Source organism: Haliotis rufescens, unplaced genomic scaffold, assembly GCF_023055435.1.
Source record: "Haliotis rufescens isolate VD_foot unplaced genomic scaffold, xgHalRufe1.0.p SCAF_15, whole genome shotgun sequence".
NCBI classification, from domain to species: Eukaryota; Metazoa; Mollusca; class Gastropoda; order Lepetellida; family Haliotidae; genus Haliotis; species Haliotis rufescens.
The window spans coordinates 23,944,566-24,016,654 of NW_025963835.1; the positions used below are offsets into that span (position 1 = coordinate 23,944,566).

At 41.7% G+C, this 72,089-nt stretch overlaps 5 protein-coding genes across 8 annotated transcripts in view; 1 reads left to right on the top strand and 4 right to left on the bottom strand.

Moving 5' to 3' along the window:
* Window positions 1-17,283: 17,283 nt before the first annotated feature.
* Window positions 17,284-25,378, bottom strand: LOC124135224 (protein N-terminal glutamine amidohydrolase-like). Its single transcript, XM_046500487.2, has 6 exons — window positions 25,173-25,378; window positions 23,287-23,386; window positions 22,295-22,348; window positions 21,816-21,961; window positions 19,845-19,969; window positions 17,284-18,576 (listed from the first exon to the last, which is right to left on the bottom strand). The coding sequence occupies exons 1-6, from the start codon at window positions 25,283-25,285 to the stop codon at window positions 18,455-18,457; spliced, it is 660 nt and encodes a 219-aa protein (XP_046356443.1). The 5' UTR covers window positions 25,286-25,378; the 3' UTR covers window positions 17,284-18,454.
* A 161-nt stretch (window positions 25,379-25,539) lies between these two features.
* On the top strand, window positions 25,540-32,248 carry LOC124135225 (isochorismatase domain-containing protein 1-like). Of its 2 annotated transcripts, XM_048396344.1 has the most exons (5): window positions 25,540-25,811; window positions 26,028-26,075; window positions 27,665-27,820; window positions 30,991-31,107; window positions 31,971-32,248. In XM_048396344.1, the coding sequence occupies exons 1-5, from the start codon at window positions 25,686-25,688 to the stop codon at window positions 32,115-32,117; spliced, it is 594 nt and encodes a 197-aa protein (XP_048252301.1). In that variant the 5' UTR covers window positions 25,540-25,685; the 3' UTR covers window positions 32,118-32,248. The 2 variants fall into 2 exon arrangements, with proteins under 2 accessions (XP_048252301.1, XP_048252302.1); XM_048396345.1 differs by lacking the exon at window positions 30,991-31,107.
* A 6,053-nt stretch (window positions 32,249-38,301) lies between these two features.
* Window positions 38,302-46,540, bottom strand: LOC124135226. Its single transcript, XM_048396346.1, has 6 exons — window positions 46,438-46,540; window positions 45,236-45,283; window positions 43,263-43,420; window positions 41,642-41,806; window positions 39,596-39,642; window positions 38,302-38,398 (listed from the first exon to the last, which is right to left on the bottom strand). Exons 2-6 carry the CDS (start codon window positions 45,277-45,279, stop codon window positions 38,351-38,353), a joined length of 462 nt encoding a protein of 153 aa, XP_048252303.1. The 5' UTR covers window positions 45,280-45,283; window positions 46,438-46,540; the 3' UTR covers window positions 38,302-38,350.
* A 5,533-nt stretch (window positions 46,541-52,073) lies between these two features.
* On the bottom strand, window positions 52,074-60,097 carry LOC124135273. 2 transcript variants are annotated; one of them, XM_046500543.2, is made up of 6 exons: window positions 59,995-60,097; window positions 59,724-59,802; window positions 55,327-55,481; window positions 53,907-54,071; window positions 53,353-53,399; window positions 52,074-52,216 (listed from the first exon to the last, which is right to left on the bottom strand). In XM_046500543.2, the coding sequence occupies exons 2-6, from the start codon at window positions 59,765-59,767 to the stop codon at window positions 52,172-52,174; spliced, it is 456 nt and encodes a 151-aa protein (XP_046356499.1). In that variant the 5' UTR covers window positions 59,768-59,802; window positions 59,995-60,097; the 3' UTR covers window positions 52,074-52,171. The 2 variants fall into 2 exon arrangements, with proteins under 2 accessions (XP_046356499.1, XP_046356498.1); XM_046500542.2 differs by having other exon boundaries at window positions 59,892-60,031.
* Window positions 60,098-65,994: 5,897 nt separating this feature from the next.
* The window catches only part of LOC124135252, a 6,978-nt gene continuing 883 nt past the window's right edge, over window positions 65,995-72,089 (bottom strand). Inside the window, exons 1-6 of one of the 2 annotated variants that reach the window (XM_048395921.1) lie at window positions 70,410-70,480; window positions 69,668-69,715; window positions 68,316-68,473; window positions 67,556-67,720; window positions 66,449-66,495; window positions 65,995-66,081 (exon numbers count right to left, since the gene is read on the bottom strand). In XM_048395921.1, coding sequence (XP_048251878.1) covers window positions 66,040-66,081; window positions 66,449-66,495; window positions 67,556-67,720; window positions 68,316-68,473; window positions 69,668-69,715; window positions 70,410-70,477 — 528 coding nt within the window. In that variant the 5' untranslated portion in view covers window positions 70,478-70,480 and the 3' untranslated portion in view covers window positions 65,995-66,039. Of the gene's footprint in view, window positions 66,082-66,448; window positions 66,496-67,555; window positions 67,721-68,315; window positions 68,474-69,667; window positions 69,716-70,409; window positions 70,481-72,089 lie in introns of those variants that run through there. The other variant, XM_048395922.1, reaches the window with a different exon arrangement.

Genomic DNA, 72,089 nt, shown 5'->3' on the forward strand with positions numbered 1-72,089 from the left:
AGACACCTCGGATGCAGAAGAATTCTCTGACATCTCGAGGCATTTATGGTGAAGATTATATTGAGTGGCACTTGATTGTCACGACGACACCCTTGAGACAGAAGAGTTTGAAGAGGATATTTCTATTCATTCATTCCTGAGGATACATTCAGTGACATTTCACTGTCACAAAGACACCCTGGAGGCAGAAGATTTTCCGTAGGGACACCCTTGAGACAGAAGAGTTTGAAGAGGATATTTCTATTCATTCATTGCTGAGGATACGTTCAGTGACACTTCACTGTCACAAAGACACCCTGGAGGCAGAAGAATTCCATGAGAACATTTCGAGACAATGATTGCTATGAATACATTCAGTGACACTTCACTGTCACGAAGACACCTTGGATTTAGAAGAAATCTCTGACATCTCGAGGCATTTATGGTGAAGATTATATTGAATGGCATTTCATTGCCACGAAGACACATTTGAGACAGAAGAGTTTGAAGAGGATATTTCTATTCATTCATTGCTGAGGATACGTTCAGTGACACTTCGCTGTCAGGAAAACACCCTGGAGGCAGTAGAATTCCATCAAGACATTTTGATTCATTGATTGCAAAGAATACATTCAGTGACACTTCACTGTCACGAAGACACCTTGGATGCAGAAGAGTTCCATAATATTTCCAGGCATTGATTGCCACAATTATATTGAGTGGCACTTCACTTTCACGAAGACACCCTTGAGACAGAAGAGTTTGAAGAGGATCTTTCGAGGCATGTATTGCTAAAAATATATTCAGTGACACTTCACTGTCACAAAGACAACCTGGAGGAAGAAGAAATACCTGAGGACATTTCGATTCATTGATTGGAATAAATACATTCCTTTACACTTCACTGTCACGAAAACACCCTTGAGACAGAAGAGTTTGAAGAGGATATTTCTATTCATTCATTCCTGAGGATACATTCAGTGACATTTCACTGTCACAAAGACACCCTGGAGGCAGAAGATTTTCCGTAGGGACATTTCGAGGCATTGATTGCTAAGAATACGTTCAGTGACACTTCACTGTAACGAAAACACCTTGAATGCAGAAGAATTATCTGACATCTCGAGGCATTAATGGTCAAGATTATATTGAGTGGCACTTCATTGCTACGAAGACACCCTTGAGACAGAAGAGTTTGAAGAGGATAGTTCGATTTTTTAATTGCTATGAAAACATTCAGTGACACTTCACTGTCACGAAGTCACCTTGGATGCAGAAGAATTCTATGACATCTCGAGGTATTAATGTCCTAGATTATATTGAGTGGCACATCATTGTCACGAAGACACCCTTGAGACATGAGATTAAAGTGGATATTACGAGGCATGGATTGCTATTAAAACATTCAGTTACACTTCACTCTCACGAAGACACCTTGGATGCAGAAGATTTCCTTGACATCTCGACGCATTGATTACAAAGATTATATTGAGTGGCACTTCACTGTTACGAAGACACCCTTGAGACAGAAGAGTTTGAAGAGGATATTTCTATTTATTGATCGCTAAGGAAACGTTCCGTGGTACTTCATTGTCAGGAAGACACCTTGGAGGTAGAAGAATTCCATGAGGACATTTTGAGGCATTGATTGCTAAGAATGCATCCAGTGACACTTAAAAATCACAAAGTCGTCATTGAGGGAGAAGAGTTCTAAAAGGAAATATCGAGGCATTGATTGCCAAGAATACATTCCTTGACATTTTACTGTCAAGATGACACCCTTTAGTCACAAGAGTTCCAAGAGGACATCTCGAGACGATGATTGCTGAGAATATTTCAAGTGGCACTTTACTGTCACGACGACACCATGGAGGCTGAAAGGTGCCTAGATATCTTCTAAAAAACATTGATGGCCAAGAGGATAGTCTAACAAATCACAAAAGAGACAGACGTTTTCCACAAGAAAGTGCCAAGACTTCTGGGGGCAGAAAATAACCAAGAAGACCTCTATAGGAATATGTCTGCCAATAAGACATCCTTGAGGCAAAATGCATCACCAGGAGACTCTCCGGTAACAGGTTTCCCACCTTCCATGGTCACTAGTACCCAAATAAGACCTCTGGAGACCTCGATCTAAGAGTCGGGTATGCTTCTGAGGCACGTTAGGTTCAGAGATTTAACACTGCACTAACCTGCACTAACCCGCATTAACAACCTGAGCTAAGGCGCATTACTTTATAGAAAGACACTTCCCAATTCTTTAGATTTAGGTTCAAAATCGGGGATTGTTTGGCTGTCAGAGGCAGTGTCAGCCTCTTTGTATCCGCCTGAAGCATGCCCGACCACTGGATAACGACGGTCACACGCTGGAGGCAAAAGGGGGTCAAGATGACTTATGAATGCAGTGATGCTGCTAATAAGATATTCAGTGGAAATTGACTGTCACGAAGGCACAATGGAGGCAAAAGAGATCACAGTGCACATTTCGAGGCATTGATTGCCAAGAATTATTAAGTGGCACTTCTCTGGCACGAAGACACCCTGGAGGGAAAACAGTGATATGACGCATCTTGAGGCAATGAATGCCAAGAAGATATTCAGTGACACTTCACTGTCAGGAAGACACCCTTGAGAGAGAAGAGTTTGAAGAGGATATTTCGAGGCATGGATTACCAAGATTATATTGAGTGGCACTTCATTGTCACGAAGACACCCTTGCGACAGATAAGTTTCAAGAGGATATTACGAGGCATGGATGGCTAAGAATATACTCCTTGACATTTCACTGTCACAAAGACACCTTGGATGCAGAAGAGTTCTATGACATCTCCAGGCATTAATTGTGAAGATCATATTGAGTGGCACTTCATTGTCACGAAGACACACTTGAGACAGAAGAGATTGAAGAGGATATTTCTATATATTGCTGAGGATACGACATTTGATTGTCACCAAGACACCCTGGAGGCAGAAGAATTCCATGAGGACATTTCGATTCTTTGATTGCTAAGAATACATTCAATGACACTTCACTGTCACGAAGACACCTTGGATGCAGAAGAGTTCTATGACATCTCGAGGCATAGATTGCCAAGATTATATTGAGTGGCACTTCATTGTCACGAAGACCCCCTTGAGACAGAAGGCTTTCAAGAGGATATTTCTATTCAGCGATTGCTAAGAATACGTTCAGTGCTGTGACACTTTACTGTCAGGAAGAGACTCTGGATGCAGAATAATTCCTTTAGGACATTTCGAGGCATTGATTGCTATGAATACATTCCTTGACATTTCACTGTCACGAAGACACCTTGGATGCAGAAGAGTTCTATGACATCTCGAGGCATTGATTGCCAAGATTAAATTGAGTGGCACTTCATTTTCACAAAGACACCCTTGAGACAGAAGAGTTTGAAGAGGATATTTCTATTGATTGATTGCTGAGGATACGTTCAGTGACATTTCACTGTCACAAAGACACCCTGGATGCAGAAGAGTTCCATGATATTTCCAGGCATTGATTGCCAAGATTATATTGAGTGGCACTTCATTTTCAGGAAGACACCATTGAGACAGAAGAGTTTGAAGAGGATATTTCTATTGATTGATTGCTATGAATACATTCAGTAACACTTCACTGTCACGAAGATACTTTGGATGCAGAAGAGTTCCATGATATTTCCAGGCATTGATTGCCAAGATTATATTGAGCGGCAATTCACTGTCAGGAAGACACCATTGAGACAGAAGAGTTTGAAGAGTATATTTCGAGGCATGTATTGCTAAGAATATATTCAGTGACACTTTACTGTCAGGAAGACACCTTGAATGCAGAAGAGTTCCATGACATCTCGAGGCATTGATTGCCAAGATTACATTCGGTGACACTTCACTGTCACGAAGACACCCTAGAGGCAGAAGAATTCCATGAGGACATTTCGATTCATTGATTGCTAAGAAAACATTCAGTGACACTTCACTGTCACAAAGACACCTTGAATGCAGAAAAGTTCTATGACATCTCGAGGCATTGATTGCCAAGATTACATTCGGTGACACTTCACTGTCACGAAGACACCCTAGAGGCAGAAGAATTCCATGAGGACATTTTGATTCATTGATTGCTAAGAAAACATTCCGTGACACTTCACTGTCACGAAAATACCTTGGATGCAGAAGAGTTCTATGACATCTCGAGGCATTGATTGCCAAGATTATATTGAGTGGCACTTCATTGTCACGAAGACCCCCTTGAGACAGAAGGCTTTCAAGAGGATATTTCTATTCATCGATTGCTAAGGATACGTTCCGTGCCGTGACACTTTACTGTCAGGAAGACACTCTGGATGCAGAAGAATTCCATGAGGACATTTCGAGGCATTGATTGCTATGAATACATTCCTTGACATTTTACTGTCACGAAGACACCCTTGAGACAGAAGAATTCCATGAGAACATTTCGAGACGTTGATTGCTAAGAATACTTTCAGAGACACTTCACTGTCACGACGACAGCTTGTAAGCAAAAGAGTTCCTTGATATCTCGAGGCATTGATTGCCAAGATTATATTGAGTCGCACTTCATTGTCACGGAGACACATTTGAGACAGAAGAGTGCCAATAACTCCACGAGGGGCAATGATTGCCAAGATTATATTCATTGACAAGTCCGTCACGACGACAACTTGGAGGCAGAAGAGTGGCATTTATCATGAGGAGGCAACGACAGGCAAGGATATATTCAGTGTCAATACAATGTCACGAAGACACCCTGGAAGCAGAAGAATTCCATCTCGAGGCATGGATTGCCAAGAATATATTGAGTGGCACTTTACTGTCACAAAGACACCCCGCATTCAGAAGAGATTCATTAGAGGCCATTTCGAGGCATTGATTACTGAGGATATATTCTATGATACTTCTTCGTCATAAAGACACCCTGGAGCCAGAAGAGATCCCTGAGGACATCTCGATGCATTGATTACCAATATTTTTAAAATGGCACTTCCTGTCACAAAGACATCTTGGATGCAGAAGAGTTCTAAGAGGCCATTTCCAGGCATTGATTACTAAAAAAATTTAAATGACACTTCACTGTCATGAAGACACCCAGGTGGCAGAAGATTTCCATGAGGACAAATCGAGGCATTCATTGCCAAGAATATATTTTGCGTAACTTCACTTTCACGATGACACCGTGGAGACAGAAGAATTCCAATCGGCCGTTTTGAGGCGTTGATTACGAAGAATATTTTCAATGACACTTCGCTGTCATGAAGAGGTATGAAAGTTCCAAGAATGTTAATCTCGAAGCATTGATTGCTAAGAAGATATTCAGTGATAATTCACTGTCACGAAATTATTCGAGACCTCTTCAGGAAATGATTGCCAGAAGATATTCAGTGTCACTGTCACGAGGACACCCTGGAGGCAGAACAGTGCCTTTCACTTCAGTGTCTATTTCTGCAGATATTTGTTAGGTCACAGTGACCTATTTTCAATGAAAAGCATGAACCATATTTTCGTTGTGACATTGAATTCCACCATGAGACTTCATATTGGGTTTTATATACTGGTTAACCCTTGAAAATATTGCAGTTGATATTGATAATGTCAAGGTCACGTGTTCTCAACAATAAAAATCGTTCAATGTAGTTACAATTAATTGAAATGACGAAGACCTACTATAATGTCTAAATGACTAAGCAATCAAATGCAATTTTCCATAATAATCCCCCAAATGTTTTCACGTCGAAGGTCAGCATTCATGTTTGTTTGTTTGTTTGTTTTTGTTAAGTGTATTCTAGATTCTCTGGACATAGCACTGAAAAGCATTAAAATGACACAAACCAATTAATTCCTAAGATCGATTGGTTGGCACGTCACTAGTTCAGCAATTATGATTTTACAACCAGTTCTCATCACCAGTTGTGGATGGACGACGCCCTGAGGGTGGCGCTTTGAAGTGATGAGGTTTTGAGTGACCTTCTATGAAGATTAAGGTCACTGGATTGGTCTGTCTTAAGGTACTTCTGCTCCTTTCTGTACTGAGGAAATAATGTGTGTGTATAACATGTTTGTTAGAGCTAACACCTATGTTTTCAACTAAAAATAATCAAACATGTGATTCTCTTAAATTGAGGTCAAGGTCATTACACCAAAAGTGCTTATAACTTTCTGTTTATGGTAGCTTGTGGAATAACACTTTCTGTTTTGGAGTTGTCTTCTTTCCAAACGGGAAATGATGTCATTTAACTGGAAGTGCCAACAACTTTCTTAGTAATGTTGGTGCAGAACTGTTTTTAGGTTGTGATGCATTGAGCTTATGTTATGTTTGGCCTTTACTACAATTAAGTCAGTTTGTCTGTTTTCCCATTACAGAGGTGAAGGAATCAAACCAAGAGTGCTTACATTGACAGCTTGAGGCACAGGACTAATTTCTACTGCATTTGGCAACATGAGGTATCCGTGATGAATCTAAAACATGTATTGATGAGATCATCTGTCACTTGAGTAGATGGACGTTAAAATGAGTCATGATACACGTTTGTTGTGGTAAAGTTTTCGCTATTCAAGAAAAATTATGTAGGGACTAGTTCTGTGTTGCATGTAATTTAATATATTTATTCATATATGTTTTAGATGTTTGTCCTTGCATCTGTAGGTAGTTGTAGAATAGCATTACTGTTGTAAATATGTAAGCTTAGTGCCATAAGGTAGAAATGGATCCCATACACCTGGGAATATTGTAACAATTTAAACCTTTAAAATTATGGTCGCGGTTGTTTGATCAACATCCATGGCGAGATGAAGTATGAAATACATTGCTTCGATGCTGTCAGTGCCATTCAAATTGATTAGCAGAGACAGATAGCATTAATTATGAGAAACAATACGCGCTGATGGCTGAAAATCAATGTTACGACAATACTAATTCTACATATCACCAATTTGTAAGTGCTTACGTTGTCTTTCTTTTTCATTCAGTATGAATCACTTAATCCACCAAGACTTGAACGGGCTGTGGAGGACAAGTAGGTACCTGACAAAGGCCACTGTGGTGGGCATTACTTGCACCGGGTACCACCTGGAAAACTCGCAGTTGTGCCCCGAATGATTGTGCACCGTCCTCTAATCACTCGAACGTGATGCCACACTTACAACTACTGTGGGACTAGGTGGTTTCAATATCATTATTGTGAGGCTGACTTTCATGAACTATAGTGTCACGCCATTTTTCTGTATCAAACCATGTATAATAAAAGTATGAAAAATCCACCATTTGGTTTTCATTGTAGCTAATCGGGCATTTGAAGCCATGAGAGTATGAAATGATTTGTTGAAAATCTTGATATGATTCCCTATGATTTTCTCTTACTGCAAAATATATTGATTGACTACAGAGCCTAATGTTTCAACACCAACGTGTTGTTTACTACAAAAATGACTGCTGAGCGATATTTTGAAGTACATAATACAAAGTGGTAAATAATAAATGTCTGGCAGAAATTTCTGGAGGTATAAAAATGATTCTTCCAGAAATGTCTGCAGTACAAAACAAATCAGTCAGAATTTTCTTCAGAAATGCATTTGAGCTCATTTGAGGAACATAAACTTTCCAATGTTCCTGTGTGTTCCTGTAGGCTCGATCCCTTTATGTTACATGAAGGTTCATGCGGAGGAAACGTCTGAAGCGGTACAGAACGTAGGAGAACCCAAATGTCAGAAAAATGATAAATATAAAACCTAGCAAATTCGAAAATTAGGCTACAAAAAATACAGTGCTCTCGCTGTCAGTTGACAATGCATTTGTTTAAAAACAACTCTCGCAATGCAATTTAATTTTGATTTTCTAACAAAAATGATCACACATATCTTCACACCGCGATTAAGTTGTAACCAGGGTGAAATATTCACGTGAAACGTGTGACGCACCGCCTGAGAAGGGATGTATCAGGGTGTTTCTGTTCAAATGTTTTCTCATCAACTGACCTGACATAAATGATCAAACGTGCTCCATTCATTCAATATTTGGCAAGAAATGACATATGTTCTCTTCTATGGAAACTCATTGAAACACAAAGAAAGTAGTTCCTGCAGCTTCGTTTTATTGAAAATGTTTCCACTGACGCGTACAGCAAAACTCGGCGTTCTAAATGAGCGAACACCACAACATGGACAGATCAGAATATTTTAGCGAAGTGACTTATGCTTTTAAGGACAAAAGACGCATCAACAGCCACAGTTTTATTCGACTATTTAACGTTACAAAAACATCAGTTGCAAAAAGAGGAAGTAAGAAATATAAGGAAACAAAAGGTGAAACATAAAAAGTAGCCAGTTCCTGGGACTACATATCACCAATTCGGAGTCACTCGGGTGAATGAGAGAGCTCAGCATTATTCCGGACGTAAAATGTTAAAATTGCAGAATAAAGTAGTTTAACTATGTGCTGCTTGTTGGTCAGTTCGGGAAACATGCGTCTACGGGTAATTGATGGGTGGTGACACCAGAAACCCTGGATCTGCCTATGCCTCTGCTTGCTACACAATAATATAAAATATAATTTCCGTCGCTAGCTTGTCAGTTTTTGCTGACTGTGTCGTTAAACAAAATTCAACATAATATACCACACATCACTTCACGTACAAAAGAATAATTGTGGATATCCTATCTTGTGTAAACGGGACAATTACAATAGCTTTTCGTCACAGGGATCACGTTTTACACATGATTCTTATTATTGACCATCAGAGAGAAATGTTCAGAGGAGATAATGCCGGACTGCACGTTCCACTCTTGCCTATGAATACATTACATTACCACTTTCACATGGCTGTCCAAATCGCCAAACATTAAAGCCACAGAACATTTGGGCTAGCTAGGACCCAAAGCCTTCTTCAATCATGACGATGCGGATCAGTTTTGGAGTCACGTAATGGTCTCAATAGCTACCGAGAACAAGGCCCATTTGTGAACTGACATCATCACTGCTTGAACTTTTATTGACTTATTTACAATTACTACCATTCTCACATTCAGGCCATCATTTCCATGTGAGACGTTGACTTGCCTTTACACGTGATCGCAATGTGTGGGGCAGAAAAATCGCACCTTTTCGCAAACATCCGATGTCATCAGTACTTTTCACAGTTATTCATGAACACTTGATATGGTCGCACTCGTAGAATGTACACGGATGTCACTTTTATTTCCAAGTTCTAATTTTAGCGGTTACACTGTGTGTAACACTCACGCATATTAATTAAATACATCAGGGAATGGTGTTGGCGTTTGCTGTATACTACAAGATACATGTTGAATGGAGCAATGCCTTTGATCCCGTTTGTGACGTGGTATTATAACAGTGATTGGTGATTAATGAACTGTCATAAAATATCGAGCAATTAAATTTGGAGAATCGACATCTGATGTGGACATGGCAAACGTTGAATTACGAATTGTTGTATAAGAGCACCAATTACTGCATTTTTAAGATATCACATAATCCCCAAATCATTAACGATACATCCAACAATGGGTATATATATCCAATCGACAACATTGGTATTCTATGTTAAAATAGAAAGCATGTAAGTTTCCTAAAAGCAAGGCTTGACCAACTTACTGGTACATTAGCATCAAATAGGATATCAATATGGTCTAATCAATGTATTGATGTACGTGGGGAAACCTGGCCAGCATACATGTGTAATAATATACAAAGCAATATGTCATCAGGTCGGTTCGTGACCAGTGAAGATTCGGGGTAGAATAGATCTTCAGCAGCCCATGCTTGCCGTAAAAGGCGACTATGCTTGTCGTAAGAGGCAACTAACGGGATCGGATGGTCAGGCTCGCTAACATGGTATCCCAATTGCGTGGGTCAATGCTCATGATATCAGTCATATATCATGAAACACTGAACATTGAACCATATATGTAATCCTGACACAGGACACCTCACATTTGAAGTCAGGATTTGTGTGAGTCAGTGTGTTGGGTTTAACGCCGTTTTGAACAGTATCCCAGTTATATCACGGCGTGCCAGCTAGACGTGGGCTGAAAGCCCATAGTAATGCAGGTTTCAAACGTTTATCACCTTGGTGAAACCCACAAGCACGGGTGTGGTGCTGGCAAACCTAGAAAGGTAATCGTGGCGAACCGGGATTCGATCTCACAATCATATGTTTTCAATGGACCTAACTCTGCACAGTGAATTGCTGAGCCTTAGACGACTGGGCCACCCATGGACTCAAATCAGAACAACTGTTAATGCAACGTTGCGAGGGCACCTTTTTAAAACGACGTCCAAGCTAATACTTCATTATCTGTTATTCTATGCATTGAACCAATGACCTGCATGCACAAAACATGTTAATTATGTATGATGAAACTATTCCATTGTCACAATGGATGTAATGTGTGGATAGTGCTTGAATAGGATCCGACCCGTGAAGATCCGGGGTAGAATAGGTCTTCTGCAACCCATGCTTGTCGTAAGAGGCGACTAACGGGATCGGGTGGTCAGGCTCGCCGACTTGGTTGATGCATGTCATCGTATCCCAATTGCGTGGATCAATGCACATGATGTCAATCACTGGATTGTCTGGTCCAGACTCGATTATTTACAAACCGCCTTCATATAGCTGGAATATTGCTGAGTGCAGCGTTAAACAGCAAACAAACAAACTGTTGATAGAATTTTAGATCTTCACAATCACCGGGTGTGACCATATAGACAGAATCTCGTTAGGGTTTGTGATTTTTACATTTGCCCAATGACCATGGTGAGTGTTGTTGGGGATACCACAGGGAGACCAGGGCCCACTTGCACAAAGCGATCTTAGCGTTAAGACTATTGTAAGCCTATGCTAAAGTATGGGAGTTACGATCATCTTAGCGCTAAGATCGCTTTGTGCAAGTGGGCCCAGGTGTTTTTTTCCGGCCCACTTGCCCAGTCTAAGCGCCAATATTGCTTTGTGCAACACCAACGCTTGCCTTACTGTACCTATCGTTAATGACAAACCTCTCCAGCAGGTGATCCTTTGTTTGTTTGTTTGTTTGTTTCTTGTTTAACGCCGCACTCTGCAATATTCCTTCTATATGACGGCGGTCTGTAAATGATCGTGTCTGGACCAGACAATCAAGTGATTGACATCATGAGCACCGATCTAAGCAATTGGGATCGATGAAATGCATCAACCAAGTCAGCAAGCCTGACCATCCGATCCAGTTAGTCGCCTCTTACGACAAGCATAGTCGCCATTTACGGCATGAATGGGTTGCTGAAGACCTATTCTACCCCGGATCGCACATTTACTGTGCTTGCCCACTTTCATAGCATGCAACAGTTTAACATAGGTACCCCACTCAGACACTGTATACGCATTCCGATCCGACAAGTCCTTGCTTTAAAACCGTAATACCAATCGCCAGGCAGGAAAACAACAAGTACCATATCTTTTTACGGCTTTTGGTATCACGCGGCCGGGAGTCGAACCACAGACCATCGGATCTCCGGACAGAACCTGTATCTACTACACCACGGAGGCGGTCATAAACTAAAGTGACATTGCATATATATAAGTGTGAACACAGCATGTAGAAGGAACTTTCCGCTAAATATGTTTTCGTTTGTTTGTTTGACATTATTCCAACTATATTACGGCGGCTCGTAATTACCGCAATACTTGAACAAACCCCGACCTCTGTACATGTGCGTGTGCGTGTGCGTGTGCGTGTGCGTGTGCGTGTGCGTGTCTAACCTCAAGCAAAATAACATAAACATGCTATCATTATTATTATCGCGATGCCTGATCGACGTAGCCGGGATAAACCGTATATAGAAAACAAGTCAAACGCATTCAAGTTTCATTTACATTAATTAATTCAAGTGAAAATAAAATATTTATCAAAACACACCTCGTAATTCTCATACGTGAACTCAAAGTCATATATGTTATTTTAGTACAGTCATACATACAATCGTAATTATTATTAACGTGAACTCAAAGTCATATATGTTATTTTAGTACAGTCATACATACAATCGTAATTATTATTAACGTGAACTCAAAGTCATATATGTTATTTTAGTACAGTCATACATACAATCGTAATTATTATTAACGTGAACTCAAAGTCATATATGTTATTTTAGTACAGTCATACATACAATCGTAATTATTATTAACGTGAACTCAAAGTCATATATGTTATTTTAGTACAGTCATACATACAATCGTAATTATTATTAACGTGAACTCAAAGTCATATATGTTATTTTAGTACAGTCATACATACAATCGTAATTATTATTAACGTGAACTCAAAGTCATATATGTCATTTTAGTACAGTCATACATACAATCGTAATTATTATTTAACTACATTATGATTTTAGCAAGGGTCCATTTAAACAGTATTGGAGGCGGCGGAGTAGTCTCGGCGTAAAACCATACTCATCCACACTTGAAAAAGGTATGGCGGTCCCCAAAAGAGACATCACACCACGTGTTTGGGATAGTCTTTCGACGGGATTGCATCCCATAGGCGTATCAGAAACGTATGGTCGTGGGTTCGAATCCAAGATTATCTTATTTAGATTGTTTCTAGGGTGTCGGCATCAGACCCGTGCTCGTGGGTTTCATCAAAGTGGTAAACGCCTGAGACCTGCATCACTTTGGTCTTTCCTCATACAGGATACTTTCAAGCAATTACAGAATTACCGTTCAAACCCCACTCACTCACCTGGAAAAATGTATTTAAAATATTTTTTTGGGACGTGACACCGAAACTCTAAAACTAATAATTTGAATCGGCGAGTTCGAAAAAGACGAGTCGTTTTGGGCAGCCTTATACTACACGGATTTATAATATTTGTAATATTTTATGAGTGCTTCACTCAATATTTACCAAACACATTTACGGTAATATTATTGGGACATACGGATTTATTTACGAAAAACGAAAAAACAAAAACAATCTTCGTACTGTGAAACATCTTCTAAAATATCATGTCCATAGCTTTGAACAGAAGGATTTTAACCTGGCAGCAGGGTAGCCTAGTGGTTAAATTGCTTGCTCGTCACACGAGATCAAGGTTTGATTCCCTACCTGGATACATGTGTTAAGCTAGTTTCTCGATATTCCGAGATCACAGATTGAAGCAGCATAAAAACCTACTAGTTCACTTCAAAACTTGAGTTTTGAATGATCCGTCTGGGCAAACAATGAAAAAACGTTACGAAACAAGAGTAGTCTTTAAAGAAGCAGAGTTGGTGCACATCAGGACTGTTACTTGGTTGATTGCGATGGCATGAATCATTGCTCACAATTTCAATCACTGGATTGTCTAGTCCAGACTCTATTATTTAATGGATACAGCGCAGTATTATACACAAATCAAAATATAAAAGTAGACATTGACGTCCAGTGGATGTATGTAAATGTCAGTTTTTTGTGTGTAGTTTTCTGAAGGTGCTGATAACTGACCACAACAACACACGGACAACAGGGTTGACAATCATTTCCAACCGATCAGTACCTGTGAGTGTGTCATCTTCATCAATTAATGATTCAGCTGTCGAGATACTAAGATAAAAGCCATTGTAAAATAAATTCTTTAATTTCTCCAAAAATATTGTGATTTCAACCAATGAGATATATGATAGTGATGAATCCCCATGCAATCAACTCGTGTTTATAAACCAAACACGATTGAAACCCTTGAAACTAAATCTCATTACCTTGGTAGCACATAAATGTGTATCACACAAAAATTATACATAAAATGTGAATATCATGCACTTGAATTAAAACCCATGAGTATTTTACATAAAACATCTTAGATCTGAACAAAACAGGAGCTTGCTACCATAGAGGTTTACTCATAAGTGTTCACACATCACAAAGGGCAAGGTTTCAGTCTGTGGATGCAATATATGCGACTTTAATTGTCTGCTGACAACTTATATCCCAATAAAATCTTCCTGAAAAAACAGTATCATTTTAATTGTGAAATTATATGGCATGGGTTTTGCAATAATACAGTCATGTACTACTGAGCAGGAATACCAAAGTTGCACAGTATCACCAAAATGACACATTATCCCCATTATTATCACACGGTGTCGGAATAACAAAATGGTGCAGGATTTACAAAATGGCGCAGGTTTAACAAAATGGCACTGTATTAACAAAATGGACCGAGAATAACAAAATGGCACGAGAATAACAAAATGGCACAGGAATAACAAACTGATATTATATGAGATCAATAAAACGAGTGAAACACATTCTCACATTGCTACTCACAGCCCCTACAACATAGCATACAAGTAAGTTGTCAGTCAAACCCTAAATTGTCGGATATTCATTGAAAAGTTCTGTTTCAGGTACACAAATCAGATAAAATCTTGTACCATTCTCTCTTTTCCATCCAGTCTTTGGCCAGAGCTGCTATCAGACCAGTATAAGTTGATTGGATGTGGGCATCCTCCATCCAGAATGAGAACATCAAGAGATGATAACACCCTTATTGGTCATGATGATTGAATACTAATGAGGCAGAATATTCAATATATAAGTACTTCAATATACAATTGCTCATGTGGACTACACTCAACCATCTTACAGGATACCAGTCATCACATTAATTTTGTGTTTGTTTGTTGTTTAACGCCGCCCTCAGCACTATTCCAGCTATATGAGGGAGGCCTGTAAATAATCAAATCTGGACCAGACAATCCAGTGACTGACACCATGCTCATCCATCTTGGCAATTGGGATACGATGACATGCATCAACCAAGTCAGCGAGCCTGACCACCCAATCCCGTTAGTCGCCTCTTATGACAAGCATGGGTTGCTGAAGAGCAATTCTAATCCTGATCTTCATGGGTCAGCATCACGTCCAACAATTAGGGTCACTAGCACCACACTCAACCATTGTGATGTCATACAGGGTAATAAGTGCCACACTCAAACATTGTGATGTCATACAGGGTAACTAGCACCACACTCAACCATTGTGATGTCATACAGGGAAACTAGCATCACACTCAACCATTGTGATGTCATACAGGGTAACTCGCACCACACTCAACCATTGTGATGTCATACAGGGTAACTAGCACCACACTCAACCAGTGTGATGTCAAACAGGGTAACAAGCACCACACTCAACCATTGTGATCTCATACAGGGTAACTAGCACCACACTCAACCATTGTGATATCATACAGGGTAACTAGCACCACACTCAACCATTGTGATGTCATACAGGGTAACTAGCATCACACTCAACCATTGTGATGCCATACAGGGTAACTAGCACCACACTCAACCAGTGTGATGTCATACAGGGTAACTAGAATGTACCACACCCAACCATTGTGATGTCATACAGGGTAACTAGCACCACACTCAACCATTGTGATGTCATACAGGGTAACTAGCACAACACTCAACCATTGTGATGTAATACAGGGTAACTAGCATCACACTCAACCATTGTGATGTCATACAGGGTAACTAGCGCCACACTCAACCATTGTGATGTCATACAGGGTAACTAGCATCACACTCAACCATTGTGATGTCATACAGGGTAACTAGCACCACACTCAACCATTGTAATGTCATACAGGGTAACCAGCATCACACTCAACAAGTGTGATGTCATACAGGGTAACTAGCACCACACTCAACCATTGTGATGTTATACAGGGTAACTAGCACCACACTTAACCATTGTGATGTCATACAGGGTAACTAGCATCACACTCAACTATTGTGATGTCATACAGGGTAACTAGCACCACACTCAACCAGTGTGATGTCATACAGGGTAACTAGAATGTACCACACCCAACCAATGTGATGTCATACAGGGTAACTAGCATCACACTCAACTATTGTGATGTCATACAGGGTAACTAGCACCACACTCAACCATTGTGATGTCATAAAGGGTAACTAGCACCACACTCAACCATTGTGATGTCATACAAGGTAACTAGCACCACACTCAACCATTGTGATGTCATACAGGGTAACTAGCACCACACTCAACCATTGTGATGTCATACTGGGTAACTAGCATCACACTCAACCCTTGTGATGTCATACAGAGTAATAAGCACCACACTCAACCAGTGTGATGTCATACAGGGTAACTAGCACCACACTCAACCCTTGTGATGTCATACAGAGTAAAAAGCACCACACTCAACCAGTGTGATGTCATACAAGGTAACTAACACCACACTCAACCATTGTGATGTCATACAGGGTAACTAGCACCACACTCAACCATTGTGATGTCATACTGGGTAACTAGCATCACACTCAACCCTTGTGATGTCATACAGAGTAATAAGCACCATACTCAACCATTGTGATGTCATACAGGGTAACTAGCACCACATTCAACTCAAGTGTAAAAGATGTAAACGTATCTCAAATTTTTTTCATTCATTTTGGAAAATCCTGTGTCTCAAGGAACAAAACTTGTGGTGTGTTATACATGGAATCAGCTTCGACAAAAGAATTTGGCTAAGCATCACATTGAACGTAGTATTAGTGTGTAAAAAAACACAGCAAAACTACAATATATTTTTGTCTATGTGATGTTTCATACGTGTATAAAAAGCATTCAGAACAAAATATATCCTAGAACAGAACCTATTTGTTAAACACAGGACACTGCAATGCTCTGAACATATCACTAATCGTCCTGATAGTTTTGGCATCTCATGTGATTGACTGGGCAACAAACACTGGTCTGTGTTAACATCGAAACACTAAAATTACACTTGTTAGATGAAATCATTGCTAGATCTTCATATAATGACATGATAGGAAGGACATCCTCTATAATCCAGGACGTTTTATCTCCATTCTTACATGGAAAATACCCTTGACCCACACAGCTTTGTTTACACACCGATTTGATGTTTGTTTGTTGTTTAATGTCACACTCAGCAATATTCCAGCTACCGAATATGACGTCGGCCTGTAAATATTCAAGTCTGGACCAGACAATCCAGTGATCGATATTGTGAGCAACGATTGAGACATCGGGGTTCTATGACAGACAATAAACCAAGCTTGTCCATCTGATCCATTAATTTGCCTTAAATGTTGCAGGAGCAATGTTAACAAGAGCTGTCTAATCAAATTAGTATGCTTGTCGTAAGAATTGACAAACGGGATCGGGTGATCAGACTTGCTGACTTGGTTGATGCATGTCATCGATCCCAAATGAGTGGATCAATGCTTATGATATCGGTCACTGGATTGTCTGGTCCAGACTCGATTATTTACAGACTGCCATCATATAGCTGGAATATTGCTGAGTGCGGCATAAACAACAAACTAACCAATCAAGTTAGACTGATATATGCAAGAGGAAATTACTGTCATGAGAGATGGCGATGGTGGTATTATATTTCAAAAGTCAGTGAGTTAAAATGTAATGTCGCATCAGCATTATTTCAGCCATATAGTGATGACAAGAAGTTTAAATACATACAAGCATCATATATAAATAAATTAATGTTATATTTAAAAGCAGATTTGTCAAACATATTTCATTTCCCCGAAAAAGCTATGGTGATGAAAAGGTTCAGGGTACTAATCGTACCAGAATGGAGATAAAAACCCTGGATAGTCGAGGATGGGAAGGAAGATAATTTTCTTGAAGGAGCACTGAGGTGGACAGCAGATGGACGTTTCTGATATCACAGTTCAAACATGTCCTCTATTTCTAAGAACCAATACATTATATTGCTACAATTCTAGACTCATCTATGAAAAACAGAGCCAAGGGTTCAATAGCTCACCTTTCTCAAACTATACTCGACAATCCAACAAGGATGTACATAAGTACTTCATTATAAAGATATTGTTTTCTGGTTCATTTCATTGAGACTCATATGTGACTTAGAACTATTGTGAATCCCATGAACTGAAATAGTTCACAATACTGTTGTGATGCCATCGCAAAGGTTAAATGAGGTTGTTCTTCTCTTTAGTCTATCTGTTGCAATATTTGAGGAATAATCATGGCTCCGTACAAAAATCAGAAACTGATGGAATCTTATGGAATATTACCATGTCAGATTTCTGGACATTTTGATCAGAACTCTCCCCCTTATGTATAAAACTAATTATTAAATGTTTATTCCTTGAAAAAAAAACTGCCACTTTTGGGTTAAGAATTTCAACACCAAATTTCAGCTCAAAAAACAATGCTGCTACTGAGAATAAGTTTAAAACATTAAAAGCTTACAGATGCCTTATGGACAGACGACATCCCTGGACGACAGATCACACGGCCTTGTGGGCACAGAGATCAAAGTGACACAAGCACAGTGACCTGCTCTAACAGCCTCTTGTCTCAGTAATAAAACTACAACACTGAAAGATTGAGCAATGTCCACGCAAGAGCTCCTTCCAGGGATGCAGTGTTAGGTGTCCGCCGCTGCAGCGGGGTTGGAGAACGTTTTGATGAAGGTGACGCTGTCCATGACGGTGCCGAACCCCTCGTCTGGATCCATGGAGATGAAAAACTGGATATTATTTTTGGAAGCTGAAACAGAAAAGCCATCTATTGAGTGAGTGAGTTTTGGTTAACGCCACTTTTAACAGGACTTCAATTACAATGCTGCGTGTCGGGTTGATGTAGGGGAAAGTCATGCAGGTCTCCATCTTCGTGAGGCAAGAGAGTTAACCGACTGTAAAAGTCTTGCCGAACAAGGCTGGAATTATGGACTTACATTTTGGCTGGAATAACGAGTCCATGCATGGTCCAATCAAAATCGCGCAACAAAATCGACATCTGGTTCATAAACAACATGGATTCCAACATGCAGATTTTGGTCGACTGCAGAATTTGCAAAGAGTGTGTACCGTCAACTGAATGTCGACAGATATTTTCCAAACTTTTCATGTTTTTGATAAAGATGCTCAAGTGATCTCATGCACTGCAGATGGTAAGACCCGTTCAATTACAATTCAGATCGTGATCATTGATCAGATCGTCTTGACTGGGCGCCGCCATTTTGTTTAAAGGTAGTGCAAGTGATACGAGAGGTGGAATCTGATTGGTCAATAGGAGGGGCATAGAACGGACATAACTCATAATAGCCACTGGTGGTGAAACGATTGAGCCCAGAAATTCCAGGGTCGAACCCGGATCTTCGGCGTGACGAGCGAACGCTTTAACCATTAGGCTACCCGACCGCCCCTGGTCATGTTATGAGACAAGTCTCACAAGGAACACGGCTTACACAGAAAAAACAGCTATGTCCTGTTAAAAAAACTTGCAACACCCTACTCACGAGGACACACTATAAAAAGTCACCACGTCTGACCACCCAATCCATTTGATCGCCTCTTACGACCAGCATAGGTTGATGGAGATCTATTCTAACCCAGAATCCCCACGGGGAGATCAGCATCGTTTGCTGGGGACCTATTCTAACCCAGAATCCATCGAGGAGACCAGCATAGGTTGCGCGGGACCTATTCTAACCCGGAATCCCCACAGGGAGACCAGCATAGGTTGCTGGGGATGTATTCTAACCCAGAATCCCCACAGGGAGACCAGCATAGGTTGCAGGGGACCTATTCTAACCCCGAATCCCCACAAAGTGCAGCAGTATTGTATTGGAGAAAACAACTTTTGGTCATTGAGCCTTTAAGATTTGTATTCATCAGCCTCATTATCAAGCCTGTGTTATTAAAAAATGCTTTGAACTGGAAATTTATTTATCTTTTGCATTACTGTCTTTTTGGGTCTACCAATGTTCCAATTCAAATCGAGTAAATTCGTGACCTGCGACAGGTATAGTTTACCTGTAGTAGCTATGCAGGGATACACTGGTGGTGGCATGAGCCATTCTCCCTCCTCCGACAACATGTGAGACCGGTCCGAGGCAAACGTCTGGAGGAACTCATCTGCATGGGTCACCCGGAAACTCCTGAGCCAGACAATGCAGTCAAAGTACAGGTATTTGTGTATACAGGTGTTTATGTGTACAAGTGTTTGTGTGTGTATAGGTGTTTATGTGTGTACAGGTGTTTGTGTGTGTACAGGTATTTGTGTGTGTACAGGTGTTTATGTGTGTACAGGTGTTTGTGTGTGTATAGGTGTTTATGTGTGTACAGGTGTTTGTGTGTGTACAGGTGTTTGTGTGTGTACAGGTGTTTATGTGTGTACAGGTGTTTATGTGTGTACAGGTGTTTGTGTGTATAGGTGTTTGTGTGTGTACAGGTGTTTGTGTGTGTACAGGTGTTTGTGTGTGTACAGGTGTTTATGTGTGTACAGGTGTTTGTGTGTACAGGTGTTTGTGTGTACAGGTGTTTGTGTGTGTACAGGTGTCTGTGTGTGTGTACAGGTGTTTGTGTGTACAAGTGTTTGTGTGTACAGGTGTCTGTGTGTGTGTACAGGTGTTTCTGTGTACAAGTGTTTGTGTGTACAGGTGTTTGTGTGTGTACAGGTGTTTGTGTGTACAAGTGTTTGTGTGTGTACAAGTGTTTGTGTGTGTACAGGTGTTTGTGTGTACAAGTGTTTGTGTGTACAAGTGTTTGTGTGTAAAGGTGTTTGTGTGTGTACAGGTGTTTGTGTGTACAAGTGTTTGTGTGTGTACAGGTGTTTGTGTGTAAAGATGTTTGTGTGTACAAGTGTTTGTGTGTGTACAGGTGTTTGTGTGTACAAGTGTTTGTGTGTGTACAGGTGTTTGTGTGTGTAAAGGTGTTTGTGAGTGTACAGGTGTTTATGCGTGTACAGGTGTTTATGTGTGTACAGGTGTTTGTGTGTGTGTACAGGTGTTTGTGTGTGTGTACAGGTGTGTGTGTGTGTACAGGTGTTTATGTGTGTACAGGTGTTTGTGTGTACAGTTGTTTGTGTGTGTACAGGTGTTTGTGTGTGTGTACAGGTGTTTGTGTGTGTGTGTACAGGTGTTTGTGTGTGTACAGGTGTTTATGTGTGTACAGGTGTTTGTGTGTGTACAGGTGTTTGTGTGTACAGGTGTTTGTGTGTGTACAGGTGTTTATGTGTGTACAGGTGTTTATATGTGTACAGGTGTTTGTGTGTACAGGTGTTTGTGTGTACAGGTGTTTGTGTGTGTACAGGTGTTTGTGTGTGTACAGGTGTTTATGTGTGTACAGGTGTTTGTGTGTGTACAAGTGTTTGTGTGTGTACAGGTGTTTGTGTGTGTACAAGTGTTTGTGTGTGTACAGGTGTTTGTGTGTGTACAGGTGTTTGTGTGTTTGTGTGTGTACAGGTGTTTGTGTGTGTACAGGTGTTTGTGTGTGTACAGGTGTTTGTGTGTGTACAGGTGTTTGTGAGTGTACAGGTTTTTTATGTGTGTACAGAGGTTTGTGCGTCCCACTGTTTATGTACAGGTTATTGTGAGCATACAGGTGTTTGGGTGAACAAGTGTTTGGGCTGAATGTATTAATGTGTGCACAGGCTTACATGTAAATGAGTTGACAAGTTCCTGACAAGGGGACACAAATGCAGTGTAACGATGGTAACTAAACATGACACATATTCAGACTGCGAATATGACTATATGCCATTTTCAGCAAATTCCAAACAGGGAGCACAAGGCTTCACACATTGCTCTGATGTTGGGAATCAAACCCAGTCCTTGGTCATGTAGAGCAAACACTTTGACCACACATGCGACCTGGGTCACCACATGTGACCTGGGTCACCACATGACTCCAACTTGCTGAACTCTCAATCCAGCAGCCATAGCTCGGACTGGCAGAGAAGTTTGATATGGTCAATAGTAACCATGGAAACATGATCCTACTGACCTTCTGAAATCCTCCTTCATCCGTCGGTCATCTCGCAGGCCCTTCATGGCATACTCCACAAAGTCACATGGGAAGGGCAGCTCGGTGTCAAGGTCATACACAAGGGTGGAGTCGTCTCCCTTGTGTAGGAATATCACGTGGTAATCCTGCCATGTAGTAAGGCTAATATACAACACACATATTGTATACAGTGTCATGTTGATGCGATTTTCGTCTAAAATACTCCCAAACATATTTCCAATGAGTTAAGAAGCGTATATCATCTACCTGTTCAAAGAAGTGAAAAGTTCACACAGCACACATGACAAAATATTGTGCAGGCAATTTTTCATGATTTGGAAGAAAAGAAAACATCTGATATATTTATATAATTTTTTTCCTCCCTAACTGACCAGGATATAAAAAAAATATGAAAAGAAATGAAAACTTCGGCCTTAAGAAGCTAACAGACCCCAGATGACAATCAGGTTGATGCTTACCCAGATGACGAGTCTGTCGTCTCTCTTGCTGCTTGCCTGCATCCACAGTGGAATCTGCTCACACAAAACACCGGGGGACCATTAAATATTTTGTATCATCATATACTGTAAAACGTGAAATTAATGCGTCTCCAAAAGAATGCGACCGCTGGACCCTAGCCAAAAATGCGACACCCCCTCCTCTCAAGCATCAGTGGATTTATATCTAAACAAAATGTCCTCTGTCAGGTTTACAGGAGAATCCTCACCTTAATCCAACCTTACACTAATCCAAAGACACCGTGTTGGGTAGCGTCTGTCTGGAAATGCAGGTGTGATCAGTGATGACATGAGTGAGTAGAACGCTTGTCTTGACCCCAGCAGTGACAATTCACAGGATGTACACAGGATGTACACAGGATGTAATTAGTGTTTGAATGACATTGTTTATATACTTGTAACAAGTGCTGCTCAATAAACAGTGATGTGGAATACATAGTTGTTTGTTTTCAGCGTATGTCTAAGTTGGTATTTCTGCTATTCAAAATGTCTTATTGTTGATATAAATGCAATGTTTAATAATGCAAGCAAAGACCACTCACATTTTTCGCATTTAATTCACGCTCATGTTAATATCAAGAGTTTACAGGTCTGGATAGTGTTATCAATGTGATAACTAGCTCCGGTGAATATGCTTTTGTTTATTGTATGTTTTTTGTTTAACACGGCACTCAGCAATATTCCAGCTATTTGACAGCAGTCTGTAAATAATCAAACCTGGACCAGATAATCCAGTGATTGATATCATGAGCATTGATCCATGCAATTGGGATACGATGACATGCATCAACCAAGTCAGGAAGCCTGACAACCTGATCCCGTTAGTTGACTCTTACGACAAGCATAGTCACCTTTTACAGCAAGCATGGGTTGCTGAAGACCTATTCTACCCCCGATATCACATACACTATTCATAAAAACAAACACTTTTGTGTAAAAACCTCAGTACTTACCTGTTTATTTTTGTTTGAAATAAATACAGCGAAGCATTTAGAGAGTTCATCTGGATGATTGTCTCTCACAGATGCACAGAGTTTCCAGATGTTTTCCTCGCTGCAGAACCAAACACAGATGCATTACAAAGAGTGAGTGAGTGAGTTGGGTTTAACGCCGCTTTTAACAGTATTACAGTTATATCACGGCGTGTCAGCTTAATGTGGGAGGAAAGCCCGAAGTGATGCAGGTCTCAGACGTTTACCACTTCGGTGAAACCCACAAGCATGGGTATGGTGCTTACAAACCTAGAAACATAATCGGGGCGAACCGGGATTCGAACCCACAATCATAGGTTTCTGGCGTGCCCAAGGGGCCACAACTCTGCACAGCAAATCGCGGCGCCTTAGACGACTGGGCCACCCGTGCCCCCCCTTAAATTGAGATGTTCCATAGATGTGATGTATTGTGCGGGATAGCATTCGGGAACAATGAAATCCACATGAAGTATTTATTTGCCATACACTGAGTACACTAACAATGGAATTTCACAAATACAAAGACAGTCACATGATGAAATGCAGATACCCTCTAATTACATCTTACAGTAGCCATTGCCATGGTAACAGCACACAATTTCAGTCATTTTTTTTAACATAGTGGGAACCCCATAATGATCATTACTCTAGAAGCGTTTGCAAATCGTATTTTACAACATATTCGCAAAATATCTGTTTATGTTTACCTACCTCTTCCCATGTGCACTGAGTTTAATTCCCTTCATCAAGGAAACATAATTTTGTTTAGCTTGAACTTTTGAGAAAGAAAAGGAAATTTGTTCTTTATAGAAATTAAATAAAAATCAAATTTAAAAAACAAACAAACATTGTCAGCTGAATGAAATAAATAAGGAAAAAAAGTTACTTTCCTTCCTGTATTATCAATCATTGACCTATGCCATAATCAGTACAGATTCTGCACCAGTTGCAAGGTAATAAGTGAAAACGGTCATGAAATGCCCTTCAGGGTCAAAACAAGTCATAATGACTTTAGTAAGGCGGTGAATCATGGCAGCATGAATAATTTAGTTAATTAGCCCTGCACTCAGTAAACTCAACATGCACAAGGGGTAGAATTAAGATGGAACAGTTTTGTGGTCAGTAGAAGTAGTATACCAGTCACCTCACTATAATCAAAATAAATATTCTTTCTCACAGCCGTGATCTGCTGAATATCTTGCTGCAATTAGGCTATGGTTATGAATTACTTTACTCAATTTGATTCAGATTATGATAATAAGTATCATGACATCCAACCAATACCATTAAAATGTATATATATTTATTACACTGTATAATAGGTAATTGCCACAAAACGATTGTTAGGACATGTGTTTAAACTACAGCCATACAAGGTTATTGATGTGAATTTTGACTAAAGTTGGCAGGCATGATCACTTTCTGCTGTCCACACTCCAAAGATCTTATTTGCTTGTATGCCCAAACAGTGTGAACTCAAAGGATAAGTGTTATTTAATTAACAAAGGGCAGTTGACTTTTGTCTCGCTTATTGATCCTCCACAACTTATCTCACGCTCAATTGAGCAAAGCCTTTAATCTTATCCCACGGGAAAAGGTCAGGGTGTAACATTTCATAAGTTTCCATCTTTACTATTTGGGGTAGCCTAGCCTCTTTGGTAAACCCGTGTTACATTTAAGGACGAGTTGGGGTTCTTTTATTGTTTGGGTGCAATCAGTGTGCATCGTAAACATGGACGTGTCCACTGTCCCAATTCTATCTCTTTTGTTGTAATAAAGATGAATAACGCATCTCGGCAAATAACTTGACAAACGCATCCGACACAGCTGAACAACAGACCCACTCCCAGGCAACAGGTGAAACTCACCAGTAGCATCTTGTGTAGGTGCACTCGTCTCGATTATCAAAGATACCAATGGCGCTTCTCTTTTCTTTCGTTTCTTCTACATCAGCATCCGAAACTACTTTATTTTCAGCCATTTTAATGAAGATTCATAAAAGGGCCGACATAGCAACCCGATTGTAAACAAACAATGCACGCAAGGATGCAACCCGGAAGTTTACGGTCGACCAACTATGCATCCTCTTTTACAGAAGAGTAGCATGGGATTAACCATTATGTTGTATATTAAATGCACTCGTATGTTAATATAAGATGTGTGTATGACAATGACGAACATTGGAACTATTTGTTGAAATATAATATACGTAACTGAGATGATATCGGATACTATGTTGTTCTTGCGACTATTATTAACTAAACTACATTTCGTAACAATGATTTCTCCCTATGTAAGTTTCACGCACATGACGAAGTCCAAACGGCTGCATCAACGTTGATGAACTGTGTGCTGAACTCACATAGCGATAGATTTACAGGATGAGCGAAAAGAGACTTGGAGATCTCCGGCTGGACCAGACAGTTTTCTTCTGCTGTGACATGCAAGAAAAGTTCCGTCCAGCGATCAAACATTTTGCCGATATACTGCAGATCGCACAAAGATTGGTGCGTTAAACACCAACACTGTTAAACAGTTGAAGGAATGTGTTACTGTATTGCGAGTATATCCTGACGTTTTATGCGTTATATATTTTCAATTATAATGATAGTAGAAAGATTTACATATATCCACGATGCCTAAACGTTTTGTAACGATTTTTTTCAGATGTTGTAAATAATGTATTATTACTAAATTCTATAGTTTCATTTTGTCTTTCACAGGTGAAGGCATCAAAGATTCTCAACATTCCACTAATTGTGACGGAACAGGTAAACCATGGCTTGTGAAAATAGTAGATAATTAAAGGACAGTATGGGTATAAACTTCCACCAGAATCCCCTTCGGCCAACAAACATGAGGTACTGGGGGTCTATCCTGCTCCGCAATAGGCCTACCCAGAAAGCAATTTCCTGTTGAGTGTTGTCTGATGGTTATGATGAAATATTTCCCAAAATAGTCTTGAACACTGTCACTGGTCTTATGTCCATGACTACATGTGAACATGCTCAATGCTTAAGGTCTCCATATAAGACTAGTGGTAGTAAGTACATTTGCAAGGTTCTCCAATGTACATCGTAATGGGTGACGGGTTGCCCATAACCTGTGCAGAGTTGCCTTCCTTGGGCATCTATGATTGTGGTTTGAATCCAGCTTTGCCCTGATTATGTTTCTAGGTTTGTCAGCACCATACCCATGGTTGTGGGTTTCACCAAAGTGATAAACATCTGAGCCATGCATCACTTCGGGCTTTCCTCCCACGTTAAGCTGGCACGCCGTGATATAACTAGAATACTGTTAACAGTGGCATTAAACCAAACTCACATCAACAGGATCGGGTGGTCAGGCTTGCTGACTTGGTTGATGCTTGTCAACAATCCCAATTGGTTAGGTGCTCATGATGTCAATCACTGGATTGTCTGGTCCAGACTCAATTATTTACAGACCCCTGTCATATAGCTGGAATATTGCTAAGTGTGGCGTTAAACAACAAACAAACAAACAAACAAACAAACATTATGGGGACTGGTTACGTGATTGAAATCAACCTATTCATCTTTATACGTAATGTTAATAATGTATACACATAAACTTATATCAATAAATTGCAACTGATTCCGTGGCATTTGATTTGCTAAGCAAACAAATCTTTTTTATTTCTGTGTCCATAAACCGACAAACATTTAGGCTACGACCACAAACAGAATACTGTTACCTGATTGGCTGATAATGGAATGGGTGGGGTTTGTTGCATTATTGCCCTGATCAATGTTGTTGATTTCATTTTGTTGTCTTCAGTGGTTTTGTGTTCGTGATTAAATAAGCAGTCTGTGAAGTCATCAATGATTACATATTTTTTTCAAGGGTGGAACCAGCATTTTTGAAAGGGAGGGGTCCAAAATATGAAAATACTTTCTCAGATAATTTCACTGCCTACAACAAACTACATTTGGTTTCCAAAAGGTGGGGTTCCAGAACCCCTCTCTGGAGCTGCCTATGTGTTTATAAAATTTGATTTAATGTTTTTATGTTTATCAAGGTATTTGTGTAAAAATTGGTGTGAACGTTTCACAAAGTGTGAGCACAGGTTTTCATGTTTACACCTCCATTACCCCAAAATGGTGAAGTCATTTCTTAAGTAAACATCAAAGAATAGCATATGTCACAATCATGTATTTCAACATGATGATTATTAAGATATCACTTGATATATGCAAGTCCAAAACAAATCCACTATTGAAATTAAGATATGCTACATAAAAGTAGTCTAAAAAACAATAGTCCAAAATGAATTGTAGTACAGTCTGAGTTTATGTTGTTTGTGTCTCCCTCAGCATTGTGATTGCCTCTCTCTGTGCAGTACCCCAAGGGCCTGGGTGCGACAGTATCAGAGTTGGATGCCGCCCATGCTGTTGGGGTTTTCCCCAAAACCAGGTTCACTATGTTACTGCCTGAGGTGGAAGAGAAGCTACAGTCTATCTCAAACGTCAAACATGTCGTCCTCTTTGGCATTGAGGTAGGTGCAGTCTCAAACGTCAAACATGTCGTCCTCTTTGGTATTGAGGTAGGTGCAGTCTCAAACGTCAAACATGTCCTCTTTGGTATTGAGGTAGGTGCAGTCTCAAATGTCAAACATGTCGTCCTCTTTGGCATTGAGGTAGGTGCAGTCTCAAACGTCAAACATGTCGTCCTCTTTGGCATTGAGGTAGGTGCAGTCTCAAACGTCAAACATGTCGTCCTCTTTGGTATTGAGGTAGGTGCAGTCTCAAACGTCAAACATGTCCTCTTTGGTATGGAGGTAGGTGCAGTCTCAAACGTCAAACATGTCGTCCTCTTTGGCATTGAGGTAGATGCAGTCTCAAACGTCAAACATGTCGTCCTCTTTGGCTTTGGGGTAGTGGCAGTCTCAAACGTCAAACATGTTGTCCTCTTTGGCGTTGAGGTAGGTGCAGTCTCAAACATCAAACATGTCGTCCTCTTTGGCATTGAGGTAGGTGCAGTCTGAAATTTTAAACATGTTGTCCTCTATGGTTTTGGGGTAGGTGCAGTCTCAAACATCAAACATGTCGTCCTCTTTGGCATTGAGGTAGGTGCAGTCTCAAACGTCAAACATGTCATCCTCTTTGGCGTTGAGGTAGGTGCAATCTGAAACGTCAAACATGTGGTCCACTTTGGCATTGAGGTAGGTGCAGTCTCAAACATCAAACATGTCGTCCTCTTTGGCATGGAGGTAGGCGCAGTCTGAAACGTCAAACATGTGGTCCACTTTGGCATTGAGGTAGGTGCAGTCTCAAACGTCTAACATGTCGTCCTCTTTGGCGTTGAGGTAGATGCAGTCTGAAACGTCAAACATGTCGTCCTCTTTGGCATTGAGGTAGGTGCAGTCTCAAACATCAAACATGTGGTCCTCTTTGGCATGGAGGTAGGTGCAGTCTCAAACGTCTAACATGTCGTCCTCTTTGGCGTTGAGGTAGATGCAGTCTCAAACGTCAAACATGTCGTCCTCTTTGGCATTGAGGTAGGTGCAGTCTCAAACATCAAACATGTCGTCCTCTTTGGCATGGAGGTAGGCGCAGTCTGAAACGTCAAACATGTGGTCCACTTTGGCATTGAGGTAGGTGCAGTCTCAAACGTCTAACATGTCGTCCTCTTTGGCGTTGAGGTAGATGCAGTCTGAAACGTCAAACATGTCGTCCTCTTTGGCATTGAGGTAGGTGCAGTCTCAAACATCAAACATGTCGTCCTCTTTGGCATGGAGGTAGGCGCAGTCTCAAACGTCAAACATGTGGTCCACTTTGGCATTGAGGTAGGTGCAGTCTCAAACGTCTAACATGTCGTCCTCTTTGGCGTTGAGGTAGATGCAGTCTGAAACGTCAAACATGTCGTCCTCTTTGGCATTGAGGTAGGTGCAGTCTCAAACATCAAACATGTGGTCCTCTTTGGCATGGAGGTAGGTGCAGTCTCAAACGTCTAACATGTCGTCCTCTTTGGCGTTGAGGTAGATGCAGTCTGAAACGTCAAACATGTCGTCCTCTTTGGCATTGAGGTAGGTGCAGTCTCAAACATCAAACATGTGGTCCTCTTTGTGTGGAGAGGAGCAGTTTGGTAGCCTAGTGGTTACAGCGTTCACTCATCCTCGGCAGGCCAAGGTTCGATACCCCACATGGGTACAATATTTGAAGCCCAATTCTGGTGATATTGCTGGACTATGGCTAAAAGTAGCAAGAAAACAAACTCACTCACACACTTTGGAATTGAAGTAGGAACAGTGTGTGACATCAAGGACGTGAAAGTCTCGATGTAGACAATGTAATCATGAAGTGCATGAAACTGTTATCTTTTACTAAAAAATGTTATATTTGGGATAACACATTATTAGTCAAGTACAACTTTAGAACTTTTTGGGGTTGAGTCCCACCAGGGATACGAACCCACACTTCCAGAACGAGGTGGGCGGTCAGGTAGCCTAGTGGTTAAAGCGTTCGCTCGTCATGCTGAAGACCCGGGTTCGATTGCCAACATGGGTTCAATGTGTGAAGCCCAATTCTGGTGTCCCCCTGCCGTGATATAGCTGGAATATTGCTAAAAGCGGCGTAAAGCAATATTCACTCACTCACTCCAGAATGAGGCACCTACTCGCCAGCACACAAAATCAGCGATCTAACCCACACTGAGTCTTCCACAAAAATGAAAGTGTGATAACTGGTAGTCTAGATCACATACTTTGTATAGCCCCCCTTTTCTCTCTTACTGTTCAGACCGCCTCCGTGGTCTGATGGTAGAGCATCCTCCGTGAAAAGATGGTACTTGTTGTTACCCTTCTGACGCTCGGCATTGAGGGGCTTAAACAAGGACGGCTCGGCTCGAAGTCTGTGCCTGAGTGGGGTATTCATGTTAAACTGCAGCAAGGTATCTCAGTGGGCTAGCGCTAAAAAATTGGCATTAGTCCAGACTAGTACAAGCAGCCACACACACACATGTATGTTTGTCGCTATATAAGTGCAATAATCTTGGACGCAACATTAAACCTCATTTCACCTCATCTTTCGCTGTTCAACCGAGTGTCTGAACACCTTGACAGAAACTTGCTGAATCTGCCAACTGATGTGTAATTAAGGAAGAGAATATATGGATGTCAACTTCTTTATAATGAGGAACACAGCGTTTCGAAGTACCGTATTCGACGTAATAAGCTCCCAGGGCGCTCTCAAAATTAGAAATAGGGGGCTCTTATTGGAATATTATTTTGTCGAAAAAAAGTGAGTTGAAAGATAAATTTCGTCGTTTATGCTGACAGCCTGAAATGTTTATATACGAGAGATATATTTTTCCAGAATTTAATTGCCCATAATTAAGGGTGCATATAACACACGAGTGCGTATTTTACGCGAATAAATAAGTTTTGTGTACCTTGATCAATCGGAAAGGGAGCTAATTGGGATTGTTCTCGAGCCAAAATATTAGCAAATGTCGCCGTGGGCGCTTATTAGAGCGGGGTGCTTATTACGTCGAATACGGTATATGTTTACTGAATGATGTGAACGATGAAGGAGTAAGCATATACTTTGAAACGTTGTGTTCCTCATAATAAAGAAGTTGACATCCATATATTCTCTTCCTTATGTGTATCACTTCTAAATGCCTTTCAAAGACCTGATGTGGAATTATTTCTAAATGTCCTTTCAGACTCATGTGTGCATTCAGCAGACAGTGATCGACCTTCTGAAGAAGGACTATGAGGTTCATGTTGTTGCTGATGCGTGTTCTTCTCGTTCTCAGATGAACCGACTCTTTGCATTTGAGGTGAGTAGGAAACACTCAACTCTCCCTTGGTGGCCTATGACACTTTGTACATGTACCGGAACTGTGGATTGTCATGACCCTCTATTCATGATTGGCCCATGAAGATCTGGGGTAGACTAGGTCTTCAGCAGCCCCTGCTTGCCGTAAAAGGTGACTATGCTTGTCGTAAGAGGCGATTAACGGGTGGGTGGTCAGGCTCTCTGACTTGGCTGATGCATGTCATCGTATCCCAATTGTGTGGATTGATGCTCATGATATCAATCACTGGATTGTCTGGTCCAGACTCGATGATGTACAGACCACCGGCATATAGGTGGAATATTGCTGATTGCGGCGTTAAACAACAAACAAACAGTCTTGAAATATCGATTATGTCCCATTACCCCACCTTTGCACCTTACTGACCGGGGGGCCGTCATTGTACGAAGCGATCTTAGCACTAAGGTGATGGTAACTCCCATACCTTAACATAGACATACGACAGTCGTGGCGCAAAGGTTGTTTTGTACAACGACATTCAGGTGGCCCAGTCGTCTATGGCACCACATTTCGCTGTGCAGAGTTGCGTCCCTTTGGCTTGCCAGAAACCTATGATTGTGGGTTGGAATCCTGGTTCCCCCCGATTATGATTTGTCAGCACCATACCCGTGCTCGTGGGTTTCACCGAAGTGGTAAATGTCAGAAACCTGCCTAAATTGGGTTTCCTCCCACATTAAACTGACATGCTGATATATAAATGGAATACTGTAAAAAGTGGCGTTAAACCCACCTCACTCACTCACTGTATCGACCAATATGATTATGACAATACAATAATAAAATTGGAAGAAATAATATTCATGGTTGCATGTTTGTTTTGTTAGCGATTCCGACAAAGTGGCGCCATTGTGACGACGAGTGAGGCTGTGCTGCTGCAGCTGGTGGGCGACAAGGAACATCCTCACTTCAAGGAGATCCAGTCCCTGATCCGGGAGCTGGGTCCGGAGTCAGGGCTCGGCTGCAACTTGTGATCATGGTGATACAGACACTACAGACCAATATTTGGAACTGCAGCTTGTTTGGTTTCACTCCACATATACACACTGTGTTTATATTTTAGTGAGTACTTTACAATCAGGAACAGTAAAGTCCCTTAACAGCTTCATTGAAGTTTGTTTGTTTGTTGTTGACCTCTTTCCAAGGCAAGGTCCAGTTTCCACCCTTGCCAAACTAGGCTGGAATTATGGAGTTATATTTTGGCTTGACTAACGAGTCTATGCATAGTCCAATCAAAATTGTTTAAAGAAATCGACATCTGGTTCGTAAACTGCCTTGCAGATTTCGGTTGACAGTAGGATTTGCAGAGCATGTGTACTGTCAACTCCGTGTCAACTTTTGTAAATGTTTTCATGTTTTTAATCAAGGTCCTCACGTGATTTGGCCTGTTTTATTACAGTATAAATCTTGATTATCGATCAGTTTGTCTTCACTGGGCACCACCACTTGCTTTAAAGCAAATACATGTGATATGAGAGGTGGAATCTGATTGGTCAATAGAGGGGCATAGAAGGGACATGACTCATAATAGGCACTGGTGGCGCTACAATCGAGCCAAAAAAATCCAGCCGAGCTGACTTTTACAGTCAGTTAATTCTCTTGCTTCTGGAAGATTGTTGTTGAACACCATAATAAACAACAATAAACAACAATAAAGACCGCTAGTGGATAACTCTCTGCCCAGGGAGAGGAAGGTTGGTAGTTCGACCCCCGGCCACGTCATACGAAAAGACCTTATGTTTGTTGTTTAATGCTGCACTTGGCACTATTCCATCTACATGAGGTGAGGTGAAATTGGGTTTAACGTCGCGTCCAAGATTATTGCACTAATATATAGCGACGTGCATGTACGTGTGTGTGTTTGTGTGGCTGCTTGTACTAGTCCGGACTGATGCCGATTTATAGTGCTAGCTCACTGAGATACCATGCCGCAGTTTAACATGAATGACCCACTCAGACACAGTATACTGACTCCGAGCCGACCAGTCCTTGTTTTAGCCCCTTAATGCCGAGCGCCAGACAGGGTAACAACAAGTACCATCTTTTAACGTCTTTTGGTATGACGCGGCTTGGGATCGACACCCCGGACCTTCCGCTCTCCCGGCGGCCGCTCTACAACTAGACCACGGAGGCGGTCCTCCATCTACATGATGGAGGTCTGTAAATAATTGAGTCTGGACCAGACAATCCAGTGATTGACATTCTGAGCAATTGTGATACAATGACATGCATCAACCAAGTCACCGAGACTGATCACCCAATCCCCTAGTCGCCACTTACAACAACCATGGTCTGCTGAAGACCAATTCTATCCTGGCTCTTCATGGGGTTTTCAAGAAAAATGAAGAAATGGCTGGTAAATATTACTTCAGAAATCCTATTCAAGATAGTCAAAACTTACACTGTGACACCAACAGACTCACAGCCTTCACAATCTACTCCAAGTATATTTGACCATTCAAACATACGTATGTCTATCACAATGTAGAGCAAGTGGAACCCCAAAACAGAAACATAAACACATTGGGGCAAAGTAAAGTAAAGCATGTGTAGATAAAAAGCAACCATCACCATAAAGTCAATATGTAATTAAAAAAGAATTTTTTACTTGTGACCTTTTCAAGTCACACATTCTGCTTAAAACAAAACAAATTGAAACAGTTCTAGAATCGCTTATAAAAATATGATTTAAAAACAAATATCTATCCTCCGACAGGCAGACTCCCACAAACTGGAACCAGATACTATATTGTACATATATGAACAAGTGAAAAACTTAATACATAGGTTTAGATCGAGGTAGTTTATTAAATATGTTTTTTATTTATTAAATTAAACAGATGAACCTGATCTCCCTGTTTAAACAAACTAGAAATTGTACAACAAAAAATTGGAAAATATTCTTTCGTAAGTGGATCACATTTCACATTTGAATAGCATTCATTCCTGCAATGTTAATATGTGTATTAATATATCAAATGTTTTTTTGCTATATTCACAGCTGAACTAGTAAACTTAGTAACATTTTTTACATCTCGCAAATGCAAATTCCAGAACTATTAGATATACCACAAAAGAAACGCATATGTATGAAAATAGAAAGTTTAATTAACACTTGGGGGCGGTCAGGTAGCCTGGTGGTTAAAGTGTTGCTGTCACGCTGAAGCCCGGTTTGATTCCTGACATGGGTACAATGTGTGAAGACCATTTCTGGTGTCCCCCGCCGCGATATTGCTGGAATAATGCTAAAAGCGGCGCAAAACCATATTCACTCACTCACTCACTCACTGGTCTGCATCACCTGTTCATGGATTGAGTCAGTCTCTTGATTCGAACCTGTAGTATTCTGACCCGTTCATCCGAGGTTGCAGAAACGTTTCAGCTGGGATTGATGTTTGGCACATTTATAAAGGTCATCCCATAAATGTTCAGTTGGTGTTCTGGATGGTCAAAGCAGAATGGTTCCGTATTGCAGAATACCTATTCAAGACTTTGACAATCTGTACCAAATATTTGAATATTTAGACATATGTCTAGTCGAGTATTGAGAGCATGCTGAATCCGAAATCCGTCATTGTGGAAAATGATCTGATAAGAAAACCCATGGAGATAAAAAAGAAACCCATCACTATAAAGTCATGTTGTTATTAAAAAACATTCTTACCATTGACCTAATTCAACTCATAAAACACAGATCACTTAATTTTAAAACAAACAGATCTATGAAGTCTCGGGCAAAGTGGAACTGGGTTCTATATTGTAAATTCACGAACAAGGGAAAAACTTTCTAGACAGGTTTAGATCAAGGTAGTTTCTCAATGTGTTTTTTTCATTTAATAAATTATACTAATGGACCTGATCTAGGTCTAGGTCAAAGGGAGGCAATTCAATCGATTTTATTCCATGCGGTAAAATTTTGGTCAGAGGGAAGTTATCCAGCTTAGGAATTAGACTGTGCTCCTGTCTGACTGAACGCGCTAAACCTGCGGCGCGTACCAATAGTGGAACTAGTTTAAATGGTAATTTCAAACTGCGTACGGTTCATATACAAGCTCCCTCCAGGGTCTACATGCAAACTTCAGACACTGCATTGTACTTTATCAAAGGGAAGTAACTGTGTTGAGAAAATATTCTGTGTCGTCTGCGCTTGTCCGAACTAAGTTATGACGCCATTCGACCTTGCAGTAAGGGATGTAAAGGACTATCGCTTTGATCAGCTCTACTTTCCCTATAGAACGCGGAAAATTCCACAACATGTGGGGAGTTGAGTTAACACACTGTATGGAGCTCATACAAGGGACATTACTCTTATTTATTATTTACATATCATAACACGATTATCCCCCTTATACCATTAACTACATTGACTGCGCGGTACTGCTTGACGCCTTCACATTTCCGCGGGCGGGGTAGTCTTTCAATGACGTTTATATATAGGCTCGTTTTTACTTCTATCTTGATTCATTGTTGTTATTTATGTTGTTATGGGATCATGCGACGACAGTTTATCTCACACAAACAGACCTACCGGAAGTATCCTAAACGCCTGATGCCATGTTGCAAATATAATCAATCTTTCAGAATATCACTGTGGCACAGGGAATATGATAGATATCGATTTACCCAAAAACAGTTTCGCATAAAGCCATATCACATTAGATCAAAACTTTGACGTCACAATATATTTATTTTTAATGGCAAGTTATGTGCAGAGATATGACGACGATCTTAAGCCATGCAGTTAGTGTAAGTGTGTATTTAAAATTACATTTGGTTGTTTCTCACCTCCAGGGTTTCCCCAGAGGGACGGTCGGTCGGTCGGAAAAGTTATGTTTAGCCTAGGCATACTGAACTGCACCCAGAGAGCAAAACGTCTTGGACCACAGGACCATGTAACTGATAATAATAATAAACAAACTCACAAAAACTCGTCTGCGAGTTTGTTTATTGTTATTAGTTATATGGTCCTGTGCTTGGACATATCATTGAAAGAATTCGTCCGTTTTAAACCTGACGAAACCACTCACTATTCGCCCGTTTTTCACATACGGTCTGTTTGTCACCGGATTTTGCGATATTTTGGGCAACAATATATAGCCGCCAACGTTCTTAAAGACTTCAAATGTTGCATTTTAGAGTTAGGTTCAATCCCGCCCGAAACAGCTAACACTAACATTTGTGAAAATCAATCGTATGGAAATCAATATAATTAAAATACACGACATTTCAACAAATCAGATCAACTATGCCTTTCCTTTTTCGGAGAGTATATAATAAGCATTTATTAAACTTAGATTTCTAGGACTGAAATATCCAATGTCTTGAATCTTCTGAAAATAAGATAGTCGATCGAAGCGCGCACTGGTGTTTATTTTTCATAGTGGCAACTGCCCCCGTAAGTTTTGACTACCCTAAGGGTTTCGTTTATATCTGTATGAAGTATGAAATGACAAAATATACGTACGAATATATGTAAACACAGCAAATGTTAGCAAATTGTCTCACTGCAAGTGAACCAGGCATCTGGGTGAATGGAAGGAAGCTTGAATGGGCTGTGTTTGCTCGGAGTCATGCTTTTTGTGGTACCAATTAGTCACTTTAACTCTCTTATCGCTGGACAAATAACCGAAGTCGTAGTCAGGTTTTAAAAAGTGGTAGTATATTTCTGCTTTAACGACCAAGGTTGCACTAACCCCGAAGTACACAAATAACAGAGAGGCCGTCTGTGTGATTGCCATTGTTGCAGGTTTTCATGCCATGTGTTTTGTCAAAAATCAACTTTATATGTGAACTACAGTGGAAGCCAATTCTATATCGCAACACAGAAATTATATCCATTCGACCGTTGTTCTCAAAATTTGTTTTCAAGAAGCCGCATACACATTTTCCATGCCCACCTTTAATATCCCCGTCCCGCCCGCCCATTCCGTGTTTTCCTCACGCGTTAAATTGTGAGTGAGTTGGGTTTAACGCCGCTTTTAACAGTATTCCAGTTATATTACGGCGTGTCAGCTTAATGTGGGAGGAAAGCCTGAAGTGATGCAGGTCTCAGACGTTTACCACTTCGGTGAAACCCACGAGCACGGGTATGGTGCTGACAAACCTAGAAACATAATCGGGCGAACCGGGATTCGAACCCACAAACATAGGTTTCTGGCGTGCCCAAGGGACGCAACTCTTAGACGACTGGGCCACCCGTGCCATATCGCATTAAAAAGACATGCTGTATCTGAAATACTGCTCAAAGCGGAAAAACACAAAACTCCCTCTATTGTTTGTTTGTTTGTTGTTTAACACCGCACTCAGCAATATTCAAGCTACATGACGGCGGTCTAAATAATCGAGCCTGGTCCAGACCATCCAATGATTGACATCATGAGCATCGACACACGCAATTGGGATACGATGACATGCATCAATCAACTCCCTCTAGTGAGTGAGTGAGTATGGTTTTACGCCGCTTTTAGCAATATTCCAGCAATATCACGGCGGGGGGACACCAGAAATGGGCTTCACACATTGTACACATGTCGGGAATCGAACCCGGGTTTTACGCGTGACGAGCGAACGCTTTAACCACTAGGCTACCCGACCGCCCCCAACTCCCTCTAAATACCTAAGGCCTGTTTATATGCAGATTGCTGTACATTAATCTAAGATGTGAATCAAGTGTGTAAGGTGAGAAGCATGAAGTCTCTTTTGTTTGTTTTTTACTCTGCGCCGCTAATAAATCAAGTTTGGAACAGACAAACCAGTGATTGATCTCATGAACAGGGATCAGTGTCATTGGGGTCGAACTCAGCAATGTTCCAGCTATATGATGGCGGTCTGCAAATAATCGAGTCTTTGCCAGACAATCCAGTGATTGACATCAAGAGCATTGATCTACGCAGTTGGGATACAATGACATGCATCAACCAAGTCAGCGAGCCTCACCACCCGACCCCGTTAGTCGCCCCTTACGACAACCATGGGAGGAGTGAGTTAGACTAAGTGAGTGAGTGAGTGAGCATGGTGTTTCGCTGTTGTTGGCAATACTCTTGCAATATCTCGTAGGGGAACACACATTGTACTGATTTGGAAATTGAACCCAGACATTTCGCGTAACTAGTGAACACGTTTACCACTAAGGGATAACTAGGAAGAGTAAGATACACGTTAACAATAGTATGATTTATTTTCTTCATTGATGTTGTCCGAAGCAGAATCAGGCAGTTGGGTCCTTGTGTGAGTGAGGGACACAATCTTGGTACAGCTGAAACAACAACAACAACAACAAGGTATAAACAAGACCCCCGCGGAAGTGAACAACAACGTGGCAATACGCAGACAACACCAGTGGATCTCATGTAGATTATGCAGACACCAGTGCGTCAAATGTAGAGTAAACAGACACCAGTGCGTCATGCGTAGTATATACATGCACCACCAGTGCGTCACACGTAGTATGTACATGCAACGCCAGTGTAGAGTAAAGACTAAAGAGACGCCACCAGTGCGTCGCATGTAGCTTATACAGACCAGTGCGTCATATGCAGATTATTCAGACGCCACCAGTGCGTCACATGTAGATTATACAGACACCACCAGTGCGTCATATGCAGATTATTCAGACGCCACCAGTGCGTCACATGCAAATTATACAGACGCCACCAGTGCGTCACATGCAGATTATACAGTCTCACCAGTGCGTCATATACAAATTATTCTGACGCCACCAGTGCGTCACATGTAGATTATACAGTCGCCACCAGTGCGTCACATGCAGATTATACAGACGCCACCAGTGCGTCAAATGTAGAGTAAACAGACACCAGTGCGTCATGCGTAGTATATACATGCACCACCAGTGCGTCACACGTAGTATGTACATGCAACGGCAGTGTAGAGTAAAGACTAAAGAGACGCCACCAGTGCGTCGCATGTAGCTTATACAGACGCCACCAGTGCGTCATATGCAGATTATTCAGACGCCACCAGTGCGTCACATGTAGATTATACAGACACCACCAGTGCGTCATATGCAGATTATTCAGACGCCACCAGTGCGTCACATGTAGATTATACAGACACCACCAGTGCGTCATATGCAGATTATTCAGACGCCACCAGTGCGTCACATGCAAATTATTCAGACGCCACCAGTGCGTCACATGCAGATTCTACAGACGCCACCAGGGCGTCACATGCAGATTATACAGACGCCACCAGTGCGTCACATGCAGATTATACAGTCTCACCAGTGCGTCATATGCAGATTATACAGACGCCACAATGCGCCACAAGCAGATTATACAGACGTCACCAGTGCGTCACATGCAGATTATACAGACGTCACCAGTGCGTCACATGCAGATTATACAAACGCAACCAGTCGTCACATGTAAAATATATCGACACCAGTGTGTCACAGCTGAATAATAAAAGAAGGCTTTGTGTGGAGTTGACTCACATGCGTCATGAAGATGGTGAACTCCACCTCAGATACCCGGCCATCAGCTGAAGGCAGAAAACACGTGTGAGTCTTGAGACACCTCGTGTAAATTATAGTTAGATATCTGTACCTTAAGATGCTTTAAGCACCAGCCGTTCTCTATTTTCATGTATCCCGCCCTTCAAAGTAATGTTTTAAAATATATGACCACATCTGTCATTGGACCCGTGAAGATCCTGGCACAGAATAGGTCTTCAGCAACCCATGCTTGCAAAAAAGACGACTATGCTTGTCGTAAGAGGCGACCAACGGGATCGGATGGTCAGGCTCGCTGACTTGGTTGATGCATGCCATCGTATCCTAATTGCGTAGATCGATGCTCATGCTATCACTGGATTGTCAGGTCCAGACTCGATTATTTACAGACCGCCGTAAAATAGCTGGAATATTGCTGAGTGCGGCGGTAAATTGTGAGTGAGTGAGTTTGGTTTAACACCGCTTTTAACAGTATTCCAGTTATATCACGGTGTGTCAGCTTAATGTGGTAGGAAAGCTCAAAGTGATGCAGGTCTCGGAAGTTTACCACTTCGGTGAAATCCACGAGCCAGTTTTGGTGCTGACAAACCTAGAAACATAATCGGGGCGAACCGGGATTCGAACCCACAATCATAGGTTTTTGGCGTGCCCAAGGGACGCATCTCTGCAAAGCAAATCGCGGCGCCTTAGACGACTGGGCCACCAATGCCCCCGCGGCGTTAAACAACAAACAAACAAACATATGTCATTGATCTTATTTTGAAAAAAAAACATGGGAGATGTTTAACACACCAAAGAAACATTTAATACAAGAGCGAGTGGGTGAGTGAGTATGGTTTTACGTCGCTTTTAGTACTATTAAGTTTGCGGGACCGCCTCCGTGATCTGGTGGTAGAGCGCCCACCCGGAGAGCGGAAGATGGTACTTGTTGTTACCCTGTCTGTCTGTCGGCTAAAAAAACGACTGGTCGGCTCGGAGTCAGCATCTCAGTGGGCTAGCACACACACACACACACGTAAGCGTGTCTTGCTCTTTCGGTGGCAGCCTCCACAAACACATGCAAAGGCAAGGCAATTGTAACCCAAAGAACACGGGTACATACGGTACAAGCAGCCTTCACAAACACATGCAAAGGCAAGGCAATTGGTAACCCAAAGAACACGGGTACATACGATACAAGTCAAAATAGGGAATTGTATCAGACATAATTTTTGTCACTGATAAACACACACACACACACACACACACACACACACACACACACACACACACACACACACACACACACACACACACACACACACACACACACACACACACACACACACACACACACACACACACACACACCTTAAGTTTACAGTGTTTCGGCGACTGTTTTCAACCTCGGGACGTTTTGATGATGCTTTTAATTTTTTGGTTCAACGTTTTTGGTTGAATGTTCCAATTTTCAAGTGTATACTTTCTAGTGCCCAGTAGTTTATATGGAAATATATAGTAAGCGGCACTTAACTCCTTTTCAGGTGTATACTCCACACGTATTAATTCTACCTACGACGTTTGTAAAAATACTATGTACATCGTATGCAGAATAAGACAACCAACTCATGGCAGGATCTCTTGTTGATGGCATTGTCCTGGCAACTGGTTTTAGCCAGCTATTGGTAAACTCGGAAGTCTACGTTGGTCAAACCAATTCATGTTAATAAAGTCAACGTTTCAGTTTTGCAAAAGTCACATGTTTCCCCTATAACAGCACCCGTAAAGAGCAATATAATACTGTGTTATATACAAAGTTAATGCAATGTTAACTTACATCTGAATTTAGGAAAGTGCTTCTAGGTTTATCAGCACCAGACTGTACTGGTGCATCACTTCTGGGGCGTGATTTCTACCCACCCACTCGCTCGCTCACTGACTCACTCACTGACTCACTCACTGACTCACTCACTGACTCACTGACTGACTGACTCACTCACTCATTCACTCATTCACTCACTCACTCCTGTGTACCAAGCGGCGACTTACTGTCCAGATCCACCTGGGCCTTGAGACCGGGCACGTCGTACAGTCCCAGGAAACCGTCGTTGGTGCGGTCGAAGTGATCGAAGAGGTAGCTGGCAAATTCAGGGACGTCCTTGTAATATTCGTGCCACTTGGGGAGGAACTCCTCGCGCGTGATCATGCTGTCACCTGTTTTTGGGAAGAGCTTTGCCATGGATTGTCATGTTTTGGAGGAAGAATATCAACATGGTTAAAAGCAGTAGGAGGAAGAGCGTTACCATGACGCCCTCAATCAATTACAATTGTGCCACTACACTATCTCAGTGATCTATAAGCTCCACACACCTTCAATCAACTACAATTTGGGCCACTACACTATCTCAGTGATCTATAAGCTCCACACACCTTCAAACAACTACAATTGGTGCCACTACACTATCTCAGTAAACGATAAGCTCCACACACCCTCAAACAACTACAATTGGTGCCACTACACTATCTCAGTGATCTATAAGCTCCACACACCTTCAAACAACTACAATTGGTGCCACTACACTATCTCATTAAACGATAAGCTCCACACACCCTCAAACAACTACAATTGGTGCCACTACACTATCTCAGTGATCTATAAGCTCCACACACCTTCAATCAACTACAATTTGGGCCACTACACTATCTCAGTGATCTATAAGCTCCACACACCTTCAAACAACTACAATTGGTGCCACTACACTATCTCAGTAAACGATAAGCTCCACACACCCTCAATCAACTACAATTGGGGCCACTACACTATCTGAGTGATCTATAAGCTCCACACACCTGCAATCAACTACAATTGTGCCACTACACTATCTCGGTGATCTATAAGCTCCACACACCCTCAATCAACTACAATTGTACCACTACACTATCTCAGTGAGCTATAAGCTCCACACACCCTCAATCAACTACAATTGTGCCACTACACTATCTCGGTGATCTATAAGCTCCACACACCCTTAAACAACTACAATTGGTGCCACTACACTATCTCAGTAAACGATAAGCTCCACACACCCTCAAACAACTACAATTGGTGCCACTACACTATCTCAGTGAGCTATAAGCTCCACACACCCTCAATCAACTACAATTGGTGCCACTACACTATCTCAGTGATCTATAAGCTCCACACATCCTCAATCAACTACAATTGGGGCCACTACACTATCTGAGTGATCTATAAGCTCCACACACCTGCAATCAACTACAATTGTGCCACTACACTATCTCGGTGATCTATAAGCTCCACACACCCTCAATCAACTACAATTGTACCACTACACTATCTCAGTGAGCTATAAGCTCCACACACCCTCAATCAACTACAATTGGGGCCACTGCGCCATCACTCTCCTACCCAACACTTGAGTGATATCCCTGACTTAAGATGTCGTAAGCTAGTTACAAGTGTCCCCAACCTATCGTACGTTAGGAGGCTGCTTACGATGGGGTGTAAAGTTAGGGGGTCTTTGTGAAACAGCACAAATATTTTAGAGGTGGTTTACGAGGTGGTTTAGGAGGTCGTAGCGCTAAGAGGCTTCAGTGCAATGCTAAGTCACTACTGCGCCGGAGTGTGACTGCGCTATCTGATGATTACCGTTGGTGTCGAACCTTCCGACAAACTCGATCAGCAGCTCCAGGTCGGAGATGTAGCGGTCTTTGTTGGTGTCCATGTCGACCATGACCATTTCGATGACGTTGTCTGCAGTCAGCTTCTCAGCGTTGGAGTGGATGCAGTGCTGTATTGTGCCCTGCCTGTTGACGCAGGAAGAGGAAGATGTCATACCTTGACCACACCGTTACCATCGTTACCACAGTATGACCACGCCGTTACCATCGTTACTTAAGCATGACCACGCCGTTACTATCGTTACTACAGTATGACCATGCCGTTACCATAGTATGACCACGCCGTTACTATCGTTACTACAGTGTGACCACATCGTTACCACAGCCTGACCACGCCGTAACCATCGTTACTATAGTATGACCACACCGTTACCATCGTTACTACAGTATGACCACATTGTTACCCCAGTATGACCACACCGTTACCATCGTTACAAGAGTTTGACCACACCGTTACCATCGTTACTACAGTATGACCACATTGTTACCCCAGTATGACCACAACGTTACTATCGTTACAAGAGTTTGACCATGCCGTTACCATCGTTACCACAGTATGATCATACCCCTACCATCGTTACCACAGTAGGACCACTCCGTTACCACAGTAGGACCACATTATTACAATCGTTACCACAGTATGACCACACCGTTATCATGGTTTCAGAAGTATGACCAAATCGTTACCAGAGTATGACCACACCGTTACCATCATTACCATAATATGACCACACCGTTACCATCGTTACTACAGTATGACCACATTGTTACCACAGTATGATTACACCGTTACCACAGTATGACTACACCGTAACCACAGTATGACCACACTGTAACCACTGTACGACTACACCGTCAACACAGTATGACTACATCGTTACCACAGCATGACCACGCCGTTACCATCGTTACTACAGTATGACCACATCGTTACCCCAGTATGACTACATCGTTACCACAGCATGACCACGCCGTTACCATCGTTACTACAGTATGACCACATCGTTACCCCAGTATGACTACATCGTTACCACAACATGACCACGCCGTTACCATCGTTACTACAGTATGACCACATCGTTACCCCAGTATGACTACATCGTTACCACAGCATGACCACGCCGTTACCATCGTTACTACAGTATGACCACATTGTTACCCCAGTATGACTACACCGTTACCTCAGTATGACCACGCCGTTACCATCGTTACTACAGTATGACCACATCGTTACCCCAGTATGACTACACCGTTACCTCAGTATGACCACACCGTAACCACAGTATGACCACCCGATCGATCTAGTCTTCACTTACGACAAGCATGGGTTTCTGGAGACCTACTCCAACCCGGAATCCCCTCTGGAATATTATTCTCCAAGGTATCAAATCTACAATATTATACCTCCTGATATAAGGGAGCTAAAATTCAATAGAATTTGTATATTGTAGCAATATACATGATATAACAAGAACATTAGGTTTCAAATTATATTTGTAGATAGCATATCTACAATATCATACCCCCAAATACAAAACACAACAGTTTCTCTTCTTGAACATCTTCGTGATGCATCTATGTTTGGTTGGGCATGCCTTATATATTTTAAGTGTAAGCTAATGTTGTGCTGTCAGGTTGAAGGACTTTTTAAGAAAGATGAAGGGCATCCTGATGGAATAGTTTGTTAATCGTTTCAATATATATCCTCCTCCTATGGTACGTTCAATAAGAAACATCGCCCCGATTATGTTTCTAGGTTAGTCAGCACCATACCCGTGCTTGTGGGTTCCACCGAAGTTGTAAACGCCTGAGACCTGCATCACTTCGGGCTTTCCTCCCACATTAAGCTGACACGCCGTGATATGACTGGAATACTGTTAAAATCGGCGTTAAACCCAACTCACTCATTCACTCAATAAGAAACAGGCCAAGGTCACTCACCCGTAGGCCGACGCTGCGAGGAGAAGGACGCCGAACAAGAACATGATGCTGGAAGATCAAGGTCGAGGTCATTGGCAATTTCTTATATATTGATGCGTTCGGTATACAATTCAGTCAAGAGACTACATGAACTTTAGGAATGTTTTAAACGCCATCAAGTGTACAAGTAACGAATCGCTATGCTAAAGAAATGTCTGCCAAAGAAACATATTTTTCTGAACACATAGGCGATGAAGGGAAAACATTTTGTCAAACATCAATGGTGATTGAGGTTCAGTGTTATATGAAGTGAGTGAGTGAGTGAGTGAGTGAGTATGGTTTTACGCCGCTTTTAGCAATATTCCAGCAATATCACGGCGGGGGACACCAGAAATGGGCTTCACACATTGCACCCATGTCGGGAATCGAACCCGGGTCTTCGGCGTGACGAGCGAACGCTTTAACCACTAGGCTACCCGACCGCCCCTATATGAAGTGAGGAGCAAAAGAAATTATAAACTTGAAAAGTACAAACAATTAACACTTTTTTCCGAGTCCATGAAAGTCACGTGACATAGCATAAGTAAACCTCGAACAGCTGTATTCTATTAATTTTGAATTTGTTTTAATTCTTTTACAATGTCATATCGAAACATGTCGGTAAGATAAATTCATTGTAGCAGGATCACTCGTGGTACATGGGGTTTTGTGCGTCTCTCTTTCGGGTCGTGGTATAAAAACTAACGAGGGGCTAATAAAATCCTACGTGACCGCCTCCGTGGTTTAGTGGTAGAGCGTACGCCCGGAGAGCGGAAGGTCCGGGGTTCGATCCCCAGCCGCGTCATACCAAAAGACGTTAAAAGATGGTACTTGTTGTTACCCTGTCTGGCGCTCGGTATTAGGGGGCTGGTCGGCTCGGAGTCAGTATACTGTGTCTGAGTGGGGTATTCATGTTAAACTGCGGCATGGTATCTCAGTGGGCTAGCACTATAAATCGGCATCAGTCCGGACTAGTACAAGCAGCCACACACACACACGCGGGCATGCACGTCGCTATATAAGTGCAATAATCTTGGACGCGACGTTAAACCCAATTTCACCTCACCTCACCTAAAATCCCACGTCCCCCTGGCTCCTGCTACAACTGATATTATCTATCGAGGAAATGAAAATCTACTCATTCCGAATTTTAATTCATTGATGGACGTGGAACTGCAACCTACCTGGATATGGCCAAGAAGTCAAATGTTGCCTGCCAAACAATTGTTTATCTAACTTTTGATATATCCGGACAGCTGTCGTGGTCTCACGGTGTCAGGGATGGGATTGGGCGGGGTCACTGGAAGGATAATCTACGATAGCTGCGAGAAGTACATTGGGAAAACAATCATTATGTTGACGGTGCTGTTGCTTAAACGAACGGTCGCCTATAACGAACAGTCGGTTGTATCAAACTGTCTGACATAACAAATCTTCACATTAACAGTTGGCAATAACGAACACTCGTATATAATGATTATACGGTTATATCGAACAGTGAATGATCAGTGAGTTGGGTTTAACATTATTCCAGTAACATCACGGCGTGTCAGCTTAATGTGGGAGGAAAGCCCGAAGTGATGCAGGTCTAAGACGTTTACCACTTCGGTGAAACCCATGAGCACGGGTATGGTGCTGACAAACCTAGAAACATAATCGGGGCGAACCGGGATTCGAACCCACAGTCATAGGTTTCTGGCGTGCCCAAGGGACGCAACTCTGCACAGCGAATCGCGGCGCCTTAGACGACTGGGCCACCCGTGCCCCCTATATTGAACAGTCGGATATAACCACCATGCGGACATGCATGTAACGAAAGAAAAAAACCTCCACGTCAATATCCCAATTGCCCGAAAGCTTAATGAAAAAGTGTAATTTCTCGACTGTGGGACAAGTACCGTCAAACGGGAAGGGTTGCAAGGGGACCTGGGCGTGGCAGGCCTGAAAAACGGCACCTAGAAAGGATCGTCTTATCACATTAATGGCACTACGCAATAGATTCAAACCTGCTCCTGTTATCAATAGAGAACTCAATAGAGAAGGTGAATTTCAACATCTACTGTTAAAGGCGGCTTATGCAGACCGCCTGAAGGCAGGGCGTCCTGTGAAGGATGATACCTTAACAGCTGACCATAGGCGACAAGGATTAGGGTGGGCTAGGCAATACCAGGGGCGGGCTGTGTGCCATTGGCGTTACGCCATGTTAACAGACAAATCAAGGTTTTGCCTCCGATTCACAGATGGCAGAAAACGTTGTTGGCGACGTAGCGGCGAGTGCTATGACAGGGCAACATTTCTTGAGCATGATCGTGATGGGGGCGGTATTGTCGTGGTGTTGAGCGGTATCACACATGGAAAGCGAACTAATTTGGTTCAAATGGACATTTGACTGGCCAGCGTTGACGAAACTTTGTGTCCCTTCTCTAGAGTTATCGGCAGAAATTTGGAACTGCAACATGACGATGCCAGACCTCTTCGTGACAAGGTCGTCACCCATTATGTCCGACGAGAAGGCATACATACATTGGACTTGCCCGCTAGGTCCGTTGACATGTCCCCAATAGAGCAGACCGCCTCCGTGGTCTAATGGTAGAGCGTCCGCCCGGACAGCGGAAGGTCCGGGGTTCGATCCCCAGCCGCGCCATACCAAAAGACGTTAAAAGATGGTACTTGTTGTTACCCTGTCTAGCGCACGGCATTAAGGGGCTAAAACCTGGTCGGCTCGGAGTCAGTATAATGTGTCTAATTGGGGTATTCATGTTAAACTGCGGCATGGTATTTCAGTGTGCTAGCAATGTAAATCGGCATCAGTCCGGACTAGTACAAGCAGCCACACACACACACATACACGTGCATGCACGTCGCTATATAAGTGCAATAATCTTGGACGCGACGTTAAACCCCATTTCACCTCACCTCACCCAATAGAGCATGTGTGGGAGTTCTTCGGGAGGAGAGTGTACGCCAGAGACCCGTCAACGTGGCTCAGGTCGGGGCGGAATGGCGGGCAATACCAATAGCAGCCATACGCAAGATAATGCACAGTATGTCACCAAGGTGTGCTTGCACGCCCAACATGGTAGACGCATTATATGCGGGTCTCGGCGTGACGAGCGAACGCTTTAACCACTAGGCTACCCGACCGCCCCAAATGTGCTAGAAGACTGCCAGGCAAACGAAAGTATACACTTGAAAATTGGATTTGACCAAACACCCAAACGTTATCAAAACGAGAGTAGACAGAAACACTGCAAACGTAAGGTCTAAAACACAACTGACTGAGTGAGTATGGTTTTACGCCGCTTTTAGCAATATCCCAGCAATATCACGACGGGGGACACCAGAAATGGGCTTCACACATTGTACCCATGTACCCTCGGGAGTTGACCCGGGTCTTCGGCGTGACGAGCGAACGCTTTAACCACTAAGCTACCCGACCGCCCCCTAAAACACAACTGTGATACCCGTATCAAATACATCACCATCGAATAACCATTTCTTGTTTGTCTCATTCGTAGCCACCGCCAAACATGTGTCTACTTTCTTTTGTCCGGCAGTGTACTTCATATGCATGTAACTTTTATAAATGTATATGCACTCTTGCACATCTCGGTGAGGGGTGCCTTGTTACTATGTATACCAGTAAATTGAATTTAGTTTACTTTGTATGTGTTGTTTATCATTTATTATGTTACGAGGTGAGACTGTCATAACATATGTCTGTCTTTCTAACGCTAATTAAATTTGGAACAGGATGCGTTAGCATAAGATTTCAACCATAATGCCAGCTCCTAAATTTAGTACTATCGTTGTAGGTCGTGGGCCAAAGTTTTCCAAAGGCCGCGATAACCTAATGTTTTCTTTTGTATTTCATGTGGGCAAATTTAAATGTCTGACACTGTGATAAGCTTATCGCCGTGTGGAGTATCATTTGCAAAAGGTAACGCTGTCTTAAAAATCAGATGCATGTGACCTCTTCCAAAGAGAAATGTTTTTTATATGTATTTGGGTTTGTTTTACTACCAAAGTCATAATAACCAGTCGATGACGTAAACGTTTGTTGTGACGTGGTGACATTGGAATCTTTGAAAGTACCATGTAGTCTTGATAAACTGATCGGACATTGAGGTCAATCTGATGGTTTGCATCAAAACAAAAAGAAACTTCTACCGCGATTCGCCTTCCTGCGAATAACTCAAACTAAACAGTTCCTTCGTGCGAAGTAACAGTTATCTGATATGTGCCGATGCGGCATAAAGCACCATTCAGGTGCTCGCGAAAAGGTAAGCGTGTCTTGCTCTATCGGTGGCAGCCTTCACAAACACATGCAAAGGCAAGGCAATTGGTAACCCAAAGAACACGGGTACATACGGTACAAGCAGCCTTCACAAACACATACAAAGGCAAGGCAATTGGTAACCCAAAGAACACGGGTACATACGGTACAAGTCAAAATAGGGAATTGTATCAGACATAATTTTTGTCACTGATGTGTCAAATTTGGTAATGTCCACCACATGTCTACCATACAACTTTTTAAAAGCTTTACTAAGTCATTGAATGTTGTAACCCTGATGAAACACCTTTTAATCGAGAGTCTTCTGACGCTCTTTGAAATCTTCGTGTAAAGAGCCTGTACGTCAAAAGTTGTGAAATGGCGACACCAAAGGCTGCTGTAACATTGCTCGACATAAAGGTTAAGTTGACTATTGGAAAATTATCCCTCTCGTCACCAAGTCTTGTGGATAGTTTTTTGTCACGGTGAATCTTTATGCATAGATCTACACATGAAACAGATGACGGAGCCTCACTGGTCTCCTTTATTTCTTGTGCGGGTGGGTAGTAACTCAGTGAAAGGGAATTGGCTATTTGATGTGCATGGAACGACATAAGATCATATATATTATATAAATAATGTATATATACAGTAAACTACGGTTATAACGAACTCAAAGGGACTACTAATTTTAGTTCGTTATAACCGTAGTTCGTTATAAGTACATATACAGCATGACTACAGCAAGTAGTCGGGACCAAAAAGTAAGTTCGTTATATCCGTCAGTTCGTTATAAGCGTGTTCGTTATAACCGTAGTTTACTGTATATACATACATACATATATACGTACGTACGTACATACATACAATACATACATACATACATAATCTTCCTGGCCGAAATATATATATATATAATATATATGTAATCTTCCTGGCCGAAATTGCTTTGTTTTGATTTTGCCTATCCCGTTGAATGTCGGAAAGAAAAGTCGTCTACCATGTTGCGAGTTTCCTAATGTCAGATAAGAGCAATCTACAACCACATGTTTAAAAGCTTGTCAAGGTAAGGCTTTAGGTACATGTTTATAAATAAGGTGTGTTTTTTCCTTGTTAAATATAGCTTTATTCATGGTCACCATGTCAGATTGCTGGTCGTGATTGTGAACGCGTTAGTTTGAGGTGTGGTCTCTCTAACGTGTCACACTATCTAAATCCTTTCAACCAACGCATTGTCAGACATTATTCCGTTTCGTTCGTTTAACAATCCGTCCACTCTGTAATAATCTATTGGACTTGTCCCCCCAACACGTGTAGCTGCACGTGCCTTTATACCCTACCTGATATACCGGTCCTATACCCATGGGGGCGGTCGGGTAGCCAAGTGGTTAAAGCGTTTGCTCGTCACGCCGAAGACCCGTGTTCGATTCCCGACATGGGTATAATGTGTGAAGCCCAAGCCCATTTCTGGTGTCCCCCGCCGTTTTATTTCTGGAATATTGCTAAAAGCGGCGTAAAACCATACTCAGTCAGTCAGTCCTATATCCATGGATGTACAATGCACTTGTTACAACCGGGATCGGGTGGTCAGACTCACTGACTTGGTTGATGCATGTCATCGTATCCAAATTGCGAAGATCAATGCTCATGCTGTCAATCACCGGCTTGTCTTGTCCAGACTCAATTATTTACAGATGGCCGAAAAATGGCTGGAATTTTGCTGAGTGCGTCGTTAAACAACTTTTGACGTCAGATGTCCAGATGCCTTTGTTGTTTATAGCGTTGCATTAGAAGTATTTCCATGGAATCAGCGTGGAGACATATACTACTCAATATACATGATAACCTTCATATATCAATACATCCCCACTGATAACCATTCGTCATTCATCAAAACACTCGGTTGACCAACTCACAATGACGTAATGGTCAATTTTTGTATGTAAATATAATACGTCAGTGCCAGAGAAAAACCAGTCTCAATTATCCACCGAAACAAATTCCACTGAGCGTAAAAGACAAAGTCGTGTGAACATTATATAGTGGACTCCTGAAAACCTGTGATAAAGGTAAGGATGCCCTGCCCTACTGGTAGCCCTCGTCACTCAGACAATAAATCATTTGCAAAAATATGTACCGTATTTCCTCCATCAGACGCCCGGGCTTCTATTTATTTCGGACAAGCCTTGACCCGGCGTCAATTAGAGGCCCGGCGTCAATTAGAGGCCCGGCGTCTATTGGAGGCCCGGCTTCTATTAATACCCCCATTTCACTATGACCACGAATGTCCCGAATCGTCACGAAATGGAAATATTTTGAGTCCTCATTATGTAATTTAGGTCCCAAAAAGGGATCATTAATTTTATCAATTGATCGACCCGGCGTCTATTAGAGGCCCGGCTTCTATTTTACACTGAACAATTGACCCGGGTTCTATTAGAGGCCGGCGTCTTTTAGATTCCCGGCGTCTAATAGAGGAAGTACGGTATGTGTATGTTGCCTAAAGCCTAAAGCAGTACAGTACAGAAATAAGAAAAGCTCACATGGTACTGAACCTATATTTTATTTCAACTTTCTATATGAAATACTGAGGCATGAATAATGAAACTGTTGTCCACACCGGAAGTGACGTCACAGGACGCTCAGGCAGTGTCTTGATGTGAGAATGGCACACAGTCTTGATACAGCTGAAACAACATGGCGACAATTCACAGCCTGCACATCATCTACCAAACGTATTGTGTTCCTGGGTTACGCCGACTGTAACATTATTCCCTGAGTACGCATCGTCTGTATCTCCAGGCTCCGCATTTCGGTAAACCTATACTACACTCCTGGATCCAAATTCTCGCGATCTCAAATTACCTGTCCTTGATTTTCATTAGCCAATCTGATTTGTTACACTACTCAGTCCAATGGACCAATCAAAATGCGAGTTAGAAGCCAGCCGCAATGTTGGCGATAGCATCGACATGGCGGCCAGACCCATTGATTACGATAGAATTGGCGAGAAATTCAACATTGAAAAGCTGCTGACTCGCAACAAAAAAAATCCCTCACAACTTTTTTTAAATGGAAACCGGTATATGGTCTCTGATGGAAAGGACGTCTTCCTGCCCAACTGGCGGTCACTTTGGTTTCTAGGCACCAAGAGTAACCTCCCTCCCTCCCTCACTCACTCACTCACTCACTCACTCAAAGACATTACAGCAATGTACACATAAAACGTCGACGCCAGAGAATAATACACCTCGATTATCTGCCAAAACAACTTCCATTGGGCGTAAAAGATGACAAAGTAGTGAAACTTATATGAATAGATCACCGAAAATCAGTGATGACACAAGGCTCTGGCCAAGGGTTAGGCATGTCCTGCCCTACCGGCAGCACCCGCCACTCGCACAGTTTACCTAAGAAATTTAATGTTTTGTTGCCTGACACGCCACAGCCATACAATCCAGTCTTATTTGGGGATTAAGCAGTCCTTGGAATAATCGCTTATTGATAACATTTAATGATCCATTTTACTGCATCACAACTTTCTTCCATAAACCGTGAATTATGAGATAATCTTGATGTATTTCCTGATTTGCGGGTGTGTTTCACCTTTTCTTCGACAACTGGACTTGACACGCTTATACCCAAGCACGGGTATGGTGGTGACAGACCTAGAAACGTAATCTTGGCGACCCGGGATTCGAACCCACAAGTATAGATTTCTGGCGTCCCCAAAGGATGCGCAGCAAATTGCGTCGCCTTAGAGGACTGGGCGACCCGTCTCCCAAATTACACTAAAGGATTGAGGTTGTGTGTTGATACTCACGTGGGTCAAATATATAGTGAACTCAACGTCCGACACTTTGCCGTCATCTGGAAAGAAACAACAGGCAAATCACGAATAAACAACAAACTTAAGTAGAGTGGATACCATGACATAGATAGACCATGGCAGTAGATGGTAGTAATAAAAACACGACAAAGATAACACCTTGATGTAGACGGTAGTCATAGAAACGGAGGATAACACCTTGATGTAGACGGTAGTCATAGAAACGGAGGATAGCACGACATAGATAACATCTTGATGTAGAAGGTAGTCATAGAAACGGAGGATAGTACGACATAGATAACACTTTGATGTGAACGGTGGTCATAGAAACGGAGGATAACACCTTGATGTAGACGGTAGTCATAGAAACGGAGGATAGCACGACATAGATAACATCTTGATGTAGAAGGTAGTCATAGAAACGGAGGATAGCACGACATAGATAACACTTTGATGTGGACTACCAGCGTCTCCAGTGAACAATATTAATTTTGTGTAAAACCTGACATTAAATATTATTTTCATTTATTTACTGGAAGACTACTCACGGTCCAGGTCCATAATGGCCTGGAGAGGAACGAAGTCAAACAGTCCGAGGAAATCATCGTTCGTTTGGTCCAGATGCTGGAAGATGTAGTCGGCAAAGTCCGGAACGTCACGGTATAACGCGTGCCATTTTGCAACAAACTCGCTCCTTGTGATCATACTGTCCCCTGGAGGTAGAAAGTAAATTCATGAATATATATGGTTCCATGTGTTATCCTGTTTGTAAACCAGGACAGGGCGGTCGGGTAGCCTAGTGGTTAAAGCGTTCGCTCGTCACGCCGAAGACCCGGGTTGGAATCCCGACATGGGTACAATGTGTGAAGCCCATTTCTGGTGCCCCCCACCCCCTGATATTGCTAAAAGCGGCGTAAAACCATACTAACACACTCAACCAGGACAATTGTTTGTTTGTAGTTAATCGCCGCACTCAGCAATATTCCAGCTATATGACGGCGGTCTGGACCGGACAATCCACTGCTTGACACCATGAGCATCGATCCACGCAATTGGGATTCGATGACATGCATCAACCAAGTCAGCGCACCTGACCACCCGATCCCGTTAGTCGCCTCTAACGACAAGCATAGTCGCCTCTTACGGATAGATAGCATGGGTTGCTGAAGACCAATTCTACCCATGATCTTCTCGGGTAACCAGGTCAGTTAAACCGGTTAACAATGGAATCACTATGGAATTAAACGCTGGTGTTCATATCACTTGACTAGTGAGTGATCAGAACATGATCTCACACAAGTCCTGTTTTTGTTGAAGTGAGTGAGTGAGTTGGGTTTAACGCCGCTTTGAACAGTTACATCACGGTGTGTCAACTTGAGGTGTGATGAAAGCCTTGGCCAACTGGGACACACTTGCCCCTCTAGTGACTATGGGATTGACTTCAGACGAGTACATATCAGCAAAGATCGGCTGGAAAACAAATAATAATTAGGACATATCATCTTTTATATCTCAAAAAGATACCAGTTTAGTGTTATTGTACACTACAGTATCAGTTGCAAAGCCGTTCAATATCCACAAGCAACAGCAATATAGGTTGTTTTTTGTCTTAATTTCTGTTGAAGAAAGACAAGTTCTATGGATGAACAACTTCTTTATTACAATTAGTGCGACGTTTCGGTGTAGATCCTAACACCTTTATCAAGCAAGTGATGTTCATCCATAGAACTTGTCTTTCTTCATCACACCAACTTCTAAATGCCACTGAAAGAACTGTTATCACCGAATGTTGGCGACAGGAGTACCACAGGAATTCAAAATTCTGATCAAAACAATTGTGTCTTAAACTATCTACCACCCTCCGTTTTGTTCAGAGTGGGCTGTGTGATGGTAAAAAAGGCACACGAGTACAATGTTGTAAGCAAAACGTCTGATTCGTGTAGTTAATAAAGATATCCATATATTTACCATTTGCATCAAACTTGCCAATAAACTCAATAATGACCTCAAGGGGCGAGAGTTCATGGTCGCCGTTAATGTCAGCGTCAGCAACGACCTTCTCGATGACGTTGTCAGCTGCCAGACTGTCCACGTTGCTGTGGATGCAGTGTTGTGGATCCTGACTGTGGAGGGGAGATATGTACAGACATGTGGACCTGGACATACTTCAAAACTGACATCATGTTGCAATCTCAGTAAGGCCAGATCTTAGTTAAAGATCCGCTAAACAAAGATCTGAGGACATCCCATAACGGTCACGTCAGAACGATCTTCTTTAGGAAATCAGAGTCTCGCTCACCAGATCATAACAGTGACAGTCGGAAAGCGTTTTCTAATCATGAAACCTCGAAAAGGTTAACATGGGGTATTCCGAACTACAGTTACGGGCTTTAACGAATCCGTCAAAATCATCTCTCGCGTTAATGGAATAAATATTTGAACGGAAAGGCCATCTAATGGACATTTCAGAAGGTTCTTTTGTTCAGTTTTCGAATTTCGAATCGAGACCTTTGTCAAAATACTTTTCAAAGCCTTGTCGCCACTTTGAAACTAGTGTCGTATGAGCTGCTTTCTGATTGGCTAATGTCAACTTCATGTTAGTCATTTCATTGGTCGGGTAAAGTAATGGGATGTCGAAAGATCTTTGTTTTGCGGTGGTGCATATAGTGCATTATAGGACACATGCATGATGCATTATATAAGTAGAGCATGTAGTGCAGTATATAAAAAAATACATGACGCATTATGTTAGTAGTGTATGTAGTGCAGTTTTTAAAAGCATGCATGACGCATTATATTAGGTGTGGATGTAGTGCAGTATATGAAAGCATGCATGACGCATTATATAAGTAGTGCATGTAGTGCAGTATATGAAAGCATGCATGATGCATTATTATATTAGGCGTGTATGTAGTGCAGTATATAAAAGCATGCATGACGCATTATATTAGTAGTGTATGTAGTGCAGTATGTAAAAACATGCATGACGCATTATTATATTAGGCGTGTATGTAGTACAGTATATAAAAGCATGCATGACGCATTACATTAGGCGTGGATGTAGTACAGTATATAAAAGCATGCATGATGCGTTATATTAGGCGTGTATGTAGTGCAGTATATAAAAGCATGCATGACGCATTATATTAGTAGTGTATGTAGTGCAGTATGTAAAAACATGCATGACGCATTATTATATTAGGCGTGGATGTAGGGCAGTGTATGAAAGCATGCATGATGCGTTATGTTAGTAGTGTATGTAGTGCAGTGTATGAAAGCATGCATGACGCATTATCATATACTGTTTAAAAAATTAGGGTAACATGAAATATAAATATTAATACCAAGTATTAGAACAAAGATAAGTGTTGACGACAAACATCCTATGCAAGAACGTTGAAGTCTTCGTCTGTAAAACGCAGTAGCGCCACACGTGTGCTTGGGGTGTCATTCCTAATTTGACACGTTCAAGGAAAGTTGATTTATTTCTGTGGACCATTATTCTTGTCAATCTTATTGATTCTGCTTATCTTACACTTGTTATATACTTGATTTCATTCATTGTTTGTGTATGAGGCTGTAATTTCCAGGCTCGAATCAAGCGACACCAGTGGCTGTTACGAGTTATGTCCCTTCAATGTCCCTCCTATTGACCAATCTGATTCCATCTCTCATATCACTTACATTTACTTCAAACAAAATGGCGGCGCCCAGCCAAGACGATCTTATTTGTTTGTTTGTTTGTTGTTTAACGCCGCACTTAGCAATATTCCAGGTATATGACGGTGGTCTGTAAATAATCGAGTCTGGACCAGTCAATCCAGTGATTGACATCATCAGCATCGATCCACGCAATTGGGATCGATAACAGCGAGTCTGACCACCCGATCCCGTTAGTCGCCTCTCAAGACAAGCATAGTCGCCTTTTACTGCAAGCATGGGTTGCTGAAGGCCTATTCTACCCCGGATCTTCACGGGTCCAGGGCGATCTTATCGATAATCAAGATCTATATTGTAATAAAACGGGTCTTACCCCGCGAAGTGCATCAAATCATGTGAGTACCTTGATTAAAAGCTTGAAAAGATTTGCAAAATACCCGTCGACCGAAATCTGCACGTTGAAATCCATGTCGTATACGAACCGGATGTGAAGTTTGATTTTGATTGGACTATGCATAGACTGGTTAGTCCAGCCGAAAAGTAACTCCATAATTACAGCCTAGTTCCGCAAGGGTGGGAACTCCCTTGCCTCGGGAAGATGGCAACGCGCGGAGAGCCAGTGGGCTGCTGCCATGCTGGAAACTGGCATCAGTCAGCGTGCAGTCGCCAAAAAGTTCAATGTTTCTCAGTCTGTGATTAGTAGACTATAGAACGGGTACCAACAAACCCAAAATGTTGACGATGGACCCCGTTTAGGGCGTCCAAGGTCAACGACAAGAGCACAAGATCGATTGATCTAAATGCAGACTGTACGAAATCGAGCTCAAACAGCGAATCAAATTGCTGCAAACTTTCATTAGGCTACTGGAGTATGAATAACGGGTCAGACGATTAGACATCGTCTCCATACAGTTCGTCTCCATGCTGGACAGCCACGTGTTGTGCCGCCCCCTACAAATCGCCATATTGCCAACACACGTCGATGGTGTACACAACGTCAACTGGGGTAATCGTCACTGGTTCCGATTCAGTCTGCACTTCCTTGAGAGGCGTGGTCGTATCAAGCGACGTCGAAGTGAACGTCAACCTGAGACCTCATGACCTATTTGGCGCTAGATCGGTCATGGCGTGGGGTGGCATCGCTCGGTGGTTTTCGCTCTAACTATTCTACCATAGATAATATGTACATTTTACAGTCACTGTGCTCGAAATATAAACGCAAACCGAAGGGACGCTTTAGTGTGCTTTCATTGATTTTAAGATTTTGTGGAAAGGCAAAAGTTACTGTATCTACTTGTAATCAAGGTTTGTCATGGGAAAAACAGATTGTTTTTCAACTTCCCGAGGTGTGAGACAGGGGGGTCTTTTGAGTCCTGTTTTGTTCATTTTCTTTATCAATGAACTTGTTATTGAAATTCATTAACCAAGTAATTATGGTATATTTGTCCATGAAGATATTGTTGATGTTATGATGCTATTGTTTGCAATGTTTTGTAATGTTTTCATTTGCAGTAAGCGGTTTACAAAAAACAATTAAATGTATTACAATCATTTTGTTTGAAATGGGGGCTGGAGGTAAATTTAAATAAAACAAACATAATGGTCTTTAGAAATGGTGGTATTGTTGCCAAAAAGGAAAAGTGGACTTATGGAAATGCTTCGGTCAAGGTTGAAACATACTATAAATATTTGGGTATCCTGTTTTCTTCTAAATTAATGTGGTCAGTAGCATGTAAACAACTTGCTATTCAAGCTTTAAAAGCAAAACTCACAAAATAAACATGTTATCTTTTCAGTGGCTACTTATATAAAGCATGTTTTTTTTATCAGATTCATGAAGATGTAATTTCTGTATATGCACGTGACATCATATTATGAGTTAGTATCAATTGTACTTTAGGCCATATGGCCATAATACTGAATAAACCTGTCTGTCTGTCCGTCTGGCATCACTATGATTGACCGAACCCCACTCCAAATTCTGCAAGGAAGGGTCACATGACAGTACTATCGGGACAACATACTGACACTCTTTGCAAGGCGTGTGGGTCGACGTTTTGTTTATCACGAGGTCAACGCCCGTGCATGAATCGCTAATGCTCACCTACAGCAGCTCAACATGCATAAAATGTCAGGGCCAGCAATGGGACCCGACCTTTCCCCCATTGGACACGTCAGAGACATGATGGGGAGACGTGAGCGTCAGCGTCATTGGTCGCCGGCCACGTTGGAACGTGGCCGGGCCCTACAAGAGGAGTGGTACGGACTCCCTCAAATCGCCATCAAAAGATTACACTATCACGCAATTCCTAATGTGAGACTTAGTAAGTACCAATCAACCCTTGTACCTACTAATTCACACATCTCGTTAAATGCTTCATATACACGTCCCCCGTGGGGATTCCGGACAAGAATATAGCCCCCCCCCCCCCCCACACACACACACACCCCACCACACCCACACCCCACCCCACCCCACCCCTACTCTGGCCATAAGAGGCAATTTACAGGCTCGGGGACTTGGTTGAGAGCGAGTCATCCTACCCCGACGGTGTACGGATCGTTGTTCATAATATCGATCACTTGATTGTCTGATTCAGACTCAATTATTTACAGGCCGTTAAATAGCTGGAATATTGCAAACAACAAACAAAAAAACACACATTTACATAATATGCTCGTTATAAACCTAATTAACCACTCACCCGTACACGCCAACAGCCAGGAGAAGCGTTATAACGAGGAACATTGTCAAGGAGTACCGGTACTACACTGCTGAGTTGTCTGTAAATGATGAAGTCAAGAAATCAAAGCATCCACAGTCACATCTCAAAGCATCTAGAATTACGTTTAAAGGTCTTTATCATATTTACCACACTTTGAGCGAAGACCACAATTGTTCGGATAGTGTAACGTCAGTTTGCAGTGAAGGAATTTACAGCTTTTATAATTATTTATCGCAAAAAAGTACAAAACCTGATCACCAAGCTGGAAAAATGTTCTCAGTGTAGTTGAATATGTGGCACAGATTGTCACGCACATGGTCACTTCCCATGGTCGGATGATTGATCCAGCTGATGGTCTCTTATCGTCCTATCTTCAACCAAGGGACGCAACAACCTTGCCGTGTTGGCCTTGAGACGTGGAGTGAAATACGAGATGGGCCATAAGAAATGGATAATACAGAGACTACTTATTGATATTTTTGCGATTAAATCAGTTTATTTGAGTAAATTTAATTGAGCCTTGATTGTTCTGCAATGTATGCATTCCGTGACTGGAAGAGGGACAGACCGCACTTCTAAATTTATATACTGGTGTATTGACGAAAAATAACTGTGCTTCATAAGTGGTGTGAATATTATGTTATTGAAACTAATATTTGGTAATTCGTCTGATCAATGTTTTATCATATTAATAAATGACATTGACAAAACCCATATATGACACGTCCTTAAACGGGGGTGGCGGAACAACATGCCTACAGGCGAGGCAGTGACTGCAGATTATTGAAAACAGCCTTGGAGATGTTGTTTCAAATGTCAGTCAAAGACTGGCCCAACTGAGATTGTGATATCGGCTGGTTCTGATCCTGTCGGAGGCGTCATCCTATCCTATCCTATCACAGACATGTTTTCATGGGGAAGAGGCCAGGAGACACAGCCTGCCATGGCAGTACAGCAATGTTATGCAAGGGTGGGCGGGTTTCAGGCGCGACAAGCGCGTGATTTACCTACTTGATTATTTCATCGCCCCAAATGAAAGACGACACTTTTGTTCAGATAGCTATTATCATTCCCTTTACAAGATAAAACTATTTTGTTCAGCTAATTATAGCGCATGTTTCATAACCTTGGCTAATTTTGGCACAGACAAACATAAACTTTACATTCAGTCCATTATGTTATTGTCAGAAGTCATTGCTGTGCACTAAAAGTTTAAAAGGACGCCTACCCACCACACTATGTATATTATAAGTTGTCCATCGGTCTCGAGGGGGACATGGGTTGATGTACTCTATGTTAGTTATTTTATCTTACCGCACACCTAATTACATTGTAGGTATGTCTTATGCCTACATGCTTTGAATCGGTAAGAATATCACAGTTAGGCATTTATCCACTGCTAAACAAACTTAGAATTATTCCCCTTAGATCTAGTTCATTCGGAAAATATCGTAATTATCCAGAATGCCGTCTTACATATTTAATTCGAGATACAAAATTGAGGTTATGTTGCCAATGTCATGTCAACAGGTCGGCAATTCGAGTGGGAAACATAAAAATGTAACTTACATGTCAGCTGGGTACAATGAAAATAATAAAATTGGTCTCAGCCAGTCAGAATCCGACATGCATGTGGAATGTAAGATAATAAGCATTACGTCGTCAAATTCACGCACCTGTCAGGCGCTTTTGATTCTCTGGAATGCTGGGAGAGGTTAAAAGACGTAAGCTCTGCATCTTCCCGAGGCAAGAGCCTCCGTGGTCTAATGGTAGAGCGTCCGCCCGGAGAGCGGATGGTCAGGGGTTCGATCCCCGGCCGCGTCATACCAAAAGACGTTAAAAGATGGTACTTGTTGTTACCCTGTCTGGCGCTCGGCATTAAGGGGCTCAAACAAGGACTGGTCGGTTCAGAGTCAGTATACTGTATCTGAGTGGGGTATTCATGTTAAACTGCGGCATGGTATCTCAGTGAGCTAGCACTATAAATCGGCATCAGTCCGGATTAGTACAAGCAGCCACACACGCTATATAAGTGCAATAATCTTGGACGCGACGTTAAACCCCATTTCACCCCACCTCACCTCCCGAAGCAAGGGAGTAACCTCATCATAAAAGTCTGGTGGTTGCGGTGTGGTAACATCATGGTTTAAGTGCGAAGTGGGCAAGCTTTGGCCAAAATGATCGACGATCTCATTCCCATGTATTCTGTGACAAATTCAAATTCTTCTGCAAGAACATTTGCTTTCTGACTTTTTGTAATTCTCCAGAGTCTCCAATTACAGGGGGAACGGGTGGCCCAGTCGTCTAAGGCGCCGCGATTCGCTGTGCAGAGTTGCGTTCCTTGGGAACGCCAGAAACCTATGATTGTGGGTTCGAATCCCGGTTCGCCCCGATTATGTTTCTAGGTTTGTCAGCACCATACCCGTGCTCGTGGGTTTCACCGAAGTGGTAAACGTCTTAGACCTGCATCACTTCGGGCTTTCCTCCCACATTAAGCTGACACACCGTGATATAACTGGAATAGTGTTAAAATCGGCGTTAAACCCAACTCACACTCACCAATTACCGGTAAAGACGATCAAATATTAGTTCCACTGATCGTTTTCACCCTGGACCAGATATTGGTTAATGGTGATAATCAATTGATATTAAAAACATATTCTCGCCAGCCTATCAACAATACGCTGGAACATGGCTTGTTTTTTTTACGAAAGTCAGCTAAATCACATGGTAGTGAAGAGTGACAATTTAAACCTCATTGTATGTTTTTGTTCTTGCGACGTTGGCCTTTTCACATTTGTCATTCCACCAAGGCATTGGAGAGAATGCCATTTTTTTTCACAGGTGCTCTTCCAGTGGTCTCTTCCGCAATTTTAATTATTTGAGTTTTGACATTTCCATTTGACATATCAACATCACCATTTATAAGATCAGATTTGATGTGTTCAGAGCTCCATACAAGAAAAAGTGCCCATTTAGCTTTCTTGAACTTCCACCGAGGGACATTATCATAAGAATCACCAAGGTGTCAGGACCCGAATTTCAGAAAAAAGGGGAAATGGTCACTACTTAGCGCATCTTCTTGAATACATCCCAGTTGTCTTTGCTGGCTGTTAATGAGGATATCATCGAGAGTTCTAAAGGTGAAAAGGTCCATTTGCCGAGTTCTATGCGGGTCGTTTTGCCATCATATTTATAGGACTAGGTCTGTTTCATCCAAAAAGGGTTTAACTGTTTGACCATTGTAATCCGTTTGTGGCTGTTAAAATCCCCACATATAAAATAAGGGCCTTCATTGGGATCAACTTATTTCAGATATTCATCTAGGTTTGGTTTACCTGTATTATGAATATACTCACCGACAAAAGAAACGCGAAAAACCACATCTGCTGGTTAATATATGAAGACTTACTCACATTCAAGACATATTAGATTGGTTCGATGCGCAAACGAACATACTGTTATGTTGTGTGAACCGATGATCATGAACGCATCATATGTGACGTCATAGATCCGTGACTCGAGATGCACCCTTTGTCTCGTGCAAGATTAGCGTGTTAAATTTGGAAAGAATAAGGACACTCTGTGGTAACACTTGACTGATTGTTAGTTTTGTCATTAATTGGTACACATGGGAGAAGAGCTCTCTTAACGTGCATACTTCTCTATATGTTTCTATGTTCGCGTGTCTTTTGGCGGTGAGTATGTTAACAATAGAAACGGTTTGACTTAAGGAATTTTTACTGCATTAGCCTCACACACTGTTTTTGGTAATTTGTGAACCATATACGACAGATCAGATTTAATAAATATAGCACAACCGCCTTTTTTGGTATTCCGATTGGTTGTTATAATGCCCCCATAGTCAATCCTGTCGAAGACCAAGATAATCATTAATTCTGAAATGACTCCCTGGCCAAAGAAAAGTTTCCTGTACACAAATAACATTTTGCCGCTGAAACAAGGCGATTGGACTGATCTTCCTTGGTAGTTGCATTAAGCATCCGGCAATCACCTCCAACAAGGACGCTAGAAAGGCTTCAGGGAAAGTACCAAGGATGGGACTGGCTACCTGTGGAGTGTGACTTGAGCTGTCACAGGAGTATTTGATTCTGACACTTGTGGCTTACATTTACAAACACATTTAGGGTTGGACCCTGATCTAGAGGTGACAAGAACAGGGCGGGATTCTTGTTTTAATGGCTTGTAAAGAATTGGATTTTGAATTCTGAGCAGCAGCAGCAGCAGCAGCAGTATAGGATAGGGTTGATGTGGACCTAACCATACGATTTGCTTCAACAAAAGAGATTTTATTCTCTACTCGTACCTTTTTCACAGACACTGCCTCCTTGAATTCTTGAATACGCAGTACTGTGGTTACCTCCACAATTACAACATCTGGAAATATTTTCCGAACACAGTTTTCTATTTTGTCCTCACCACTGCACCTAGGGCATATATGCCTTTTATTTTTGTATGCATCGAGTTGCCACATGTCCAATTTCTGATAGCTGGTGGGATGTAGAGGTGAAAGGACTGATAATACACCCTGACACGGTCAGGCAAGTGTGGGTTGAAAATGTAAGACGGATTGACGTAGTTATCTCCCTTTCTTTTCCATTCCATGCATAAGTGGTTGAGCATGTTTGACCTTTTGACCCTTGAATTGCTCAACTATCTCATCCACATTCAACATTGTAAATAACTCCCTCAGATTCACCAAGACTCTTTGAGATCGAACTCTTGACACGAAAGTCACAGATGCATAGATGCTACATTCAGTGCAAGGTTAAGTTGACCCGCCATCTTGCAGTGTGTCACCAAATCACCCTTTTGCATATTTAAATGTGCTCCTCATCGCCAATGATTTTGAATATCTCGAGCCAAAGCAATTGGACTCCACTTTGTCAAACGTAATCTCGGGTCAACAGAAGTAAATGTGACAACAAAATTGATTGGTACGGCAAAAGTCACGCCATTCACAAACACTGTCATCCTTGTGTTTGGGCTTCCAAAGTTTCAGATATCATAGACTCGTATCTCTCGGCAGATTCAGGATCCTCAAATGAGGTTGAATATATATAATCATCCCCGCCCCCATCAGCGTCGCTTTCAATACCCAAATATATCTATCAGAGGCCACGTGGTGCAAGAAGTCCGTGCGTAAGAATGATATACACAAATATGACACAATAAGCCAGTATTTGACACTAGTATTCCACAACCACGTATCTTATTGGCAATACAGCCAATATGAACCAAAATTATTGATATATATACAAGCAGCCGTTCACACGTCATCATATTATTGCAATACTCTTAAACGCGGACCTGTGAAGATCCGGGGTAGAATAGGTCTTCAGAAATCCATGTTTGCCGTAAAAGGCGACTATGCTTGTCGTAAGACACGACTAACGGGATCGGGTGGTCAGGCTCGCTGACTTGGTTGATGCATGTCATCGTATCCCAATTGCGTAGATCCATACTCATGATGTCAATCACTGGATTGTCCGGTCCAGACTCGGTTAATTACAGACCGCGGTCATATAGCTGGAATATTGCTGAGTGCGGCGTTAAACAACAAACAAACAAACAAAACTCTTAAACGCGAAGTTAAACCGCTTCTATCTTAATGTAGATAGGCGTATGAGCCAATGTTACCTAAGTTCCTCTGTAACATAACGTGGCAAGGCCTGAAGTGCTGTGCCTGTTATGTGTAAACGTTTTGACCATGAACGAGAACTGTGCACTGAGTACAGAGAGATGTGACCAGTCTGTGTGACGTAGCGAAATAGCAAAATAAGGAATATTTTGCACTTTCTTGTGCATGTTAGAGTAGAAAGAAACAGTATGTATTGTCTATGTTGATTGCATAATCAAGAAAACCCTAAGCATTTCCGTTGTTCAATATCTAATGAAGGAGGAAGAATGTTTGTCCCATGTTGATTACATAATGAAGTTCAACAGATAGATAGATAGACGGATAGACAGATAGATAGACAGAGAGGAAGATAGGTAGATAGACAGACAGACAGGCAGATAGGTAGATAGATAGATAGATAGATAGATAGATAGATAGATAGATAGATAGATAGATAGAGAGATAGATAGACAGGCAGATAGCTATTTCCAACAGTGTACTGTCCTGTTTATGAATGATAATTATCATGCAATGATTTTATACAATAATTACGTGGTGTTGAATTCATACTAGTACTTGTAGGGAAAGTGTAAGTAACATGTTGACAAGTAGGTTTGAAACATTTATTTGTCAGAAGGCTACATGACGATCTTCTCAGACGGGAGCCTGGTGAGTCTGGACACACTCGTTGTAAGCCTGGATGAAGACCGGAAGTGAGTGAGTGTGTTAAAACTTAGCGTTGCATCGGCATTATGTCAGCCATATGGCGACGAGAACAAATAAATATCTACCCAGTGAGTTATGAATACAAAGTTATATTGGAAACCAAATCTGTCAAACATATTTGGGCACAAAAATATTATTTATACAGTATAAAATACGGGCTATATGCAAGACCGGAAGTGTTGGACTTAAGACCCACCGATTTCGCCGACTAATGAAGGCAGCGATATCATCATCATCATCATCATCATCATCATCATCGTCGTCGTCGTCGTCGTCGTCGTCATCGTCGTCGTCATCGTTTATTATTATTATTATTAATATTATTATTATTACGTACGTTTTCCAGGAAAATGGTGAACTCCACGTCAGTGATCTTGCCGTCATCTGTAAAGGGAGACAACTATGTCATTCCTATTCATGCATAACACATTCATGACTGCGTGGACCCTTGCACAGTTTGGGGCGGTCGGGTAGCCTCGTGGTTAAAGCCACGAGCACGGGTATTGTGCTGACAAACCTAGAAACATAATTGGGGCGAACCGGGATTCGAACCCACAATCATAGGTTTCTGGCGTGCCCAAGGGACACAACTCTGCACAGCGAATCGCGGCGCCTTAGAGGACTGAGCCACCCGTGCCCCCACTTTACCAAGATGATACACTATGTATGTGGTCCTGGGTTTGGTGTCCATTCTTCGTCCTAACATAAAATGTTCTTTGTGCACTTAAGGACATGTTTCTACGTATTTTTGTTATTAGGGTATTTGAAGTTTCATATTTTGAAGTACACTCTTCAAAAAAAGAAACGCACAGGTAGTATGTACTTCACTGAACCTGACTACACAAACAATCCGGTATAGAGATTATATATATGTTATTGGAAAATGTTGGTAGCCGATATTCGACAAAAGGTGCGTCAAAACGTAGCCATTGTCGATTTGCAATCATGTCTTTCACACTTGTTAAGAAAATGTCATGGAGGAAAACAAAAGCAAAATGCACGTGCCGAGGAGATGCAGAGCCGTGCTGCTGCCCGGGGCGGTCACACAAGATACTAAGTTCAGCGCAACCTAGTGGCTTTATGTGACATGACAATGAACAGTTTTCAATGCCTTTGTACAACGACAACATGTGACTATAGAGCTCCAAAATTTAATATTTGTATCTATGATATTAAATAAAATATATCGACTTTATTAGGTACAATAAATTTACAAAAAATCAACCTGTGTGTTTGTTTTTTAACAGTGTAGATTATGAAACTTTAGGTGGTTTATATGAATTTAACGGTTCCTAATTATTGGGTAATTTTATTGAATCAAAACACATTGGCGTCCGTGTAGGGGAGATAACTAATGAAAACTGTAAAACTGTACCCTTAGAACTGGGACGAAATACTAATTATCAAAGCCCTAATAGATGACATCAAAATGCCCAGGACTCACGGTTGATGTCGACCTTGCCCTTCAGCCCCATTACGTCAAACAGGCCAAGGCTGCCGTCGCCGTTAGTGTCGAACTTGGTGAAGATGAAGGCGGCGAAATCGGGAGCGTCGTGGTAGGTGGCATGCCATTGTTTGACAAACTCAGACTTGGAGATGGACAGACTACCTGTGAGATGGAATCGGACGACTGTTAGTGAGAGAGTTGAAAGCCACTTTGAAGAGTATGGCGGTTGTATCATGTTTGTTTGTTGTTTAACGCCGCAATATTCCAGCTATATGACGGCGGTCTGTAAATAATCGAGTCAGGATCGGACAATCCAGAGATTGACATCATGAGCATCGATCCACGCAATTGGGAAACGATGACATGCATCAACCAAGTCAGCGAGCCTGACCAACCGATCCCGTTAGTCGCCACTTACGACAAGCATAGTCGCCTTTTACGGCAAGCATGGGTTGCTGAAGACCTATTCTACCCCGGATCTTCACGGGTCTTCAATTGTAACAAGTTGTGTCAGCTCATGTGGGAGGAAAGCCAGACATGATGCAAGTGTTAGCTGTTAACTACTGTGGTGAACTCCACGAGCACTGGTATGGAGTTGACAACTCCCTCAACACAGTGATGGTGCTGACACACCCAGGAACACGAGTATGGCGTTGACAAACCCATCAACACGGGTATGGTGAAACGTTGAAAAACATGTCATGCGATTAAAATAGGTTCAACAAAGAATTTTCAATGTGTATTGAACATAACCTACCGTCGTGATCGAAGTTTGTAACGAACTCGTTGAGGATTTCCATGTCTTCGACGATGCCGTCATTGTTGGAGTCCATGTCTTTGAGTGCCTGCTGGACGACGACGTCAGCGGTGTGTTTCATGGTGTTGCTGTGGATGCACTTTGGGTTGCTCAGCTGGCTGGAAGAGTTACATGGTGTTATACTTTGGCTGTATCAAGCTGGTTTGAAGAATTACAAAATGTTTTCCTTTGCTTGTATTAAGCTGTCTGGAAGAGTTACATAATGTTTTACTTTGGTTGCATTAAGTTGGCTGGAAGAGTAACAAAATGTTTTACTTTGGTCGTATTAATCTGAATGGAAGGTTACAAAATGTTTTACTTTAGGTGTATTAAGCTAGCTGGAAGAGTTACACAATGCTTTACTTTTGTTGTATTAAGCTAGCTGGAAGAGTTACAAAATGTTTTACTTTAGTTGTATTAAGCTAGCTGGAAGAGTTACACAATGTTTTACTTTGGTCGTATTAAGCTGGCTGGAAGAGTTACACAATGTTTTACTTTGGTTGTATTAAGCTGGCTGGAAGAGTTACATAATGCTTTACTTTTGTTGTATTAAGCTAGCTGGAAGAGTTACACAATGTTTTACTTTGGTCGTATTAAGCTGGCTGGAAGAGTTACACAATGTTTTACTTTGGTCGTATTAATCTGAATGGAAGGTTACAAAATGTTTTACTTTAGGTGTATTAAGCTAGCTGGAAGAGTTACATAATGTTTTACTTTGGTCGTATTAAGCTGGCTGGAAGAGTTACACAATGTTTTACTTTGGTCGTATTAAGCTGGCTGGAAGAGTTACACAATGCTTTACTTTGGTCGTATTAAGCTAGCTGGAAGAGTTACATAATGCTTTACTTTTGTTGTATTAAGCTAGCTGGAAGAGTTACATAATGTTTTACTTTGGTCGTATTAAGCTAGCTGGAAGAGTTACATATTGCTTTACTTTTGTTGTATTAAGCTAGCTGGAAGAGTTACATATTGCTTTACTTTTGTTGTATTAAGCTAGCTGGAAGAGTTACATAATGCTTTACTTTTGTTGTATTAAGCTAGCTGGAAGAGTTACATAATGCTTTACTTTAGTTGTATTAATCTGAATGGAAGGTTACAAAATGTTTTACTTTGGTTGTATTAATCTGAACGGAAGAGTTACACAATGTTTACTTTGGTTGTATTAATCTGATCGGAAGGGTTTGTTTGTGAGGGGCATAATATTCAGCCGGTTGGGAGATGGCAGGATGGGCTACAATGCATTAGCTGACTGGAAGAGGGACAGAACGTACCTCAACATACACAGTAATATGATATTACGTTTCGGAACTCACCCATAAGCCGCCGCGGCGAGAAGAAGGACTGCCAGTGATCGCATGATTCTGTAACACAAAAGAGAATACTGTATTTGATTCATATACAAAAGTCAATGATTAATAATGCTTCGTTATATGCTATGGTGATGTTTAAAAACTGCCTGTACCATCTGAAAACCAAATGGTTACATTTCTACGTTTCTTACACTGGGTGTTTCATTATTTGTACTTGTGCACCTATATAACATTGCTAACATAAAATTGACCTCTTGAAAAATTGAAATAGTACATGAAACGTTATATATAGGGTATAGGACAATATGTTTTCGATTGGCATTGAAAAATTGATAATGACGCTATCAATGACAACTTCTTGTCATGACGTTACAAGGCCACGTCTTTTGGGCTTAACGTGGGTAGAAGGCCAAGACTGATGCAGATCTGAGACGTTTTCCTCTGATGATTAATATGTTGGAAGAATAAAGATCGTGACCGACCATTTGGTAATATGTTGGGGTGGGGACTATATTCGAAAAAATATATTGTCCCCGAAAACTCTTGAAGAAAACTGTGTTAGATTCAGACTGTTGAAAAAGAAGGAATTTCCTGCCACGAAAATTTAAGTTTTAAATAAGAAACAGATCTGTTTTTGGCCCAATGGAAACGTAAAACACATTCTGGAAAATATCAGACATGTTCAAAGGACCCACATCTGGTCCAGCCTAGTTCTCTGGTTATGCTGCGTTAGCGCTAGACTAACCCAGGCAATGGCTGCACAATGGCGGCCTCCACTAGAGAAACAAACATGGCGGTCATGTTATGACACATTGTACGTGGGATCCGGGCCACTGATGTCACAAGTAGGCCATTCTCATCCCACAATGTCCTTGACCTCGCCACAGAAAACACAAACCCATCCCGGTTTTGTTAGACTGCAGATAGCTGGCTTATCAACCGTGTTTAGTGACTTCAATGTCACTGTCTTCCAGCTTGGACAGTGCAGCAAAGCAAGGACGTCATGTGAACAGTGGCAACTTTAGGTGGACATTGGTCTTTCTTCTTTCATACATATGCAAATTTGGGGCTTTGACACGATAAAATACATAAGTGTGTCATTTTTTGGGCGAAAGAGGCCGATAATTCATCCTTTTGTTGGTTGGTTTATTTGTATATTTTGATGTTTATATTGGACCAATTTCTTTGTAAGACCTGATGCTATGTGTGTTATGCAAGTGACTGTAAATCTAATTTTCACATCAATTTTCAATAAATATTATACATCTCATCAATATTTGACTGTAGCCTGATCATATGCACTTTATTAAACATGTTTAAATTCTAAACATGCTTAAAGGTGATAACAATCTAAATATGTTTATTTCAAATTCAAAACATATTTATACTGAACCTCAAAAGAAACGTCACCATGGGTAGATATGTGAGAATTTTTTTGTCCAAACACTGAAAACTTACTTTGAGACATATCTAAAGGATGAAACTTTGCAAAACTGATCATAAAGGTTGAAATTAAAGTGTCAAATGTTCTTAAAGTGAAGCACAACATTAGTCTCTGAGAAAAGGGCATCACAAGTCAGAATATCGTGTGTCTGCCATGTGCATTGATGACTGCCCTGCAAAGTCGATACATGGAATGGATGAGACGGTTGATGAAGGCCATAGGCACTTGAGCCCACACTCTGAGGAACGCCTGACGCAGTTCAGCTGCAGTTGTCGGCCTTGGTCGGGCGTTTTTCAGCCGTTTTTGAATCTCGTCCCACAGGTGCTCGCACAATGGGATTTAAATCGGGACTGAGGGCAGGCCACTGCATGGTTCTGATGCCATTCTGCTGGAGGAAGTCTCTTGCTGCTCTCGCAGTGTGGACACGGGCGTTATCATGCTGAAACTCGTGGTTGCGGCGACGTGCCAAATGAGGTATGGCGTGTGATCTCAAGACTTGATCAATGTACCGAGCTACTGTGAAACCATTGCTTCTCCCTGGGCCGATGTTCTGGAAGGCTACAGGGCCTACCCTCTGTGCAAGACCAATTCCACACCACACCATGATGCTCGGACCACCCCACGAGTCTCTCTCAACAACACAGCATCCGAATAACGTTCCCCAAGGCGTCGCCAGAATCTCTCTCCCTCCTTGCCATCTGCTGTTTAGATACAGTAACGGCTCTCGTCTGAGATAATATTTACTAATCTTAAGCATCTTCTGGGAATCTGCCAGACAGGATGGTTAATTCACTGTTTGCTGACATAATGAAGTTTGTAGTTTATGGGCCGGATTTAAGTGTATCTTGAGATTATGTAAGTTTATTGTTTACCGACCTGGACTACAGACACTGAGGTCACAAATACATAAATGAGTGTTTTATCACTGTTTACCGACCTGGAGTATAGCCATTGGGGGGTCATAAAAAAATAATTGAGAGC

Excerpts from the sequence above, each read along its gene's own strand:
- LOC124135224 (XM_046500487.2), bottom strand. The coding sequence starts at position 25,285 with ATGGCTGAAAATAAAGTAGTTTCGGATGCTGATGTAGAAGAAACGAAA. Across the intron at positions 19,970-21,815 it reads ATGAAGGAGGATTTCAGAAG|GAGTTTCCGGGTGACCCATG; the intron begins GTCAGTAGGATC and ends TGTCTGGCTCAG. Across the intron at positions 18,577-19,844 it reads TCCCTGCATAGCTACTACAG|CTTCCAAAAATAATATCCAG; the intron begins GTAAACTATACC and ends TTTCTGTTTCAG.
- LOC124135225 (XM_048396344.1), top strand. The coding sequence starts at position 25,686 with ATGAGCGAAAAGAGACTTGGAGATCTCCGGCTGGACCAGACAGTTTTC. Across the intron at positions 26,076-27,664 it reads CACTAATTGTGACGGAACAG|TACCCCAAGGGCCTGGGTGC; the intron begins GTAAACCATGGC and ends CTCTCTGTGCAG. Across the intron at positions 27,821-30,990 it reads TCGTCCTCTTTGGCATTGAG|ACTCATGTGTGCATTCAGCA; the intron begins GTAGGTGCAGTC and ends ATGTCCTTTCAG.
- LOC124135226 (XM_048396346.1), bottom strand. The coding sequence starts at position 45,279 with ATGTTCTTGTTCGGCGTCCTTCTCCTCGCAGCGTCGGCCTACGG. Across the intron at positions 41,807-43,262 it reads CGGAAGGTTCGACACCAACG|GTGACAGCATGATCACGCGC; the intron begins GTAATCATCAGA and ends TCCCAAAAACAG. Across the intron at positions 38,399-39,595 it reads TCACCATCTTCATGACGCAT|CTGTACCAAGATTGTGTCCC; the intron begins GTGAGTCAACTC and ends TTGTTGTTTCAG.
- LOC124135273 (XM_046500543.2), bottom strand. The coding sequence starts at position 59,767 with ATGTTCCTCGTTATAACGCTTCTCCTGGCTGTTGGCGTGTACGG. Across the intron at positions 55,482-59,723 it reads CTGGCTGTTGGCGTGTACGG|TCAGGATCCACAACACTGCA; the intron begins GTGAGTGGTTAA and ends TCCCCTCCACAG. Across the intron at positions 54,072-55,326 it reads TGGCAAGTTTGATGCAAATG|GGGACAGTATGATCACAAGG; the intron begins GTAAATATATGG and ends TTCTACCTCCAG.